Source organism: Falco punctatus (genome assembly GCF_963210335.1).
Source record: "Falco punctatus genome assembly, chromosome: 12".
NCBI lineage: Eukaryota > Metazoa > Chordata > Aves > Falconiformes > Falconidae > Falco > Falco punctatus.
The window spans coordinates 13,698,890-13,770,978 of NC_137592.1; the positions used below are offsets into that span (position 1 = coordinate 13,698,890).

Below are 72,089 nucleotides of genomic sequence, written 5' to 3' on the forward strand. Positions count from 1 at the left end.
CAGAAGCAGCTTAAGAGTTTCTTTATGTAACTCAATAAAAGGGATAGAAACAAAAGCAAAACCTGATGCACACAACAATCCCTTCTTCTCCGGTTTCACAGGGAAGCAAGTTACAACACTGTCAAGTCAAAGATTAAATAAAAAGAAAAAGCCAAGGGCACGCTGCCATGCATATATTAGACCTGTGTAAAACAGTGGTGTGCACGCCCTCGCAGATATAAACACTGTGAGGTGAGCAGGGGTTTAAGACCTGACAAAGAAGCTACCTTTTCAGCAGGTTCATTGGGCCTGTGTTTTAAGCCCACCCTTTTCTGTTATCCTGTTCATTTTTAATGAGGTAACATTATGCAACCAGTGTTAGCCCGGAGAAGTGCCCCGCTGTGGGTCAGCGGGGAGGAGGGGGCGGCTGGATGGCAGCGGTGGCCTGGGGCTCCCCGGGCTGTGGCCGCCCCTGCTGCTGTTCCCCAGGGAGGTCGGAGCTCGGCTTTGCTGGAGCAAGCTGGGGATGGATGGAAATCCCCCGTGCAGCTAAGCCAGCGCAAGCACCACAGGCTGGTTTAGAATTAAAAGGCCTTTCTGACATCCCCACAGAGAGCAGCTCTGCCCTGTTTGCGAGTTCAGCTCCTTTCTGTTGCTCTTCTGCATCCTTTTGTCCTCATTTGTGACTCTTCTGTGATGTAGCTTTGAGATGTGTGCACCAGCCAAGGGGCAGTGAGCTCCTTTGACCTTCCACTTCATCTGCAACAGACAGGAATAATGATAAATGCTGATGAGGTGCAAGATTTAACAGTCATCTGGGAGTGCAGAGGCATGCAATTTCTAATTTCACCAAAATCTAGAAATGGGTGGTTATTTTTGTTATTCATCTGTGAAATATTGAAGGTCAACAATACATTTGAATTTCTGTAGCTTTCAAAAGTGCTTATTTTCCCATAAATTTGATAATTGCACGGATTTTTAAATCCATATTTTTCCTCTTGAAAAAATAAGAATGTGAAATTCTTAGTTTCAAATTCATTGTCGTTCAAGAACAATTTTATTTTTTATTACTGTTTGAAAAACTCATCATGTGGCTGTGGTGATCAAGGGAAATGGCAATTAAAAAATCTAGAATAAATGCCAGACATGAAGGCTATGGGAAAAAAAGGAAAATACTTTCAAAAATACTTCCAGAGGAACAGCTATGCCCTTAATTATTTGGCAAATGTTAGCCAGCTTAATAAAATGATGCACATTCTTGGTTCTGTCATTTCACCTAAAGGTAACTTCCCTCCAAGAAGAAAGTTTTCGTTGCAGAGGGAGGGATTTGGGGGCTATATATCAGGCCTCTTGAAAAATAAGAAATCTAACATGTGTCATTTTCAAATGGTGGACATCAATCCTTGTGTGCTTCCCCGTGCACATCTGCAAACATACGGGTCTGCTCCCAAGATGGCAATTCCTGGGGAATTTTTTCTCCCCCCACCCCTCTCCTCAGGCACCTCAAGAGCTTTCCATGCTCAGAGGACCTGCAGTTGGTGCTCTCAGTCAGCAGCCCGACACTCAGGATATGCATGCAGTTTCTGGACATGCACCGAGGGAGGAGAAAGCTTTCCTGCTGGTGAGTCTCATGCTGGCACCAGGTCAGGGCTGGGACAACAACACCATCAGATGCTTTAGACGTATTTGGTGAGACAGAGAGGTGCGTAGCCTGGGCAGCGGGATTGCAACCTTCATGTGTTGTCCAATTTAAAAAGTCAAATAATTTTGCTGATCACATTCAGTGTTTAGTTTTGCGATTGTGTTTCTGGGGGATCTTTGAGGCGGTGCCAAAGCATTCAGTGATTTTATTATTAGTGGCTATTCCTCCGAGCAAGACACAGACACCTAACTTCTCTGTGATCTCTCACAAATGCAGTTGATGCGACTACAGGTCATGTTGTGTGTGCCCACCTTGTTTCTAGGAGCATGGATCAGCTGGATCCCAGATGGCTGGGAACCGTGCATGCAGCGTGGGGTACAGCTGGTGCACGTGGGGCTCAGGCACTGCATAAGCACCTGGTTGCTCTTCCCACCACTGCCTGGGGCAAAGGTTACTGAGCCCAGCTTCACCCTCTGCTCCGTGCATGCAGGATGTATTCATGCTTTAAAATGCTGCTGAATGAAAGGTGTTTTATGAATATAGGGTATTAAACCTTTGTACAGCACTGTGGCTCGTATGTTTACTTTGGATCCTGAACACCCAGCCCCAGTTACTGGAGCAAATAATCTTTCAGTGCCTGTTGCCGCATGCACTGCAAACTGCTGCTACCCACACAGCTGCCTCATGAATCCGGCTCAGGGTTTCAGCCTCATCACACCGCTTCAGGTGCCAGTTGGAGGGACCTTTTCTTCTCTTATACAACTGCGTTTGGGTAAGGTTCTTTGTCTGGAGAAAATCCAGCAGGGGAATCCCACGCCTGATCTTTCCCCGACTGCCATTCCTGCCAGCTGCGCACAGACTTCGCTGAGGCAAAACATCTTTTAAGGCTGTTGATTGATTCTGCCCAAATGAAAGTAGCTAAATCTGCAAACCTTGGCGCGAAGCACCGTTAACCCAGGACAGTGACAGGGGACTGTAGCACTTAATGCAGTACAGAGCAAGCTGTGGGGCTGGTACAAGGGTGAAGCGTTCCGGCTGTTTTCATATCCCGCTGAGACCAGTCAAACTGGAATACCCCAGTACAGAGCCCTGGCCTTTAGGTAAATGACAGGGCTGCAGTCCTCCAGGAGACCAAGTTGTCATGTGCCTCTGGCAGAGGTCAAGAGAAAGTGAGGCCAGCCCAGGCAGTAATATCAAAGGCACCCAAAATGGAAGGAAACATGATTAAATTGATTAAATGAGTCACGCCTACGTGATCCTGTGCTACAGAGGTAGGCAGAAAAGCCCACCCCTACCACTCTGAGCTGCAGATAGCAGCATCTGGTAAAAGGCTTCTTATAGATACCAAGATGCTGGTAGCTATGCTGTTTCCTGGAGAAAGGGTGGCATTTTTGCTTCACTAAGCATGACAAAGCAAGAACGGTCAGTATTTGGCCTGTGCCCAAGTGTCAGGGTGTCTTAGAACTGCGATGTGCATGATGACTGCATTTTCATGAAACTCCTGAAATGGAGGAAGAACGAGTAAACCAGCAGGAAAACAGCAGACACACACTGAATTTGTGCATATTTCCACAGGCAAGACTTACATCACTAAAGTAGCTGCAGCTTCTTTTAGAGCAGCCACAGAAGGATGGGATAACTGCACTTCTGAAAAAGATAAACGGCCTTAAAGTGGGTTTGACAGTGCTGCTGGAGGGCCTGTGGACCTGCTTATGAGGCTGCAAGAGCTTGATGTGCCGTGATGTCCTCACACTATTCAGGTGGAAGTGGAGGCTGACCACAGCTAAAGACAAGTGTTTCAAGGGCCACCAGACTAGACTCAGTGGCCTCACAAACAGGACACCAACTGCAACTGTTTGGGCTCTGGTTTTTGGCCTGCATGTGTGACACGGGACAAGTCCTATTGCTCTCATGTGCCCTCTTCCTCATTTAGCCTTTCCTTCCTTGCTCATGCTCGCTGTAACTCTTCAGGCCAGGCACAGGCCATTACGAAGTGTTTGTACAAGGGTCCGTGTGCCCTTTGATGCCTCCAAGTATGCAGTTACCAGTTTAGCTTGCAATTATTTTTAAATCCTTGTAATAACACAAAGAGCTGTTTCTTTCCACTCTCTCTTATTAACCAGTAAAAGTACTGAAAGTATTTCTATTCTCCTCTGAAGATGACTGGGCAACCATTTCCAGCACAGTCACCTTTTCAGCTGCCAGAGGGACAGGGACATCTCCCCAAGGCTGATCCAGGGATCTCATCTCCCTAAAACTGTGGGCATGAACATGAAGGCTGTGTTCACCACCAGCTCTTGTGTCACTTTCCTAAATGTGACATAATCAGGAAAGGCTACCTTCTGGGGAGCAAGACCGATTTAAGGCAGGAGACCACTAGCTCAGCTAACACACCATTTACTAGTATTTGCCAGCTTACATCTGCCTACAAGGCTGGTGGGCAAGGGAAGCCAGGCTGGTGTCTCAAATGGCTTCCCTCAGGCCATGCCTTTGCTTCAGCCAGAAAGGAGACTGCCGCCCCAAAGATCCAACTCCCTCTGGCTAGCTAGCACATGCATGTGCCATGAGCCAAACAAGCCTGGGTGAAGTCCCCAAGTAAAATAGGCAGCCCAGGACATCTATGGGGACTCCAACCGGCTAGATGACAGCTATCTCAGGTATGTCTAACCATGCTGCTCTTGCATTTCCCGGCTGCAGCCTGCATAGCTGGAGAGCTAATGCAGACGGAGAATCCGGCTCCCTCGCTCCCAAGTGTCCAAGGAATGACCCAGCCATCTGCAGGAATCATTACCGTCCTCCGCAAGAGGGGACAAGGTCAAACCAATTGAATGTTGTCTAAAGAGATTCTTGGGGAGGGAATGTTTTCATTACAACAGTTCATCTTTCTTTTCACAGTTCATCAGAAGCAGGCCTTCTGCATACACACGCAAGACAAATAGGGCTGAGGGGTGATGACGGATACTGTAGGCCCGCGGTGATTGGGATGACCCTCCACTCACACAGCTGATCAAAGGCAAGTAAAACAATCAGCCAGCCATCAGCAACGATGTAATATTAAACTCCCCAAACACCTCATTTAATTGAGTCTTTATGATCAAAATCTCCATACCAGATCTTTTAAGTTATACACTCTTAGACCTTGGTCTAAGATAGCAGGAAAGGACTTCCGGAGGGAAAATGGCTGTAAAAAATTATATATAAAATAATGCCACTTCCCTCTACCCCCCAAATCAATTGCTCTCTGTAAGGATACGCTTCTGTCTGATTTGGCCAGGCAGAGCTCAGAAAGCCAGGTGCCTCATGCGCAGCACTTGTCCCTGCCTAGTCTGCTGCAGACAGAAATCAGGGAACAGCAAAGCTGGCGTTTATGACGCCATCTTTATGTTGGGGAGACCCCTATGATGTCTCAGACCCCACCTCTGGGAACCTGCTGCTGGCCGTGCAATCTGAGCCAAAGCTCACTGAAGAAATGTTAGGCCCATGCAGGTGCAGTGCCAGTGCAGGAGGGGAGGAGAGTTGGAGGGGACCAGGCATCCACCAGGAACACATCGATGTGGAGGGTGCCTGCATGGTTCAGCTAGGCCCCCAGAGAGTAAGGATTTCTGAGCCAGACTCCAGTCAAGAACGAGATGGGATGTGAAATGCAGATGTCCTGGAGGTGGAGCTGGAATTCACTCTATAGTCAAGAACATCTGACCTGTTGGAGCAGGTCCAGAGGAGGGCCATGAAAATGATCAAAGGGCTGGAACACCTCCCCTGTGAAGGCAGGCTGAAAGAGTTGGGGTTGTTCAGCCTGGAGAAGAGAGGGGAGACCTTGTCATGGCCTTTCAATACTTAAAGGAAGGTTGTAAGAAACATGGAGAAAGACAATTTACCAGGACCTGCAGTGACAGGACAAAGGGTAACAGTTTTAAACTGAAAGAAGGTGGATATAGATTGGATAAAAAGAAGCTCTTGAGGGTGAAATGAAAGGTCTCTTCCAACCCAAACCATTCTATGATTCTTTGATGTTCAGAAAATTTCTCCACCCCCTTAAATACCCATCTTTGTATGAGATGCTTCTTCTGGAAGCTTCTCTTTCCATTGATTAGAGGGATCTGAGAAACTGGCATAAACTAGCTGGATAAATGAGCAGAGAAGAGACCCATCCTTTAGTGTTGTAGTAATTATTGTAAAGACATCAGACACCATAATGATGACAAATTGATAGCCTTCTAATTCCTAGATGAAAACAACATTTTTGTTTTTCCTCTGCTTTCATCATTGGCTTAAGGCAATCTTAATTCTGTGCTAGATCTGAAAGGGGTGACTCAGCCCTACATCATGTGTTCCCACCCATCACCCGTGCACCTTGGTGATCATGCATTTGAGCAGCCAGACAGATCAGGGAATTCAGACAGATGAGGGAAATCTTCCCTTTTTTCCCATTTTGTGCTGGGTGAAGCATTTAGCTGGATCAGCCTGATGTGCTCAGTTTCCCAGATGCAACCTATGAACCCTATCTCTGGCACAAGGGAAGGGATGGGAACTCATGGACAGGGGCAAAACAATGCTACACATTTTGGCAAAAGCTGGATGTAGATTGGCTCAGGGTGGTCGTGAAACCACAACTAACTCACATGTGATCTGGTAACCCAGTGGTGAGAGATTCTCCATCTCATTACTGGTTTCCTGAGTCATGTGAGCAATGGTAATTGCCCTGCTATTCTTTTCCACTTCATTATAGAATCATCATTTAGGTTTGAAAAGAGTTTTAAGGTCATCAAGTCCAACTGTTGACCTAGCACTGCCAAGTCCACCACAATATAAACCAATACATTAACTGCAAAAGGTATTTAAGAAAAAAAAATCTGCAAATTAAGATCACATAAAATGAAACTGCTATGCAACACTAACAGTTTAGAGATAACATATCTTATGAAAGTTTAGCACTTAATTATGGAAAATAAAATAAGAAGCATGAAAATTATAACTGAACAATAGTCCCTTTAATACATTCACAGAAGAGAGTACTAAGAAATCTTATCAATCTAGGGAAATGATATATGGGTCAACGTTTAAAAAAAAGACAACCAACCACAAACAAACAGAAACAACAGGAAGCCCAAATCTTATTTTAAACATGACAGTTAAGCAGAGTTAAGCTTGCCATGCGTGAGTTCATCAAGCACCTGAAATTAAACCTGTCAAGGTGCTGCATGGCATTAAGCAGCCAACTTCAGCACTTGTAGTAGCACAGTCACATTTGCCAGTGCAAAGAAGGGAAGAAGGCTGAAGGGGAAGGAGTAAGGATCTTTACCTTGGAAGTTTTGAGACAAAGGAGAACCAGAATTCCTGGAGCAGACTGCAGCTCGTGTAAAGACCTTTTGGGCAGGCTAAGGATGTAAGCCTGTCCCTTCTGGTTGTGTACCTTAGCAAATGGGATTGCATCCAGAATTGAAGAGGTTGCTCGCCCTGGAAACAGAATATTTTACTGTCTGAAAACAGTATGTGAATATTTACCCAAATGTCATGCCCTAAATTCTGGCACCCTTAGAGGATCCAGATACATTTTCCAAGTGTCAGAACTAAAGAAAAATAGAGCGGGGAAGGGAAGGGAAGGGAAGGGAAGGGAAGGGAAGGGAAGGGAAGGGAAGGGAAGGGAAGGGAAGGGAAGGGAAGGGAAGGGAAGGGAAGGGAAGGGAAGGGAAGGGAAGGGAAGGGAAGGGAAGGGAAGGGAAGGGAAGGGAAGGGAAGGGAAGGGAAGGGAAGGGAAGGGAAGGGGTAGCAATTCAGGAGGACCCCCAAAGAGAAACCCAAAAACCTGTAGTTATGTTTTAATGTGTTAAAACATGTTAGTTAGTTAAATTTTCCAGGGCTGAGTTCCAAATCCCTTGCAGGTTTAGTAAAAGTAACAGTAGTCTAAAGCCTGGATCACCAAAAAGAACCCCACCTTTATCTACTCTACACCTCTATCCACTTTCATAAACCACCCAATGTCTCAGTTGCTTTGACAGGTTTATACAGTCAGGTCACTTCTAAAACTAGTTTATTTAGACACCGTGCAGCACTATTTTTGTATTTTACAGCTTCCCTGAATTGCTATGTTAAGCACAGATCTGCTGTCTTGGGCAGTACATGCGCTAGGCATAGACCTTTGCTAGCAGATGAGCTGTACCTGGGGTTTTTTTTAACGTGCGTGTTACTATAGCAGCCAAGTCATGCACGGCCACCAAAGGCAGAATTGTTTATAGCCAGAATAGGACTCACCAATGAGACACAGCAAAGCCTGAGGTTGCAATTACATATGATGATCCATGAACTAAACTCCTGGTGGTATGAATGGAAGAGCTTTCTTTCATGAGCGTTTGGTGAGGATCTGTTGCCATGTAGTTGAGGCTGGATTTGGTGACTACCCTGGCTGTGTTCCCTGCCTTTACACTGAGCAACCAATGTCGGCCCAGAGCAAAGCAACATTGGGAGGAGGAGCTGAAGTCTAAAAGAAAAGAGCCTTCTAAAGCTTATCATTAGGTCTTCCTCAGGGACTTGGGTTTCAAGCAGACTGTCTGAGGGTTGGGTAAGTAAGATTAAAGAAACCCTGGACTGTGCATGCAAAAATAACACAATGGAAGCTTAAAGGCAGACAGCATGATGGAGGGGACAAATCATCCTCCACCAGCTTCTGGAGTGGTACAGTCTTTCCTGTGAATAGCCCATTGCTGAGGAAATGAGCTGTCCTAGAGGATTCGGTAACAGTGAACTGGGGTCTCCCCCTTGCCAAGTAGCCACAGACATAAGGGGTAGCCAAGACAGCATTTCTGGCTCAGTGGCTAGAATGTGGCGGGTGGTGGGGAATCATCGCCTGAGGTATAAGCTCTGCTCCAGGGAGGAGTTCATTATTTTTTCAAATTTGAGCCACATCAGCAGGAGTCCTAGACAGCCACTCACCTCCGGGGTGAGTACATGAGGGTGTGAGGCCAGATCTGGGAGGTGGCTAAGATGTTGGCTTAAGACAGCACTCATCACTGTGCTGTACTTTCAGTTGACGTAAAGCTTTCTGATGACTGCATTATATGTCATATATATATTATACATGCATTATATATATATATATTTATAACTGTTTTAACAACAAAGAAGCCAAAGTAGACACTTGTTTATAAGGAAACAAAAACGTTTGGAGATTATTTTTTTCTTTCATTTGGCTTCTGAACCACTAACTTCTGCAGTATTAAAGGCGGTGAACTAAGTCTGCTGTGGTAGTAAGTCATCCCCCTCTCTCTTTCAGTTGCATGGGTTCAGGAACGGCAGCAAAGACTCTGACCCCGTAGTCCTGTGGAAACCAAAGCTGATGTTCTCCAGAATGACTACTGAACACGTTGCCTCAGACTTGGCTTGGTTTTATCAGAGATGTTTGGGCTGTCTCCTACTTCCTGAAAAATCCCACTCAGAGAAGCTAGGTACCTGCAAGCCACATTTTGGCACAAAAAGAATGAATGATGAGTCATGGTTCTGGTAAAGGGAAAGATGTCTCCTCTCCATGGACAGGGATAAACGGGGATACTAGCAGCAAGGCGTGTGTCCAGCTACCTGCCTTCTCCTGATTGCTAAGGTACAGTCTGCAATAGGATCATGCATAGGCTCAGCTCTCTGGGCAGCTTGTGCCAGTGCTCCATCACCCTCAAGGTAAAGAAGTTCTTCCTCATATTCAGAAGGAACTTCTGTCTCAGTTTGTGCCCGTTGCCCCTTGTCCTGCCACTGGGCACTACTAGAGAGTACTGAAAAGGAGTTCATACACTTTCCTCCACAGCATCAGGCACCACCCATGTCCCTTCCCTCCACTCCTTCCTCCTGGCCTCTTGACCTCTTGCACTGTCTTTCAGGATTTTTGCTTGCTGCCAGTTTTCACCCTGCCAGGAGAGGCAGGCTGTTCACCCTGTTGCATGCCCTTTCCCAACCGGCAGCTGGCTCCAGCTCTCTTCTTTCCATACCGGTTGTTGTCAGTCATCCCTTGCTACCACTTGCAGTGAAACTTTCTGGCTCTCTTGACTTGGTGTTGCTGTTCCTTTCTCCCCACCCTCAGCCATCCCCACCTTCCTTGCTGCCTTTTCCTTCTCTCTTTCTCCCTCTCCCCGAGCGTAGGGTGTAGAGGCCTGGCCAGGGTAATTGCAGGAGCCAGGTGGCTTCTAGCCCTGGTGAGCCTGCAGACTTGGGGCTGGAGCTGCTTGAGCTGAGCCCATGCACACCTGCAGAGGCACCTCCACCTGGCAGCATTCGCTGCCTGTGGGAAGGAGGGGGAGGTCTCCCTACCCACCTCGGGGTCCTCTTCCTGCACCCCAAGGGGGACGAGCATGACACTGAGTGTCTCCCCAGCCCCCTGGTCCAACAACAAGACCTCACAGGGCCCTTCTGCCTGCCTGCAGTGCCATGCTGAGGTTTGGTCTACAGCACTGGTATCGGTTCCCTCATTACCACTTGCTGAAGTTGGGTCGGGAAAGTTGTCCCTATTTACCTCAAAACACTGAGTTACAGAGATATGAAGATTTTTGCATGCCCCTCTCTACTTTTTCATTGGTGCATGATAAGATGAACAGGGAAAATATTCCTTATTACCTCCTTCAGATCAAACATATAAGCCCCCCCTTTGCCTACAGGATGCTGGATAAAGATGAGAGCTACTGCCTAGTGTGCTGGCCAAAATGGTCTCATTTTTTACACATTCTCCCCAAACTGCTGCCTTTTATTTATGTTTGGATTTTAATTTGCCTGGGGCTGAGACCATCCATCAATTCTGTTTATATGGCACCAAGCACAAGGATCTTACTGAGTTAGTAGGGTCCTTAGGAACTGCCCAGGTACCATTGATGCTGACTTCACTGGCTGGTTTTATCAGACTATATCAGTAAGCCAGGGCTGGAAGAGGAGGGACAGAACAACCCATCACCCAGTCCTCCAAGCTGGGCCATTTTTCCTGTCCCTTCTCCCTGCTGCTATGGAAGGCATAATGTTATCTGCTGCAAGATGAAGGAAGTTTACACAGCCTAATTCTGCTGGTGCATATGCTGTGCAGGACTGAGAGTAGACGCCCTCTCAGGACTTGCTGTTCCCATTTCAGAGTAGGAGACACAATATCAAATACTAAGCAAAGAAAATAGACTCAGCCAGCGCATCTCAATGCAGACAACAGAATTCAAGCCACAGAGCTTGGTGCCTCCCACTAGGTATCTCCTAACCTGCTCTCATCTTGTCCTCTTTCATTTTTCTTTCTCTTTAATCTTTCTCTTATCATAGGCAGGAAAATATACCAAAGCAGAAGATGGACTCCTTCCAACTCTTGTCCCTGTCTGCTTTCATTCTGTGTTTTTTTCCTCCTCTCTCCCATTGAGATCATTTACCCATAGCCAAAACATGCCGTAGGTCCACATGGAAGCCCATTACAGATCGTGGCTCACCATGCACATTGTGATAGTCCTGGAAGAGTGTGGTGACATACACTGAGAGGTGAAGAGTTTATAATGGCCTGATCCAAAGCCCTGTAAGGTAAATGGCATCCTTTCCATTGGCTTCAAGGGGCTTCAGATCATGCTGTAAATAGTCCAGCAAGATACTGTACATGGATATGACAACTATTTATAGAACTTATGATAGATAAGATGCGTACTCACCATCTAAATCTAGCCACTGTGTCATCTGGGGAGAGACAGGACTGATGCTTAGTGGAATGAGATATATCAGTGACGATGAGGGACCATTGACTGACATGTCACCTGCTTCCCCAAAGCAGAAGCACCTGAGATCCTTCCCCATCTACTGCAAGTGCCCTTTGTAACTTGATAGCTTTGTTCTAAAGGAAAGTTGTCAAATATAGCAAAGTGATAACCTCATATTTATTATGTTCTTCTGCAGCAAACATCCCTAGAGCCTCTCATGGTGACCCCAGCCCTCTCAGAGGCCTGTAGTCTTGTATCTTCCTTTGACAGGATCTCTCTAACTGTGGCAAATGACCCCACAATCATTGAAAACCCATGCTTGGTTGTATCAGTGCAAGTTAGCATGGATGACCTTGGTAGCCAGGATTGCGTGTGTCATACAGGTATGATTGCTATCATCAGTACCCAAGGTTACCAGATCTGACAACAGCAGAGTAGAGTTACCTGCATGTCACAGCCTATTCATATTCATATTCACATCTGTGAGCGCGCTCCTCACTGGCATTCATAAACATGTTTCTCCCTCTGAGCGGAACACAGTGTGCAGATGCTATCATGCAAATGAATTTTTCAGACAAAGATGTTCTAACTTTTGATGTTGGAGGAGGGTGGTGTTTCATGTTATAGAGGGATTGCCAGGAGTGATCTGGTACTTTAGAAATCTTCACATCAAAGTGCAGGTGGGAGCAGGTTGTCCATACTGTTGTCATTATGGTGGTTAATTGTTATGGTGGTGCCTCATGATAAATCAAGAATAGCCCCATTGTCTTCAGCACTGTATAAACACAGAGAGAGAGACTCAAAAAGTTTACAGTTCAAACCAAAAAAAAAAAAAAAAAAAAAAAAAAAGGCCTTGGATTGGTTGAAATGCTAGAGGTTTTAGAACAAAAACCTTGGAAGTGATACAGATAGCACTTGTGAATGGGTGGAGAGACCTACAGTAAAATCATCAATGGATCACAAATCTACAGTCCTGTTTATTGTGAGGGTGAAGACTACAGGGGAAGGAAAGGGGAGTGAAAGAGAGGAGGTGGCCTATTTGACTGTGAATAGTTGGTGATGGTTTTACTCTCTCAAAAATTACACTGGTAGACATTCACTTTGGTTACGATCAGCACAGATTTTAAAGTCTATTTCCACATGCAAAATCTAGAGCCTTACTTAGTAAGATGCCAAGCAGTAACAAGAAGAGAGGTTAATCTAGCTTGTCTGAGACTTAGCATTGATCCCAAGATGCAGGAATGACATGGACGTTATACTAGGATTTGAGGAAAGGCACATGCAATTCCTCAGCCCCTGGCACAGAATAAGCAACATCTGTGGGGTGTAGAGGAGCTCTCCTTTCTTTGAAATCCCAGCTGGAATTTACAAGACTCAGCCAGTGCTTAAATGGATCTTCCATCCTATCCATCTGCCTGGCAGGCAGGCGGTGCTGACTGTTGTTGCTAGAGTCCTGGGTAGCAAGTCCCAGGTATCAATACCCAGAGGTCCACGTCAGTGTCAGTCCTCTTGACTGATGACTGCATCTCATCTCATTTCTTATTTCTAATAAGAAATTAAAACATCTTAATTTCAGGGAGCTGCTCGTATCCGTTAGTATTCATGAAAATATTGGAGGGCATACTTATTGCTAATCTTCAGTAAGACTCCTATGCAAGTGCTCTGCTAAACAGAAATTTCTGGTCCCTAGACAATACAGAGAGCCATGGTGGGGACCATAGAAAAAGAGGGTGTACAGACATCAGCTATCTCTCACTGATGGTAGCACTGGCCTACATGCATTTGGGGTTCTTCCATCCTGAAGAATGCAGTCACTCCTGTCTGCATATGAACTGTCATGGACTGATAGGGTAGACATGTTTGTTCGTCATACCCTTGAGCTTTTGAGGCTTTCTAGTCATTCTGTGCTTCTATTTTTCTGTTGACTTAGTTATATAAACTTCCTCTATATAGAAGAGTAAGTATGTCTTTTGTGCTGTAGCCCTGAGATCCTCTGCAAGGCATTCTGCACTGACTGCAAATGATCTCAGACACCATGACCCTGTAGTGACCACCCAACTGCAGTTGTCTGAAGAGGTCTCAGGCCTTGAGAACAGCCACATGAATTGCAACCTCAACTGGTCATTGCTTCTGAAAGTTTAGACTGGCAAAGTTTATACCGAAGCTTTTACTTAAAACTTTTTTAGGGTTTTTTTGGGGGACCCTGAAGAAAAGCTAATTTGATTGCAAAGCAAATTTTTCTGGGGTTGCATTGCAATTTTCAGTGCCTAGCTCCTAAAAAAATGTAATTGTATTTGGCTTTCAACAACTGGAAACCAAAAAAATATTTTTGTTTGACATAATCCTCCAAAGTCTGACATGGATTTCTTCTGGAAATGTTAGGTCTGCCCACAAAAATGTGCCAGTTTTGGTGTCTTCTGTTGTTATTTAATTAGAATTCTGGACTAACTTTGCTCACTTGTTTTTTTATGATCCTTCCTCTGGCTGATTTTTTTTTTTCTGCAGTTAAAATGCACACATCCAGCAAAGTTCCAAACTCTTCTGCAGTGACTGACCATGTAGCAGAAGCAAATGTGCTCCTCTCCACGCATGGGACATGGGATCCCTTCTCCTCCTGTCACCTGTGCAGAAGCAGTTGCTGTGCCTCTCATTTCTTCCAGTTATTCATGGTTTCAAAAGCTTCTGTAATGAATGCTCATGTTCCACGTGCCTCTACAAGGGTGACTGTTTTCCTGATGGGTTTCCATGTGTCTTTTTTACTGTGAGACCAACAGCATTAATCTATTTGAGTAGCTTGTTACAAAAATATCATAAGCCACTAGTGCATCTGGTTTAGATATTGACTTAACACCAAGCTAGAAAATGACAGCATATGATTTGTACCTCCCAGACACATAATATTGGTGACAGGTATTTGTATTTGGTTACACTCTTTTTATTGATTAATTTTCTGTTGGTCAATTAGAAACTGTCCAGTAACCTAAGCATGTTTGAAAAGCTAAGCCAGCGTGGGATTTCCATCAGTGTCATTCCCTAGGAGGTTGTAAGAATTCAGGTTACCGTGTCCTGAGGTCGGAGCACTTTCAAAACCAAGCAAACCCAAGCCAGTTCAATTCTGAACTTCTGGAGTTGTTTCCCAGCCTGTGTCTCACACCTTCCTTGATTGTAGATCAATTCTTCTGTCTTATCTGCTTTCTAGAAACTTTCCCTGACATGAAAAGCCATGGAGTGTTAGTGAACACTGATTTATGGTGCATTAGCACATGCAGCATATGTTTCTCTAACTCTGGAGAAAGTTTGGCTCTGCAGAGCTTGGAAAAGGTCTTTAAAAGCCCAAGGCAGTGTTGCACATATCAGCATGTGCTCTCTGTGGGTGAAATTCAGCTCTCTGTAGTGAGATACTGCAATGCTGAGGTAGTTGTTAAATTCTGTTCAAATGCCAAGATGTGTTTCATCCTTTAGCCTTTATTGATATATTAGAGAGCAGATCTGAAGTCATGTACCTTGGCATTGGTTTGGTATTGGGACTAAATCAACATCAGCTTTGATTGCTCCATATCACTCTGTATATTACCCTGCTCTGAATGCTATGCCAGGGGATTAATCACCGACAACAAAGAATTAACTACATGTCAAACTTATAAAAGGAGGGGTTTTAAGAATCCATCTCTTTATCCACCTTTGTGAAAACAAAGCAATGTGCAATGGCAGACATACAAATAATCAGAACACCCAAGGGGGGAGGAGAGGTGGAGAACAAGCTTCCAGTGAGACAACACGCCAAAAAGGTTACCTTAAAAGCTTCTTGATGATGGAGCTTACTGTGTTTACGAAGGATGTGACAGGACGCGCTCGCATGTAATAGCAGGGGATTGGAACTGTCAGCCAGGGACAGCCCTTACGGCCCTTTTCCTATCACGAGCTGACTGAGGCATTGCAATTAAACTCAGCACAACAGCTGTAAGTAGGGTGAGCTGTAAAAATACAGTCAGGTGCAACTCTATCAATGAAACAATAACAGCAGCCAGCGTAGTGTGAAGAAAGCAGGGAGCAGAATAGACAATTGCTGCACAATAAGAGAAAGGAAGCCAGCAGGCCAGTTTCTGGACACAGAACAGTATCTTGTGATGTATTGTGTTGGGAAATCAATCATTCCATGAAGATTAATTCTTGTCAAAGAAAAAGAAAAAGATCATTTTGAGTTCAAATGCCTGTTGTCTCAGCTAGGTTTGCAGTGCCTTTCCAAGAGCTGAAATGATCGCAGCTGAAAGGGCTGCGTACAAGATCAAATAAAAGATAAAAAGACAAATTTGTCTCCAGTGAAAGGTCAGTGAAATTTGTCACACAATTAAAACTACTTTATTTCTTTAGAAATCCATTGAAACCAGCCTCTCTAATTCTGTGTTATTTCCAGCCTGCTCACCATTTCCTCTCCTCTTTATACTACTAGAATGACTCTTCTGCCTTCCAGACTGATCTTCACTGAAGTTTATATTCATCTAATTAAATACTGCATCATGCAGCTTTAGCACTAAAAAAAAATCAGCCCATCTGCTTTTTTCCCTCTCAATGAGAAGTGTCCTCAGGGAAGATCACACGTCTATGTCATGACGGGTGGGGGTAGGCAGTAAATCCCATCCATGATGAAAGTCATATTCTGTATTTTCTCTTTTTAGTCTTAATAATAGCTGTACACACATTTCCCTTTTGTTACGCTTCCATCTTGAGAACTCTCCAGACCTTAGAAACATCAGGGTCAGGGCTGAAGCTGTTCTGGAGTTTGACTGATGGCAAATTTATGAGGATGGAACTTGCTACCTGACTGGTGACTAGCTCGTCACTGCCACTGAGGACATGATGTGTTGCCTTTTCCTTTGGTCCTTTTCCACCATTTGCCTTTCCCTCTTGCAGCCTCAATGCAAATGAAGCCAATAGAGGGGCTGGACTCTGGCCGCCTCCTGGTTTGTGAGCCTCATCTGCTGCTGTGTCAATGACACCCGATGCTGGAAGCTGTGGCTGCTGTCTTCTACTAGCACCTTGACCCTGCACCATGGGTGTCGAAGCACAAGCTTTGCCTGGAATAGCTCAGCAGAATGTGGAGTGGCATGAAATGGGCTCCTGAGGCCCCCACCACTGGCAGACCTGGTCCATCAGTCAGCAGGAAGAGCTGAGGGCAGGATGGGCACAGGTAGGTGGAGACCTCCAGCTCGAGCCAGGCTGGAGGAAGCCTGCTCACCTCCCCAGTGGTGGCAGGGGTAACAGGGAGCAGAGTTCACAAATGTCCCTTTAAATAGTCAGTTGAGTACCTACCTGATTCTGCAGAACCACCTCCAGTGTGGCTGGTCCATGACAGACCACAAGCATCTAATACTTCTTGAGACCTTCTATGGCAACAGAAAGAGCAGAGTTGTTTTCTGCTTCCTGGTGAAATAACGCAGAGTTTGGGTGATGCAGATACAATACCCCTCATGTGCATAGAAGCATGAGAGAGAGGGGGGCTAGACAAGCTACCAAGAGACCTGGTGAGTGAGAATGAAATGCCAGGTAAGGGGGACAAACCCAGAGCAGAGAACCAGATCTGAGGACAGAGTGCTACCTTCCACTTAATGAGGGATATCTCTGATTTTTATGATCAACACTCACGGATTAAGCAGAGGAATTCACCTGCCAAGGGGTTCAGAGAACAATGTCTCCTCCTCAAGAACCTACAATGAAAGGAAGGTCTTGCACATAGAGATGACCTGTCCATCAGGCTGACTAGATTTCTGACTGGACCAGAGAGAAGGTGCTTTTTGTTCTCTCTGATTTGTCCTCTGCTAACATCTGCTTCAGGTTCTTGTTAAAACAAGACCAGCCTCTTGAAGTGCAGCACACGCTTTGTCCTGTTTAGTTTTGCAATGTTTTGTTTGGCTGTTAGCAACTTGTTCAGCAGAAGAAACAATACTTCCTTAGTCCATGCTCTAAGAAATCCTCTCCTGTAACAGCAAGGAGCTAACAAAGCCCACCCCACCCACCAGACACCAATAGGAAGAAAATAGCCAAACACACAACCCTTCTGACAAAATGTTATGAGAAGTCCACTTGAGAGGAGCTGTGTAGGAGGTTCCTGGGATCAGTTTATTGAAGAATAAGGGGCAGAAAATGTCTGCTGCATTAGGGAAAAGTAATTGTCCATGTGGTCCAATACCAAAGCTAATGATAGTGGATGCTTGAAGGGAAGGTGCAAACCCCTTCCTAATTCACCTAAATACTACAGCAGTAGGGATAACTTACCCTGCCCCTTTCGTGGCTGATGAGCTTGTGCCCTGAAGCTGGGCATTGATAGTGCTTGTGATTCCATCCTGGCTAGCCTGGGCTTTGAAGCCATGTGTATTGCTAGTGTTATGTATTGTAACTGCAGATGTTGTTATTCATGCTTTATTAAGGCATGCTCCATTCCCTGAGTTACAGCATGGGTAAATTTAATCCCATGTCTATCACAGTTCAGTCTAAACTGTTTGCCTCGATAACATTCTGCAACATAGAGGCCTCTATCTTCTACATTGCCAGAAAAAGTATTTCCTTTTATCCTTATTCAGGTCTATTTTCTTATAATAAAGAGAGTCTCTTGGCCTTGTTTTATTGGAAAGGCAAGTAGCAGTGCCAGCTGGAGTCAGCTGCGTTACTGTGTGCTCCTGCTTGCTCTCCTCATGTTCTCATATGGGTTTAATTGCCCTGACAATATTTTCTCCTTATATCAAAGTTCTTCCTTCACAGCTCGTGCATTTTTGCAGCTCTCTGGATAGGCATATTGTATTGCCACATCCCAGTTCTCTTAGGAGCAAGGTGATCTGCTGTCCAGACACATCCAAGCCTTTCATATGGGAGGTCTGAGAGCCCTGCACTGACTTAGCTGTTGCCTTGTATCCCATCATGAACTACCTGTTTGTCTTTCCACCACCTGCTGCAGCTGGTTATGACTTCACCTCTTTGAGGACAGAGCCCATCCTTTACTAAGCGTATGTCCCACACTCAGCCCTGTGGAGCAGCACATCATGGATCCCGCAGCACAGGCTGAGTGGATTTCCTCACCCATATAACACAGGCAAAGACAGCTCTATAATAGGCAGCACATCCTCTTCACATAAGAAAAACCACTAGCAAATACAATAGAATGAGGGAGAAGCTTGCTGAATGAAGTTGCATTTTATTTAATATCAATGATGCTGGCACCAATGCGAACAACATTTTCTTCATTAAGTTCTAAGCACTTCCAATTGTGTCTCACTCTATTTTCCTGGTCAGTTTTTTATAACCAACAATTACCCTGTTTCAAAAAGGAGATTGAAATGATTCCTTCCCAGATATATGGAACTAATTCTGCAAGTGTGTGCTCATGAATAGACCTGAACAATTATTATTTTTCCAGAGAATAATACATTCTCTGGAAATGTGGTTTTAGTTGTCCTGAAACTATTCACACATTATTAGTACTGTATTTCCTGAATGACGCTAGCTGGGGAGGAAAAAAAAAATAATGGCAATTAGCTTCACAAATCTGCAAGAGGAGGTAGCGCTCTTCAAATTGTACCGCTACGTCTAGTCTGAAGAGTGTAGGATACCCAGCTCAAACTCCCGGCCAGCAAGGGAAGATGCAGCCCTGCCTTTTGGCTGCCTGGAGCACGGCTGTGGGCAGCAGGACACAGAGGACATCCCCCACCTGCCCTGGGGTGTGAGAGTGGCTCTCAGTCTCCCCTCTCCTGTTGGGTTCTTCTGACACAAAGCTCATAATCCTTCCCAAGAGGAAGGGGACCTGTGCATCCCATCTCCTAGGACAGTACCGTAATTTGACAGGAGGGAGAAGGGTGTCTTCTGGCCCAATCAGTATTTAAACAATAATATCTTCTAGCAGGAAAGACGGAGCGGTGGAGAGCAGCCTGGCCCAGAACCCCTTAGAGACTGGGACTCCTGGGTGAGTGGGTGTCAGAGACCCATGCTCAGGGCAGCTGCTTGACTCCAGGCGGGACTTCAGCCTAATCCAGCCTTGTACCAGGCTCCAGGGCCTTCGGAGATGGGTATCTCTTATTGCCCTCTCTATAACAGATAAAGGACTGTGATGGCAACAACTGCTCCTTCCTTATGCAGTTGCATAACCCACCCCCTCTTTGCCTTTGTTCACATGTGTCCATAGCTAAGCATTTCATTTTGGATCACATGGAACATTTTGTGTCAATTGAAAACAATAAGACTGATCCCCTTCCTCCGCCTGTGAGTTAAACCCCCAAAAATTTACATTTGTTTTTCTCTGAATCTAAATGATTTTCCAGTGAGGCTGCCAAGTTAAAAATCATTTCTTCATGCAGCTCCAGAGATGAAACAAATGCATCCTCTCCCATATCTACCTGATTCCCAATAAGAAACAGGGCAAGAGGCCCCCAAAACAGCACAGCTCAGCTTAGCAGGAAAAGCTGTTGCCTATGTCTGCACAGTAGGCATGAAGCAGAATTTCAGGTATGTTGGAGCAGACAATGTGTGGCCTTTTGGAGCAGGATTTTGTTGCAGAATCCAAGGGGCCTGACTGATTTCATAGTCACTACAGCTGGGAAGATGGAGATGATGTGGGACTAGATTGAGAAATGAGGATTTACAGGAAAGGCAGCACCTCTTTCCTCTTGCTGTGCTGAACTGCAGTAGGAGATCCCAATGCCATCCCCACTTTCTCCTTCCACCACAGTGACATAAGATCCCTAAAGAGCCACTTCTGAGTGCAGTTCATTAAGTTTACTCCCCAGTTCTTTTGATCAGGCATATAAGGGATGCTGCCCCCCTCTGTGAAGCTGCTGGACTATGCCATCCTGAGGTTTTTATTATACCTTTTGGTTAGCAGATGCAATCTTTGCAATCAGAAGCCATTTTTACTTTTTAGAGCAGGGCCGCACTTTGCAGATGAGGACGACTGTGAAAGCAATGCATTACACCGGCTGAAGGGATAAATAATGCTCTAAACCAGAGGGCAGTTACAATTACCTTCACTGTTCTAATCAACGCCCCCGATGTGGGATACCAAAACAGAGCAAACTGAGCACAGAATTCAGCATGTCCCTGAACTCAAGGCTGCATGACAGGGGCAGCATAGAAATGTCTCGATTATTTTTCATGAGCTGGCAAATCTCAGACCCACCCTCAGAGGAAGACTGGCCTTAAAGGCAGGAAGATGCAGTGGGACACACTGTTCTGCATGACTCCAAAGGGAGTCAATGATATTCCTCCTTTTATGTGGCACACTGTCATGTGAAATCTCCAGTGAAGACAATAAAAACTTAGAGAGTGGGACACAGCTCGTTTTGGTGGGCTTCCCATGGGTCAGCCAAACGCTGATGGGCAGAAGCCACTGGAGAGTGAGGATGAGTGGGAGTACTCTTCTTTGACAGTGTTGGTGGAGCTCTGACCCCATCGCTGAATGGGAGAGCTTGGAAATAATCTTGTTCCTTTGACATGGCTCAGAGGGATTATCTACTCCTTGACCTTACAACCCTATGGCTGATGAGCTTACCAGGTGCTTTATCTAGCCCCAGCTGACACTGCCAAGGGGTTTTGTCAGATCTGCCCCTGTTGAGGAGAATACCGTCGGATGGATTCTCCATGCCCACTCTGTTTTGTAAATGACCTGGACAATGAGGCTTTCACACCAGGCAATGTGGTTTTCAGGCTGAGAGTCAGGGCAGGAGGACTGAATGGACCCACACTCATGGCCTGATCTGGTGTCCAACAGCAGCATGGATCTCAGCAGCTGAAAGGAGAGCTGAACCTTCCAATGCAGATGCAAACACCTACTATAACGACATATAAGGGATCTAAACATAAGCAAATGTAACAGCCATTCAGGTTTAAATGCAGGGCTCCTGAACAGAGATGTGGCTGTAGTCAATCCAGTTCTAACGTCCATCATCAGTGCTTCCAAAGCCAAGGATGAGCTGCCACAGCAGCTGAAAAATGAGCACTGGCCACACTGAACCACCTACCATGCTGCCTTAAGAAGCTTTCCTGAAGGTCTGAGGTATACAGCTCTGAAAGTGAATTTGCCTGTGTCCGTGTTGTCAGCAGAAACTATCCCTAGGCCAAAGAAAAGGTAGATGTGAACACACACTAGCTAACTTCTCCGATTTCAGTGTAGTTCAGGCAAAACATTGTCTTAACCTCATGTACACATCAATAATAACAGTAAATGACTATGATACACCCAGTCTTGCCAAACCACAGGCAATTTTCTTCCTTATAATTCATCACAGCAGCAGGTCCATTCTGCTTCCCATATTGCACTCCCAGTGGAGAAGGGGACCATATTCCCTGGCCAGAGTGGACTTAGACCATGATTCAAGATACATCCAAAGCCTGTTGCTGTATGGGAGTAACACATGCCTGTACGTATTGCATCTGCGTAGCCACTGTTTCCCTTTGATTGCTGTGGGTGTGATTTAATCCCAACAAGTTACTTCAGTTTTTTAACGCACCCTTCAGCCACAAAGGCAACTCCTAACCCTGCTAGCGAATCCTGGCAAAAGTGGTTTTTAACACAGAAGGGTTGCACAGTTATTGCTTTCGTTACAGTACATGCAGTGCTGGCAGCGCATTGTGCTGAACAGGCAGCCCCAGAGCCTGAAGTCCTCTTTATCTCCAGGAGTGCTACAACACGAGGAGGGGCAGCATTTGCTTCCACTACAGCGACCTGTCAAGTTGCCTCAGCCTCGGCTCAGCAGGGTCACTTCCAGGAACAAGGAGATAATTCAGCCATTATGACCCCGTCTGGCTCCCCGTTCTTTGATAAGCCTCCTAACAAAGGTACCTATTAGTGCCAAGTGTGATGGGGGGTTTGCAAGGCAGGCACCCAGGAGCTGAGCCGAGGTGGGGAGCACCAGTGGGGTGGCCATTGGCACAGCACTGGGAGGTGCATCCCCTTGGCGCTCACCAGCACAGGGCTGAGGGGTGATTTCTGGGGAAAACCCCACGGTGGCTGGAGGAGCACGGAGGGCTCCAACTGCAGGCATTTTTCCTTCAGGCTGGTACTGAGCTCCCGCTCTCGTATTGTGTCTGAGACACATCATTTCAGATAAAAATCAGGCTCAGAGCACTTTGCTGTCACAAAGGGTCCCACAGAATATTTATGGCCTGTTTCAGGAAAGAATAAGATGGTAGCTCTTACATCCTCGCCACATGTCCCTCTCATCTCTCTAAATCTCCTCTGTGCTGTTTTATTTGGATAACGCGGCATTCACAACGTGCTTTCCATTATTATATGCTTCTGTCCAGCTGTTCAGTGTCAGGCTTTGCTTCAGGCTTCTTTTCTCTCCAGGCGTGTGTCTTTCTTTGCACATTTGATTCACTGATGTGCAGCGTATGCTCCAGGGCAGCTCTCTTTCATGAGCAAGCACTGGACTAATAGATGATCTCAGGAATGATCAAATCAATTCATTAACCTTCTGAATAAAGTTCTCTATTGATACAGCCCCTCTTATCAGGGAAGCCTTGGGTATTATTTATCCCACAAAGTGGAAACGCTGCTCTCCCTCTCTCCCACCCTGCCAAGGTTATGGCCTTACGTCAGCCCCTGCTGTGATGACCTTGAGGGTACTAACCCTTTAGAAGTGCTGGGCTTTTTCCCTGTCGGGGCGTGCATGGGCACAGCTCCCACACTGCGTGGTGATCTGCACGTCTCGCTGCTGTACGTAGACAGGGCTCTTAGCATATATTTGCATGTGGGTTATTGGTCTTCTCTCGCTGTAGCATCAGCAAGATGTTTGGCATCAGAGCAGCCTTAGTTCAGTGATTATCGGTGAGTGGGCTTGCAAGCCTGTGGCTGGAAAGGTTTGCATTTGTCAATCAGGGAGAGCTGGAAACAGGTTGCCCAAAGAGGTTAGGGAGTTTCCATCCATCACGGGACATGTTTAAGAAAAAACTGGATGTGGCCCTGAACAACCTGCTCTAGCTGACCCTGCTGTGAGCAGGTGGGCTGGACTAGCTGATCTCCAGAGGTGCCTGCTGAACTCAGCCGCGCTGCAGATGTGTGCTTCTGTGACCTTGCTGAGTGTGCTTTCAGGTGAGGAGAATGACAGGCAGCAGGACAAAGGGAATTTAGGGGACTAGGAAGGGCAAAACAGCCCCAGTTCAGGAGTGAATCTCCCACTGTTTCCTCCAGAAAACACATCCTCTGGAAAGAAGAGACTACAGTGCGGAGCCAGAAAGCCTAAGGCAATGTTCTTGTGAGGCTGGGGACACGTATGTTTGCAACCCAGCCCTGTCTGCCCACCTCTCCCCTTCAAACCTGCCAGCTTAATACCTCACAAAAGGCTACAGATTTCTCCCTTCTCTTATTGTAATTACTTGGATTAGCACCGAATCATCTTTTTCAGCTGTAAAATGTGAGAGACACACAAGGTTTTGTTCTGTGCCTATATGTTCTTCTATTTATTCAGTACAGGAAGCCCATTAGCTAGATCATCATTCACCATGGTCTTTCTTCTTCCTATTACTCTAATGATCTCCAAATGTCATTTTGAATGATTTGGTTGTAGTTGCCAGTTGTAAGGCTCCTGGAAAGTTCTTGGCACTTTTCAACTAGCAAAAGCTAGCAGTGTCCCAGTTTCCCCTTTATCCTTCTGAATAAAGAAAGAGTGTGTATCACAGCTTTCTTTTCCGGACAGGTTTGCCTCCCCATCCCAAGGTCTGTGTGGCTGTTCAGGGAGGGCAGACCCATTCTCATAGCTGCTTTCTGGGGTATGAATGAAAACAATTGTATTTTGGGGTGATATTTTCATAAAGAAGAATCTTTCTCTGTTTTCTTGTTTGTTTTTCTTCATCCTTGCCATAATTTTAGCATGAAAAAGGAAGTTGGTCTGCCCAGGTGGAAATGGATTTCACTGAAGCAAGCCATTTTTATGGTGCAAAAGGTAACATTAGCCAGCTTTTACCTGCTACATTTTCATGGAAATTTCTTCAGGAAATTACATTTCCCCAGTTTGTTTTGCTATGGAAAGCTACTGGTAGCAGCTGTCAAAGAAAATTGCAAGTACCCACAAATATTGTCATTTTCAAAGGCAAATATTTGCAGAGCATAAAGTAAAGGCATGGAGTTAAGCTATCCCTTTGGAAGAGTTCCCGTTGGCTAAGGTACTGCTGCTGGTGAAGTGTCACTACTCACACCTTTTCTTTATGTCGTGGCACACCTAATTCTCCTTCCTTCACATTATTGTTACTATAGTAACTGCAGTCCCAAAACAAGTGCAAGGCCCTACCCGCTATGGATTGTACAAATGGGGGTAAGCTCACTTTTTACCAACTCTTATACTTCTATTCACTTCCCCTTGGATTATCACCTGGGGTATGTTTGAGGTCATGTTTCATTTCCTCTCTGAGTTGTTTTTTTCTTTGAAATAACGAGTTACAGCCCACCCACTCCCAAACCAAGTAGTATTTGCCTGAGGTTTCAGTGTTCATCAGCTGCCATTCGAGCTAGAGCAGCCCTCTCCCTTCCACACCCCCACACCCCCCAGACCTTTAAATAAACAAAGTGATCCTTGAGCAAGCACCTGGTTTCAGCACCTACAAATGGGAAGTATTGCAGAAGCCGACAGTATGTCGTGGCAAGCTGATCACCCTAACATCAGGCATCGGATTTGTCAGTGTCCTACAGGAGCTCAGCCAGCTGACATCCCTGAACACATCCAAACCCCTTGGTACCTCAGTCCGCCATCCCACATGAACACAGCCTCCAAGGCAAATCAGCAAAGTTAGCAGGGATTTTCTCAGTTGCTTTAAGAGCTGTACAGTCTATACAGTGATGGATTCAAGCAGCTGGTGGATATAAGCTCACAAAAGGCCCACCATAAAGTCCCTCACAACTGTCCATAACTGAAATTTATGATCATGGTGTAAGAAGACAAAGATCCATCTTGTATCAAGGCTCGTGTGAATGCGGGAGGGAGAGAGATCTGGGGAAGCAGGAGGAGTGAAACTTCTATGTCAGTGTTCTGCAGGACAGCTGTGTAATATCCCCTCTGAGAGCTGCAAAAGTCCTTAATGAGCCTGCCTGCTTTCTCCTGGGCAGCCATCAGGACCCTGCCAAGACAGAACACAGGCTGTGTGTCTTGGATCTGAGGGATGATTTTTTTTTAATCCAGCTACCATGGTCGCACATGCTTTTACTGTGGTACAGTGTAAGTACACAAGCTCTGGGCGGGAATTTGTCCAGGAACACAAGGTGGAAACCCTCAGTGTTTCTGAGAAGATATGCAGGGGTTATCATCATATGAGGGACACTTCCTTCAGTGTTGTCACGGTAAGGATAACATACAACTGTAAACACCATAGGCTAAACATCTCTGCATGAAATTAAAGGGCTGTGCATTATCTCATGAAGGACAGCTGAGAAATTCAGCTGGGTTGGCAAAGATTGGCATTCAAATTATGAGCTCCAGCCTTAATCCTCCCTTTCAGACAAGCAGCTGAAGTCTTTCAGGATGGTGCTGGAATCCAAAAACATAAGAAAGATAAAACTGTGCCTGAAGAAAGTGCAATTTCTGGCTGCTGCAATGCTTGTGAACTCCCATCCACAACAAAGGTAGAGAGCACAGAACTGATGGAGCACCTGGAGGTGATGGTGTCATGGTTTCAAGGGTACCATTAACATACACAGATGAAGATGCTTTGTGTAGGAGAGAGATTGCCAGAAGTGGGGTTGGAGAAAGAGAGACTCCTTACAGCCTAAAGGGCATCTGAAAGACAGTGTCATCAGCTGGCCTGAAATAACTGTGCCGCATGGCAGTTTCCATGGTAGGAGCATTGGGGTGAGGATGGTCTCTGTTTATGGAGTAGCATTGACAGGAGGCCACATCTTTAGAAGGATAGTCCCTCTGAGGTCTGAGCTGAAGCTGGGGCCAGTTGTGACTGCTAAATTCTCCAGCTTACTACCCACGCAGACACTTCAGAATATGTTAACACCTTCAACCCTTTCACCAGCACCATGACAAGCAATCCCATCTTTGCAGAGCAGGAACATGTGGCAAGTCTAGCCACTCTAAGAAGAATTGTTCAACTTCTCCATTAGAACTACAATTACTTTTCTTCCTGCTAGTGTGGGAAAGGGACACTTTTGTCCTAGGACTTATGGGAAAACCCTGGTAAACAACAACACTTTAATAAGAGAAAACACCTTTGGCAGTGCTGGGGCATTTGCTATAGCAGGATTTACTGTTAGCCTAGTAAGATTAAAAGGGATCAGACGTGTTATGTGAGTAAGAACTCAACATAAACTTGAAAGTTCTTTAGTGCTTTAGTCCTCCTGCCTCAGGTGTAAGTCTGCTGGGGTCCACAAAGACATCCTTCGATTACTCCTGTCACTAATCCTACAAACTGCAGTGACATCCAAGTGTGGGCAGGAAGCTAGTGATGCTTCTGGGCTGGCTGCTACCAGGCACAGGGATGCCAGCCAACAGCTGCATAGACTACGGGCTTCCTCCAGGCTAGTCATCCCTGTGATTTCCAAGTGGACCAGACCTTGTGGATCCCAAATGAGTCTGTGCAGGGAGGCATCATTCCTCCTCCCTTCTGCGAGCTGGCTGCAGGCACGTCTGCCCTGCTGTGATATGCACGTTTCAGATTGTCTGACCTTCTGCGGTCTGGTTGTTTTGGCTGTGCAGCCTTGGTTTATATTTGGTCTGGGCTGGCTTTTGCTTTGCAGATCAGGTGGGAGGGTTTAACATTGTCTTTCTGGGGATTTGGGGATTTCTTCTCGCTTGCTCTCCCTCTCTCCCTCTCCCTTATTTCTCAATGATTTCTCCAGCTGGGTCAGGTTGATCTGTGTGGGATCCTGGCAGTGTACCAGGGTGTAGCATAAGCAGTGCTTGTAACGTTGGTTGCCTTGTATGCTCAGCTGTTGGGCTGCTCGGGAGCCCGAAAACCTTTTACAAAAAAGCAGATCTGTCCCCATTGAGCACACTTACAGCAAGTGAAATGAATACAAAGCTCACCACAGACTGATACCCTCCAGGTTTCTCTTAGTCAGAAAATGTAGCAGGATATATCCAGCCACACTGCAGCTTTCTCACGCTCATAGGAGATCAGCACCAATTGTATTAGGCTACGCCACTTCTTTCTACAGGTTATTTTGCATTAGCTGAACTTTGTAGATGTGAATCCATCCTCAGTCACACACAGAGGTCAAAGTTATCTTTGCAAAGTCTGCCCAGCCCTGATTTGCCCCCCTGCCCCACTTTCTAGCAATTCTGCTTTGCTGGATTATGGCCTCTTATAGACCTAACACTCCCACCAGCAGTGCTGGTGATCCAGCAGAGTAGCAGGGGCAGCTGGGAAATTGCATGAAGACTGCTCAGTTCCTCTTGGCCACTTCCCAGGGCTGTCCTCAGGAGCAGGCTTCACAGGGTGAGCACCTAAGTTAAGAAACATTTTTCCTTGGGACACTCCCATCAATTCCTGTGTGCCGTTGCCTGCTCCCTTCCTCAGTGGGGAAGCCAGCATGAGTGCTCTGCTCCTGCAGATCCCCCAGGAGCTTCACCAAAGCATCCATGAAATAGCCAAGGCAGCAACAGAGATAGTGTCTGCAGAGAGGTGAAGACCAAGGTCAGCAGAAAAGTGGCTCTGTGTCTTGCAGCAAGAAGCTCCCCATGTTAATTTGATGCTTGTGCCCAAGGAGAGCCAGAGGGTGCAAGGGGTAGCGTGCTAAGCCTGCCTTTCCCAAAGGTTAAGCAGACACAGGACAGAGCTTGCCAGGCGCTCCACACATGTAAAAGCGTTTCTAATTTCAGATATTTTCTAATGGCCACTGTACTCTGGGGAACACAGCCCCAGTAGAAGGCATGAGCCAAGTGTGGAGACCTCCTGCCACGCAGCCCCGTGCCTCTATCCCCAGCAGAGATAAGGGATATTGCAGTGGCCAGGAGCACCATGCCAGGGAGGATGCAGCCTGGCCAGGGCACAGCAGGCAGCCTGCATCCAGCAGCATGCCCTCTCCAGGGCACCTATGGATGTGGTCAGAAGGGAATAGTGCAGCAGGAGCTCTCTGCGCACCTCTGTGACAGCTTCCACCTTGCATCTCAGCCTTTCTAGCTACATCCTTAATGTGCAAGAAGACAGTGTGCAGGGAGCGGGGTCCCAGCAGCTCCAGGAACAGGTGACATTACATCGGGCTGGCTGCAGCAGCATTGTTGGACAGGCAGCAGCATCGTGTGGCTTTCACTCTCCCGCCGGCTTAGAGCTCTTCCGGTTTAGAAGCAAACGCTCTAAGCTGGGCTACGCTTCTCTGTTGCTCTGACACCCGAAACCCAGCGTTAGATTTATCAAGCTCGCAAGGCAGCCTCGTGAGATGTTTGCCAGGACATGAGGCTAATAATTTAATCAGGTGAATTCAGATGGGGTCCTGCAGCGGCTCGGGTTGCGTTATATAACGGGATCTGCAGGAGGCTGCTGGACGATAGGGTGGATGCTGCACAGCCTTCTCCAGGATGGCCATTAAAGAGAAAGTCCGCCTCTGTTTTGTACCCTGTCCAACGTCATGAAGTTTCACAAGGGGAGAAATGCATCTTCCTTTCCATAAAACTGCGGCTGGGCTTTGAAAACTGAAAGGGGTTATTTTTCTAGCAGAAAACCTTGTGCAGTGGCTGCCTTCTTCTAAAGCAACAGCCAGAAACCAGTGCAATTCAGAGACTGCACACAGGTTTCCATCCAGTTTTCGAGCGGGTTTAGCAATCCAGCCAGCTGATCCTACTGAAGCACTTCGCCCCATAGACCTGCATGGACAGCAAAGTCTGTCAGCGCAGGCTATCGGGGGCCTGGAACAGGTGTGGGGGGGTGCTGGGTGACAACTGCTGCTCTCATCAGGTGGAATACAATGTCTCCTGGGCCTGCTGGCAGGTTATATCTCTGTATCACATGCTTGCTTCCCTGTCATTCCTCTGTTTGCTCAGTATCTGCACAACACTCATCACGCTCATGCCCTGCACAGCACCAGCTGTGTAACTGAAGCGATGGCTGCAACGTGTGACCAAAGGCAGCATCATGCACAGGACATGAAAGTATGAAAGATTTAAAAACTTTGGGGCGAGATCATGCTTCAGGAGGCAGCGCACAGCCTTGTTTTCAACAGACCAAGCATCAGGTGGAGAAGGACCGGTGCATGGGAATCACAGTCTTTTGGACCATTTGGGCCCTACCCATCCTTCCCTTCCTTGCAAGTGCCCCCACTAGCACCCCACCAGTCATGTTGAATCACAGACCCAGCAGCCCTCGGAGATGAGTCAATCTCTAGGTGGGAATCCAGGGCTTGCACTTAGGTTCACACTGTTATTTTAGTTTGTGGTGTTTGCTTCTCATTACGGTAAGCTCCCAGGAATGTCGGCACCAAAATAGCACAGAATCACAAGGTTACCTGCTGAAGAATGAAGTAAACAAGAGGGATATTCTTTCTCTCTGCTTCTTTCTTTTTTTTTTCTTTTTTTTTTTTTTTTCCTAAAAGGAGGCATTTTGAGTACCTGTACTGAACTCCAGGGTGGAAATTTCAGGTTTGAAGTTTAAGTGCATCCAGGCACATGAGGCAGTTTGGGCAGGCCTGGCCTAACCCCCACTGGGAGATGTGCAGCCAAGGTGCCATAGGTCAGCAGTGGCTGTGGAGATGCCGCTCCTGCTGGCCCAGCCTTGCTGGCCATGAAGGTGAGGCTCTGCCGGGTCTGGAGAACACCAGTGCCCTGGCAGGCATCAGCCCACCCCTACCTGGGCACTGGGACTGATGCTTCAGGATGATCCAGCAGAGGACAAGGGCCCTTTGGTGGAAGCTCCACATTAGGGATGTTGTCCCAGAGGAGTGATGAGCAGAAGCAGCTCTGGAGCTTTACCTGCAGCAGAAAGCCCCTGGCCCTCTCTCAGAGGCAAAAATGAGCAAATACAGCCTCTTTCCAGAAACACACTGAGGTCTCCCGGGATACCGGTGCACAGTCCAGGAGGGACTCAGAGCTGCACTTCTCTGTATTGACTCCATGAGAAATGAGAGCAGGGGGGAAAAAAAATAAATCAGCACCTGGCAGACAGACAGGGGCTAGGAGTGACTTCCCTGTTTCTAGGAAGGCAGCACAGATGGTGGGAAATATTTCACCCATGCAGTGGCAGTGGTGCTAACCTGGCACTAGGGTGGCTGGGGTCCGGTTCCCTCCTCTCCCCCAGGCTCCCTGCATGACCTTGAATGCAGGGCTTGCATAGAGCCAGCCTTGGTGCCCTGACTGCAAACAGCTTCCACCTGCAAGAGGACAAGTGCATTACAGACCAGAAGGGTCTTTGGTGACTTGGGGACCCCATTAGTATGCAAAGGGACAAGCACCCTCCTCAGAGCCACAGCGGGATGCAGGAGGTCAGGGTAGAGCCACCACCTCTGCTGCTGGCTCTCTGTGTGACTTGGAAAAGACGTTGCTTGGCCCCTGTTTCAGAAAGGGCACTTGGGAGGGAGGGTCGCACAGAAATCTGTGTGCCTTGGCTCTCTGTCTGCAAATTAACAGCTTGGGCTGCCAGGCTGGGGATTGCATTATGTTCCGACTTTGCCCAGAGGATGCCTGGGGCAGCAGCCGGGACAAGCAGTGTGAGTCCCTTCAGAACAGAAACCCTCACACGGCTGAAGGGGACTGCTGAGGCAAATAACACTTTCCAGTATTAGCTTCTGTCTTTGTCTCTCCTTCCACTTTTTCAAAAAGAAAATAAATATATGCAAGACTGATGGGGAAAAAAACCCAAAACATCAACCTTCTCTCAAAACCCAAATAGCCTGTGTACAGCAGAAGTTAAAATGGCAGTTTTAGCTGCTGTACCTGGCTGGGATGTGGTGGTGCTGTGGGATCACCCATATGCCGGATAGTTAAGATAAGGCAGCAGTTGTGGCCCTTTATCCCTGCCTGGTATACCAACAAAATGATAAAAAAGCCACAGCAGTTTGACTGGCCACCCTGAGCATATGGCTCTGGGCTCCTTGATGAACTATTATGACAAAACTGTGAAGACTCCTCACGTGAGGACCTGCAGTGGCAGCTCTTCCTTTATCAGCAGGGAGGGACAAGCACGTGGGGCACTGCTGTGGGAAGATGTGCAATGGGAATTGCCTGTCTGTTCTGAGGGCAGGGATGAAGCATGGAATGATGAGAAAGGTGAAGTAGAAAATAAAGTCCAGAAATGCAGCCTTGGCCCTTCCTCTTCCTAACCCTCAGCAGAGAAACCTGTGGGGAGCAAAGGCACACCACCTTCGGACGTGTTTGCCCTCTGCACCACACTAAAATCTTTGCTGGAGTTGGAAATAAACCTGCTGCTGGACTGGGCAGGAAGGGGATCACTGATGCTTGATTTAGGCCTGCCTGACACTGGATTCTTTCCCTCCACCCCTTACCATGCTCAGACCTGAACATATTTTGGAAAGAAGACATCTGCTTCAAAACAGTGACAATCACCGTACTTGACCGGAGGCAACCGAAAGGTGGAGGCAGCTAACAGATGGGTGGAACACAAGGGAACAGTAAAATGGTCAAGGTTAGTGAAAGGAGCAGCAGCCCCAGCAGACGCCACCTGCCCGAGCAATTGCCAGGCACCGTCAGGGTTATGTTTTTCTGTTAAATGTTACAGGGACTTCCTGTGGGAGGGGGGTGACGCATATCAGTGATGCTCATGGGCCCAAACCAGCCAATTCACAACCCAGCATTTTTGTGCCTGCAATTATGCGGGAGGATGGAGATGACTCATGAGATACTGCAGGACACAATATAGCAGATGTCCTGGACAAGAGTGCTGCAGGGAGATGCAGCTACCAGCAAAAGCCAGGCAGGATATTTCAGAGTGACCCAGCTTTGAAAGGAGGAAGGTGTAGTTTCAGCTGGAAGGGCTGGGGACCTCACAGCTGGGCAGGGAGGGAAAGGAAAAGCTTGGCGTGGGCTTCAGGATCTGCTGAAGAAACACATCCTGTCACACCAGCTGAGTCCTGGGCTGCTACAGCTGTGCGGTCCTTGGTGCCTGGTCAAAAGTGAGCGTGGGAACAGGCACCGACCAAGGGAAGGGGCTCCGTCACCTCGGCACGGACAGATCTGACGCTGGAGGGGGCAGTCAGTGGAAATGAAAGCTGTCATGTTACAGTCACAAACTGTTTACAGATAGTTGTGGGGCCCTTTGGGAGACACAGTGAGTTTGCACCTTGCATAAGGAAACAGCCCTTGCAAAAAAGGTACCTGTAAACTGATGGCTGAACTCTGTAGAGAAGCCCCTTAAAAATATTGTGGGTGGTCCTGAATTGCTTTAGAGAGAAGCAGAAAACCACAGTAGATGGGGCAGGATGGAGAGGTGGTGTGTGCAGGGAAGATGGAGAGGAAACCAGTGACAGTGATGGTGGAAAAGGAGCAGAGTTGCCTGTTGAAGTTTGTTTTATACACAGCCTATTGCTGCTTCAAGGAAGTCCATTGCAGCACTGGGATGAAAGCAGAACAGAGATGCTCACATCCATTTTAACCACTTCCTCTCCTTTTCAGCTGAATAGCTGAGCTCAGAAGATGCCACAAAGGTCTCTCTGCAACAGGACACCCGTGCAAGTGACATGGAAATATGCTGCTCCTCTTCTTCAACAGGCCATTCTTCTTGTGTTTTGTTCCCTCGGTGGCAAGAGGTGGAAGGATTTCAGAGGTGCCGCAGAAGGAGTGAGTGGGTGCTAGTACATGTCACCAAGAAGTGCTTCCACAGTCCTCTGCCACAAAAAAGTCTGGAGCCTCCTTCCAATTTTGCTCCATGAGGAAGAAACACTGAACCAAATCCTCTTCGATGACTCCGTTCAGCAGGTCCATGGCCTTTGGGATGCCTGGGAACATGGGATGCTATCAGCCTGGGGCTTCCTAGCTGCAAGGCAGCTTCAGTGGCTTCAGACATTATCCGGTAGCATCTGTTTCCACATCCTTTCCTTCACAGATGGTGCTGCTGCAGGAATCCCAGAGTTCAAACTTACACCCAGCTGCTGGATGTGCCTGTGCAAGGCCAGGACAGCCACAGCCAGGCAAAACAGAGCAAGGTCTCCTTTATGACAGTATATAAAAGCAAGGAATGTGTTTATGGAGGTCAGGAAGGGCTGGCTCAGAGCTTGAGATATTCTTCAAGGGGACAAGAGCCAGCTGCTATGGGAAGCAACCTCCATCTTGGTTCCCAGTTGCATGTCAAATACAACAGCAACCACTAAACAACAGTTGATAATGCTTACAGCACTAATAGCCTTGAGACATTGTACAAATGGTCACTCAGTTACGTATCTGCAGGAAAATCTGCCTGGGAAACATATTTTTGCCAAGTTGATGATATTTGGTCTATGTTGAAATTTTTCTTTCCTGTTTTAGGATCTAATTCTTCCTTCTTTGGCAAGTCACCACATGATTTCCAGGTGGGCAGGAGAGAGAAACTTGATAGAGATACTAATATTTTAGTCTAAAGTGGTTATTATCATTGCCAAACACCTGAAGCTCTCCATAATTACTTCTTTTGTCTCAGTCTTGGACAACCTTAGCACAGCTTCAAGCTTTTGCCTGGAGTCAGGGTTTAAAGGTCAAAGACAACCTTTGCAATAATCTTGAGAATGAACCTATGCAACGCTGGATTTCACATTAAAATTCCCCTTATTTGCTTCATACATACATCAGCTTTATATGCCTTGTAAGACTGTAGCGCATTCAGAAAGCCCTCTAAGATCCAGAGGAGAGCAAAGTGGAGGTATTATCAGCAGAGAGCAAAGAGCAGAGCTCTGTAAGCAGACGTCACGCTGAGCAAGAGGTTATAAATAGTTCCTTCTGAGACAACTTTGGCTCCTTCTGTTACACAGTTTTACTCAAGTGTTCAACAAATTATCTCATGAAGGAAGCAAATACTGCAAGAACAATATACCTTGCATGTCTTTCAGGGGTTGAAAACCACAGCAAGGGAAGAGCAGCCTCAGCTCCCTAGACAAGTTAAACAGAAAGGAAAGGCACAGAGAGGGAAATCCTCTCTGACTTTGTTATGGAAATGTGATACAGTTTGACATTTTAATTGCAATTCTCCCCTTATTATCTGGCATACATTCATAGTGCCCAAGATGTTGTTTAGTGAATCCAGCTGCCTCCTCCACTCCGTTTGAAGTCCGGTGACTCCGCGTGATAGGGGAGTGTGAGAGTCAATGTGATTTGTGTATGAGGAAACATAAATATGTCACAGGAGTTTAGTCTTATAGGCCTGCAGAGTTTATACTCACAAAATCTGTTGTGCCCTTGTTTACACACTCAGATCCAAAGGCCTGACACACCCTCGCTCTAGCTAAAAACTTTCATCATTTCTGTCTTCTTTGTAATGAGGCCATTGCAAAGCATGTGGATGATGTTTGACCACAGTTTAATATATCCAGGAAAACGTGCTCTCAAATGTTAAGAAGATCTTTAATCGAAGTTGATTCTTTGTCATTAGCTGAGATGAGCACACACAAGGTTCTGCTGCCACATGTACAAACTCCTAGGCATGGGCCTCCCCACGCGCCGAAAATGCATCCATAAAAAAAAAAAGAAAAAGAAAGGTTTGCAGATAATGAATGTGTGTGCACCCTTGAGTATAGACACCTGAGTACAGAGATGTAGTTGTGCTTAAGCACCGAGCAACGTGTCCGCTCTTCCCACAGCTGACTTTTGCCAGCCAGAATTGTTGAGATAAACTCATCTCTTTGGTGCTGTTCTTCTCCACTGCTGCCAGCCACAGGGGAAGGCTTGGCATAAAACGGATGCACGCTTTTATGTAGCAGAGGAATAGAAAGATTTACCATGGGACATATTTAAAAACAAACCATAGGAAGCACATAGATCTGAATTAAGGGAAGAGACTTAAGGGAACATGCTATTAGAAGTAGGTGTCCTAGCCTCTGAGAGTCTCCCTTAAATCCGAGGTGGCAAAATCTGTGCACCTGAAAGTGACAGATGGTAATAGCCTCCCTTTGGATATGATGCTCTTTGACAGAAGCAACTTTCTGAGTAAAAGATCAAGCGTTACTCAATTTCAGAGTTCAGCTGCCTCTCTGAAGGCACTAAGCTTGCACTGTGCTCTCCTTGGAGCTAGAAAAAAATGATTTTGTACTTGAATAACCTACCTAAGGCTACCACAAAAAGGCTTGGTGACCTTCCTAACTCCAGGTTCAGGCCTTTCTCCAGCACTGGGAGAGCAGGGAAGAGCGTTGGCAGGACATACTTGAAAAGTCTGGCTAGAGCTGAGACCTCTGTTACTGGAGCTTTATGTAGAGGAGTCATCCGGGGAACATCCAGTTCTGCATCGTCTCACTCTAAATTGAGGGCTGAGCCTTTAAAGCTCTCATGCTAACCTTTACTTCTGTAGCCCTGATGAGTGAGATGGGGTGATAGGGATCCGTAAGTGAGTCACAGTTTGAGGAACAGGAGTCAAAGTAACATTCTGTTCTGGATGCTTAGATAGAAACCTTTACAAGTAGTAAGACTACATGGGAAGTGTCAGCTGACTGCAGGACCAAATCCCTGCAGCTTTGCCTTCTCGGCCACATAAAAGATGGCTCTGCCACTGAACGTCCCAAAATTACTCTTAAACTGTGTGCAGTTATTGAAAAGCAGATTTAGGAAAAGCACAAAAAGGGAACTTACATGGGCGGCTCCTGATTTCCAGGGGATCTGAACACATGGTTTCACATAGCGATCTTTCCTGCTCCATTTCCCGTGAAAGTAAGGTTCTTCTCAGTTGGAAACTAGGAATACTGGGTATGGCTTGGGTATAGTACCTAACAACACCATATGATGGTCATGGGGGTTGGGTACAAGGGCAGATTGGTCTTCTCATTATTTCTTTAACATTCACTCACCAATTAACTGCAAAGTGGCACGACCTCCACTACATGAATATAGGCTCCCAGTTGCACAATAATTGCAGATGAATGCAATAGAAATTGCACACTTTGTGCTAGTAGCTGCCATGTCCTAGTCACCAGTACATAGCATCGCACTTCTCCACCCAGCAGCCAGCCAAGCTAGGGAGATGGCCATGGTGGGAGGTGGAGAATGAGCAGGTGTGGGTAAAGTAACCCTTAGGGAGCACTTCAGAGGGGCTCTCAAGGTTTTATCCCATCTGTCATGGCTCAGTGAGACACAGTAACCTCACTGCCCAGCAATTTATTTCTAACTTTATTTCTTCCTTAAGACCAGAGTCTTGGCACAGAGAGCTGTTCAGTGGCCAATGCCAAGCTGAAGCCAGTGGTTTAGTGATAAGGGAACATGGAAATGAAGCCAATACTTATTTTTGTCTCTGAAGCATGCGCCTGACCCTGTAGCAGAGCTCTGTCAGGGCTTACTCGTCCTTACTCCGAATGCCCAAATCATGTGAAAGTGGGAGGCCATTCGGGAACTCTTTGCAGAGTGGAAGCTCCTCTGGAGGGCTTCCCTCTCCCCCGCCTTCCCCCTTTTGTTTGAAGAAAGCTGCTCCCTGACATGCCCAGACCATGAACTCAGTTGGCACTTGAGTCAGCTAGAAACCAGGCAGCTTACAAACCTCTCCTCTCCTAGCAGATCCTGCTGGGAAATTGCTCTTGTCCCAGGAGCAAGCTCAGGGAACGAAATGCAAAGCTGTGCATTTGCACCTGATTAGGTGGGAAGAGCCCCCCCGTGCCTTAGATGGCCTTACATCTGGTTCTGTCAGCAGAAATACTGCCTCCCTAGCCACTGAATCAAGGAGCTTGGGATTATAAAAGGAGCGGTGTCCACCTGATAATGATTTGCTTTTTCCATTTCTTCACTTGCTCCCTTGCTTTAATTGTGGAGCTCAGAAGTGCAACTGATTGTAATGGCTTTGTGAGCTCCAAGACATCAGCTGAGCCACAGTACCTAGCCATGCCCAGGCTCCTCGCCCACAGCAAGTAAGGCATTATGTGCATTGGGTGGCAGAGGTGAAACCTGCACCCTTTACCTCATATTTGTGAGGTGCTCACACACAAAATCCATTCTTCTGGCCCAGCTGACACATGGCAGTCTCCAGTGACAGACCATATGCCTGAGCCTCCAGAGCTGATTTAGGCCATTCTAATGACTGATGTGTTCAGGACAGAGGTAAACATCCTTTTGTGGTCCTAAACAGAGCCAGCAAAGATATTAAGCAGCCCAGCTGCCAGTCTCTGCCTGCTGGCTGACAGTTACTCTCTGTGAGCTCTCCCTCACCTGTTTCAGTGCAAGCCGGCTTTAGCAGTAGGTTAAGCTAAAACAGATTACTTTGTCCTTCCTCAGCTGAGGAACACTGCACCAGCAGAGTTGTGGGATTCATACGAACTGCAGCAGAAGCACGGTTGCAAGTGGGTGTTGAGTGCAAACTTCCTAAAACTTTTCCCAGTCACTTGCAAAGTGAGAGTGCCTCTTTGCTCTCGGTGGCAAAGATCATTTAGTCCACTGCATTGACTGGGTTGGTTACCTAAACCGCAGGATCCTGCCTGGTTACCCTATACGAGAGGTGGGCATACTCTGCATGCATTGGGAGTTGGCTTATGAAGCTATGTTGGGAACACTGCAGGAGAAGTGGGTTTCTACAGCCAGATACTGACATTGAATAGCTCTACTCCTTTTTGGAGCCCACTAGTGAGACCCTTTAACCATCCCTTCCTACTTATCCCTGCCTAACATCACCAGCATCGCTGACACTCTCCCTCTCCTCCTGCCCCCATCTCGCCTTATCTGATCACCTAACCTCTCCAAAATTAGCAGTGCTATGTTTAGCCTGTTCTGGCACTCTGACCACTGCTGTGGGTGCTGGGTCGGTCTCACAGGGAGCCTACAAATTTCCACTGCTATTGGAGAGAGGAGTGTTTTCAAAACTGCTGACACAAGATCCCAGTGAGTGAACTAAACCAAGAAGCCAGAGCCTGTGAAATGTTCTTAATATAGCTAGAGTGAATAGCTCCCATCTTGTATTACCGAAGCCTCCCAGTCATGTGTCCCGGCAGCCCTGTACCCCTGACAGGCAGGAAGGCAGGAGCGTGAGGTCATTTCCAACAGCTCTGTTTCTGTGATGTCATCACGGGAAAGATGAGCAACTACTCATTTTAGGCATGGGAAGTCAGAGGAAAGGGCAGGCACAGGAGTTAAGCTTTCCTTTCTGCTTCCCTGTGAGCCAAACATAGTTTTGGAGGTTACAGGGGGGTCATTTTCCTCCCCTTTCTTCCTTCTTGGAGGCCACTGTAGCCCTATCACTGGGAGCTTTTTAAGTGCTGGACTGAGGCAGCTTTGCTCCAGCCTTACCGGAGTATGAAAGAGCCATCTACAGGTGATGGAAGATAAGGCGGCACAGCTCTACCTTCTGTCATCGGTGACAGGGCGAGATGCTAACTGGAGCTCATGGCCTTCTCCCCTGCATTACACCTCCTCCCCAGGGTCACAGCCACCCCTTGCCCGGGGCACCCATGCGTTATGCGAATGGACCCAACTCCTCCCAGCTCGCAGTCGCTGACTTCAAGCCAGGGAACCACCAGCCAAGCTTTCTGGGGAGGATGGTGGTCCCTAGGGTGGTGAACCATGTGGACAGGGCAAGAGGGAACGTGCCACTAGCAAGACACCACGGCTGGAGGGCCCCTTGGAGACACCCTGGAGCAGCCTTTGAGACTCCTCCAGTGAGGCAGTGGGGGGTCAGATCTGTGTGGCCAGGAGACTGGATTTGTCAGAGTGAGAAAGGGACAATCACGTCCCACTCATCAGCCTTCAGCTCCAGCTAGACTTGGGACTATGCTCCAGAGAGCTTTCCTGGCTGCCTGCAGCAGCCTGCATAACCATCACACCAACGCACCAGGGCGGGCAGAGCCCAGCCGTCTGCTGGAGGAGACACAGTGGTCGGTCGTGCACAGGCTGCTAAGGAGGGCGAGCCTTGCGCTGGGAAGAGAGGGCTCCAGATGGACAGTGGTGATCGCAAAACATTTGGAAAAAAATGAAAACTTCTCATCAGAAAGGCTGGTGTGAGTTGCTGTAGCAGACAGGAGGATGTCTAGCCTGGAAAGCCAGTTCCACTCAGTAGTCCTTGAGAGATTTCATGTAACTCTATAAACTTTTTATACATCTGCTTTTTCCATCCACTGCTAACATAATAGTTCTTTCTTTCTCCCCCTTGGGCATTTCTACATGGACCAATGCTCACAAGAGACAGAAGGAGAGCTCTGGGCATACTCAGCGCCTAAAATACACAGATCCCTAGAAAGGCATCTGGTCTTTCTTTACCACAGATAATTTCCTACCTCCTTTTTTTTACTTTCTTTCTTTTCACGCATTTGCCTCCAAGATCTCCTCTTTCTCTTTGTTTCATCCAGGACCTCCTCCCACCACCCCCACCGTTCCCCTGTCCTCTTCCATTTGTTTCCTACACATTACTCTGATTGAACCTGGCTCTGGCTTGTGAGCGCTATAGCCCCCATGGGCTCTGTCTGACTGACACATGACATATTTTAAAGAGTGTGGACTTAGCCCCGGCGAGGTGAAAGAGCAGTAGTCAGCATGTATGAACTGTGCAGCACAATAGAAAATACAGCTTTTAATTAAAACTGGTATTTCAGGACCTCTGCTGGTGGCAGCCTTGCTGAAATATGACATCGCTGAAGCCCCACAGATTGTAGTGTGACCCCCATCTCCAGGAGCTGCAGCTCCCAACATCAGCACCAGCACTTGGAGTGATGGGAATTGCTCTGTGTAATGGCTAAATACCCAGCCTGGGCTGAAAGCACTTCCATAGCAGGTTGGCAAGTGCTGTGTAGCCTGGACTAACGGACCTGTGTGGCAAAGTGCAGGTCACAGCTATGGCGCTGCTTTGCACATCATTTCCAAGAACACCCATGTTAAAATTATGTGAAATTCAAACTCTGTCAGATTTTGTCCCTGTTGTCACTTACATAAGTGGGACCAGACCCCAGTAGGCTGGGAGCAAGGTCTTCCAGCACCTACCCTGTTTATGTGGCATAGGGCAGAACCTCTTCTTACATCTTGTTCTGCCAATATTTCATTACATTTATTCCTTTAATTTATTGCAGCTGCTGCTGACTCCCCTAGGCGCTCTCCTGAGGACTGCCCCATGGCTACCCCAGCAGGATGCAGAACCCCAGTTCTCAGTTTGCCCCACAGCCCCTTGAAACTATCACCATGGCTGCAGGGGAGCACAGCAGGGTTTTACATCCCCTGCCCCAGGCACAGGCAAGCCTCAGTTAGCTCCTTGTTAAGCTACAGCCTCCCCCGTGATACCTGGGGCAAGTCACTTTGCAAAGGCAAACATGACCTCCTTGATCTTGGTGTCTGTAAACCCAATTAACAGCACTGCCTTATTTCATGAGGTACCACGGTGGAAGCAGACATGCCCTACAGACAACTCGCAGGACCAGGATGGCATCTCAGAGAGAGAGCAGCAGCAGGCTGGGCTCGTTATGAATAATTCTCTTAAAATGGAAGCAGTGCTGCCCACCTGTCCCTCAATACCTTACCTCCCTGCCACAAGCAGAAAGGGCATGGAGGACCTCAGGTCGCCCAGTTTGGTTCCTGTGTACCCAGTGCCCCCGTGTAAGGAAACAGCTGAGCTCCCAGAGAGCTGTGCTAGCTTGACACAGCACTTCTTATTCCCTTCTGTCCCACCTCACCCAGATCATGACCCGTGTCCAAGGCATGACTTAGAACTGAGTACCTTACAACCCCCGAAGTCACAATGTTACCTTCTCCTAGATTTTCAAGCAAAAGAATATCTGCTCCACGAGTGGGTTGTGAGGTCAAGGAAGGGATTTCCCACCAAAGGTGAAGTGAATAGGCCCTCTGTCTCTCAGGGTGCATCTGTCAGAGGCCAATCCATACATTAGCATTTAGACTTTATAGCACATCAGAGGGAGAAGGAAAACTAGGGTTTATGACAGAATAAAATATAGTTTATTAGGCATACCTGAAAGCTGGTGCCCAGAGCCATAGTTCATTTGGTAAAGAGTAGGGTTTTTGAAGTTTATAGTATTAGGGTGAGTTACGGGGAACAACCCCATAATTTGGACCCAGCAACACCTCCACCTACCAGCAGAGGAAACAAACAGCAGAGATGAGCTGCCAGCAACCCTCCTGACCCTCCTTCACCAGCACTGCCCTCCCTGGGGCACTGGGGCTCCTCGGTGCCAGGCCCTGGGGCATGAACACGGCCCTCCAGGTGGGAAGAGGAACCAGAGGTGAGCAAAGGCAGCCGCTCTCCCTCTGTAGGGTGCCTTGGAGGGCTGGCAAGGAAAAAGAAGGAGGACCAACAAGTCCCCAGGCTCCTTTTGGCTGCTGACTCAACATGGGACAGAGGTTTCAAGGTAGGAGCTGAAAATCTTGTTTGTATTTGCTGGGGAATAATGTTTTCTGCAGCTCTGGAGGTGGGGGCATTAGTGAATGTTGCAGGCACATAACAGAGGTAAGACCAGGGGACTGCTATTTAGCTGCAGATTTCTTCAGTGGAGACCCTTGAGAGGTTCCCCAGGCTGTGTAAGGAGGAGAACTGCAGATCATAGACAACTGATCATCTTCCCACTCTTGGCCTTGCTGAGGCCCATTTAAGGAGGATCATCCCCAGAGGAGGAAGAGGAGCTGTACCTGGTGTTGCCCCTCAGCACCTGTCCTGCAGGAGATGCACAGGGGTACTTCAGGTCTCAGCAGAGCTCAGTGAGGAAGCAGGGACAAACCTACCCCAAGGGACTTATGTCCTTTTGATCCACAGGTCTAGGCCTTTTGCACACCAGCAAGCGTGGAGTTAAGACTGCAGCCCAGATGAAATCCAAACATTTGCAAGTGTGGGAATTCCCAAGGAGAGCAACCAAACTACCTTCGCTCTGTCCTCACAGCAGTGCTTCTACACAGCCTGCAGCCGAGTCTGCCTTGGCCAGCTGCAACAGAGTTTAATCTTATCAGTGACCATAAAAACTCAAATTCCTCTTAGCAGAATTGCTGATGGGGACGGTAGTGCCAAGCCTGGCTTCATCACAGTCTTGGACAGTCAACAGAGGGGAAAAATGCTATATCACAAATTCCTGAATCACACATTCCTATATCACCCCTCGCTCTCTGCAGGGAGAACGAGCCCATCGGCAACCTGGCACATTGCAGGGTGGAGCAGGATCGAAAATGTTTTTTCCCTCTGTCACTTAGGAGTAGAGTTTTTATGTTACTGAAGTTAAAGAGGTAACGCTTCCTGCAGGCTCATCTGAAGCACTGCAAAGGCACTCTGCCCTGGCAGCAGCTGTGCTTGGCCGCAGGTGGGTCTCACAGCTCCTCAGCATGGCTTTGCCAGGAGGGTGAGGGAAGACTGCATCCCTGTGGACAGGAGCTCCAGGCAAAGGTGTGCTTCTCCCTGCAAGGTGCATTGAGCTCAGCAAGGGTGGTGTACACAAATGGGAATGGCTTGGCATTTTGATGCTAAGAAAGCAATGCCTCAGGTGCTCCTCTCCCATCTGTGCTGTCTTCCGTGTGTGTGTGCAGGTGCTGATGCTGAGGAGCAATAGGTGGGACCCAGTCTCAGGCAATGGGGCTGGGACCTGGGTTACATCTCAGTGGCTAGTTTTGGTGTTACTGTTGAGCAAAAAGGTGTAGATGAGGTTCTGCCTCCCACATTCTGTCACTTGGAGCTGTGAGGCCCATCCCTCAGATGCTTGGATATCCTGCAGGAGGTGCTGAGAATGACCACCTCCACTAGCACCACAGTAACAATGACCGGGTCCTCTCCAGCCTTACCATCCATTCTTCCCCCCACCCCCACCAAACTTCCCACATGCATGGGCCTTCAATGACAAGGTCAGTTTTCCTGAGCTGCACTCAGCTGTCTCCCCTTTGTACACCTGCCACCATCGCCATCCTTTCTGCTGTCCTGGGTTCATCCCATCACCTCTCTATTGGTCTTGTCTTGAGGTACTTGAGGTACTCCTGCCAGGACCCTACCAGCTATGTCCAGCCCCTCCACACTTTCAGAAGGCACGACCATCTTTATGTTTCCGTTGCCTCTCCCATATGGTGCATTTGTTCTCTCCTCTCAGCCCATTCACTCGCACGCGTTTCCCTCTCAGTGCACAGCAGTGGTCTTTACACATACACTTCTCGTGCAGGGCTGTGAGACAGTCTGAGCTCTGCTCCAGCTCAGTCTGGTCTCTATGGGAGATGCCTCACCCAAGAGAGGAGGCTTCTCCTCTGCTCTGGAGCAGATGGCTCCTCTTGCAGTCCATAGGGGAGACCCTCAGGACACCCAAGGATAAAGCACCCATGTGCCGAAGACCTGGAGTGACCGTGCAATGCAGACACGCTTTGATGCCCTCTGAGAACTGGTCTGTAAGCAGTGCTCCTGGCTCTCCAAGGTCTCACTGCTGATGCTGATAGGAAGTCACCCTGCTTATACAGGGGAGGCTGGTGGAAATACTTGGCATGCACTTCAATTGTTGATAAGGCTAGACTATCTGCCAATACACATTGTGCCTCTCCCTCTGTCTGACTTGGAGTAGTCTACAGTTCTCATCACCATCGTATGTCAACACCTGTGCCTTCTGGCTCCTTCCACTTGCCTCACCCTTTGTACATCTTGGATTAGAGCTGCTCAGCACAGGGGTTGGCCAAGACCCCAGTGCTCAGGTCCTGTGATATCTGGCTGTTTTGGGAACTGAACCGTGGAGAATATCACAGAGGCACACAGTACTGCTGGCAACTACATTCAAACACAAGACTTCACTTGCAGAAGTGTACATCTTGTGTCAGGCAGAGGGAGACAATGGGTGTCCTTCCTCCTACCGTTGCAGGCTTGGAGGTGACAGACAGCCATCCTAATTAGGGGCTACAGAGATGACGCTTCCATGGAGAACAAGTTTTATTTATGAGCCAGATTAGTAGGCATTAATTGCTTTCTCTCCTGGTTTCTGCTCAGAAAGGTACAGTAATCACAGGAACATTTTTGACATTGTTGACATAGCTTCCCAGCCCTCCTGCTGAGAAACAGGGACTCTTGCATACTTCAAAAGGGCTTAAAGGCTCGGGTTGTGCCACCACAGTAGTAGTGCCGATCTAGGACTGGGGTGGGGGGAATTTGCATTAGAAGGATTAAATACCAGGGCTATTGTGGAATTTTAAACTGATGTTTTCCGGCTGACCACAGGCCCAGAGCTTGTGTGTGGCATGTTTGAGCCTCAAAAGTGCTCTTGATCCTCTGATCTTTTATTTCATAACATTTCTCTCCACTCCCTCCCTTCAAATGTATTTTGCTTTTCTTTTGGCTGCCGAGCCGACACACATTAGCAAAAGGAACAAGTTGGGTTGACAGTACTGGGAGCAGTAGCAAGCTCAGGAAAGCTTTCTTTGCATGTATTGGAAACACTGAGTGTCAGTGTCTGGATTACTGTTGTAGTGCTGGGCCCCGGAATAACAACAAAGTTAAGACAAGCTCCATTGTGACCCAAGCGCCCTGTGAGGCTTTGCCATAGTCCTGCACAAACACTATGGGTTGTTCTTACATCAAATTACCTTCTGAGACATGTCTCTTGCTTGTGGGTCATATAAAACCCTCCTGGCTTTCATAGCTTGATGTTAAATGAGATGTTTCTTGCAGCTACGTCAACTTAATGGGGTCTCTGCTGAGACAATCTGTTTCCAAACATGAGTCCACGATATTCCTGGCACTTCTCAAGTACCTCACTCTGCAGGAAGAGATTGATCCTGTGAGGATGCTCAGCCCCTCACACAGCTGGCTCAGTCATGTTCCTGTGCCAGCCTGCCATCCAGCTGTCATTAGACACAGGCTCAGGCTGCACACAGATTTCCTGCTGTGGTAGCAAATGGCTTCTTATTAGGTCCTGCAGCCAACTCTGGGTTAGCTCTCAGAGTAGCCACCCCCCTGCACAGCATTGTGTAAGAAAAACATGGTTCTTGGCAGGGAAAGATGTCTGGGGCTGGGGTTTTGGGGTGGTTTTTGGGGGTTTTTTTTTTGCTCGGCACAGAGGTGAATATCCAGCCTTCCAACATGACGCTGCCATGTGCAGCATCCCAAAGTCATAAGAGACTTGCCTTGGCTTGTCTTTGAGGCAGACTTTGGAACCTGGAAAGGGCCAGTCTTGGCCCTTAGCATGCAGCATTGTGGTTCAGTGTCTGAGCAGGGTCTGGAAGAGAGGCACATGCCCCTGCAGACTGGGAGCACTGGGGGAGTACCACTTCTGCTCCCCCCAGTGCCACAGCCAGCAAGCATCCCTCCACAGTGGGGGCTGTGACAGCTCCATGAAAGCAGGGTCCCACAGCCTGCTCCCAACTCTCCCTTAAATCTGGCTGCCACCTCAGAGCACAGCCCTGTGGTTTACAGGGCACAGGCACCCTCTCTGAGCAGAAGCATTCTCTTTCCACTGTGATGTGGCCCTTTACGGCCAAAGGTCTCAATCAGTGCCAGCTGAAATTGCTGAGGACCTAATACGTAAATATATCTGTTCCTGTTCTTTCTAAAATCACTCTTGATAGCATTTCTAGTAGTTATTATAATTCAGTGAAGACTTGGCAACTCATCAAAGCTAACATTTTTCCTTAGTCTGATGCAGCAAAGTAATAAAGAGAAGCCACTAAAGATCTTGGACCAGTAACACAGCGAGGCAGCAAGGGGAGTTAAACTTTTTCCCTACAACCATGACTCAGCTTTACAGCCCATGCCCTGCAGTGTAGTTTCCCCGAAGTGATGGTTGTACCACAGCCAGCTACCCTCTACCACATCTCCTCACGCATCCAGAGATGAGTCCTCCATGGGAAGCTGAGAGCACTGTCATGGAAGCAGCAGCAGCTAGAGGCTTCACGAGCAGATGTGCTCTCATCTGCATTTGACAGATGCCTGTTAATTATTTATATAGCATGAGAGGTGTACTTGATGCTAGACAAACAGCAAGCAAGACCAGCCTCTTTCCCCAAGGAGCTTTCCATGCAGATTATGCAGATACCAACAGGCAAGGCAGGATCAGGCATGAAGGAGGGAGCCAACCATGCCATGAAGGAGGATGGTGATGAAAGTAGAGACAAAAGGTGCAAGCCATTTAGAGGAATTTGAAGGAGATGATTTGACGAAGGGAAGAGAAACTGTTTTCCACTCACGGGAAAACAAAACAGAAAAAGGCAGCAGGGATGTCAGAAATACCAGGGAGTAATGAGTAGGCATACCAGCTTGGGGCTTAAAACTGGCACAGCTCCTGCCCTGGCCACCATATCTTGCTTGTGCAATAAGGCTGTAGGAAGCTGGGAGTGAGCAGTCTTGAGACGGAGTAGAAGGGGCTGCCATAAATTGGGCTTTTGCAATATGCACGGCTGTGCAATACATTCTGGATGTGTGGCATGAAAAGATAAGCTGGAGCTGGGGAAGTACAGGCATGCCAAGATCTATGCTGGGCTGTCTGTACAGACCTATGTGGTCCTGGACACTTGGAACCACTTTGTCTCATAGTAGTGTTGATCAGACCCCTGTGTCATCCCTCCATGCAGGGAGCAGAGCAGGAAAGCACCAGATATACTACAAGGGGGGCATAAACTCACCCCTACCTCCTCACAAAAGACACGGCCCGCAGTCCAGCCTCCTTCACTCTTGTGGCTGCAGACTGTAAGGAGAAGACTTGCTAACAAAAAGGGGGCCTTTAAATCAATAGGCAGCCCAATGGCTTTTTGATTCACAGCACCCTGATTCAATATCCTGCTGGAACAAGGATAAGTCCTCCATTTGATGGTGTACTTAGTCAGACGCCTTTTTGGAATCCTGCACTGACCACATCAGACCATGCAATTTCTCTGCTCCTTGCCAGGATGCACTTACACATTGGCTGCTTTAATAGTTGAGGTGGCACTTTTATTTTAAGCACTTCTTTTCAATGGCTTCTGCAACCTTCTGAAACCATTTGGAGTTGGGGGTTTTTTTTGCCCCTGGGCTGAAATTTCTCACGCTCACACTCAGCCCTGGGTGATGAAAGTTTGACGATAATCTGCTGTTGCCAGTGTCTCAACTCAACAAAGTGGTGATTTTGGGCTGGAACAACTGGAACTCCCTGATACACTGATTGGAGGAGGCACGGAACAAATTGCGCCTCCTCATTTACTCCACACACTCTAATTTGTGGATTCCTGGGTGTCTTTCACCACCGCCTCAGCACCCAGGCAGCATCCGGAGTCCAGAACACCCTCCCTGCTTCAGTCCATGCTACCTGCTGATCCCACACTCATGAGGTCCTGCTATATGGCTTACTCACGCAGGTCACTTCATTTAAGAGACATTAGCAAAGTGGTTGATATTATTAATGAGAAGCAAAATCAAATGGAGCCTGCAGGCTTAGCAAGCCAAGTCATTGCAGGGTCACACTGCTTGTCATTAACTTTTTTCCTTTGGCACAAACCTTGCTAACGTATAGCTCCTGATTTTGCAGAGTGCCCATTCTTTTGCCCGTATGCCCCCCCTGACTTCTAACACACAGTACACAGAGTTTTGCTTTCAAATCCCATAGGACAAATGGGCCTATTCACAGGATTAAGCGCTGCCCAGTGTGGTTTCCAGAGCTAGCTTGACTGCAGCACAAGATCTGGGGCTCTTGATGTCAGCTGGCCTCCCCTGGGTGAGGGGCAGTCAGCTACTTCTGTGTAGGTTCTTATGGCTCTTCTTCTCTCCTTTGAACCCTGACTTTTAGGATCCCTTGGCCTCACCTTTTCCATTCCCCTACACGTGCTAGTGCCAGGAGACCCCTTCAACAACACCTTCCCCTCCCTGCAGCTAAGCCCTTGGCAACATGATCCCAGCTGAGAACCTCATCTCTTTACCCCACTGGCAGCTCAAGATCAGTCAAGGGTGACATCTGAGCCCACATCCTACCTTACACGGCCCCTGTGTGCCCTGCAACTGTTGGAAAGAGCCCTGCTGGAGAGCTCTATGAAAGGCAACACCAGGCAGTGCAGAGGACTTTATCTCCTTTCACCCCATGAAGATCCCAGCTGAGCAGATACCTCAACCTGAATATCTGTGAAGGGCGGGAGGAAAAGGTTAAAAGCCTTGAACCCCTTGAAAGTCATGAAATAGCCTGAAAGCGAAAGCATCTGGTGTTGGCCAAACATTACGGGGGCACAGCAGGGAAAAGTATCCAAAACCAGACTTAAGTCAGAAGGTCAGAGCACATCGATGGTCCTCTTATCCCCCCTTGGCACCCTCACCCCCTGGAGCACCCATTGTGGGGCCTGCTGGGAAGCAAGCCGGTTCTGCAAAGGGCAGGCTATTAACTTGGAATCAAAAGGAGCATTCAGGCGGCCAGCAGGTCTGGCAGGAGGGAGGGCCGGGGGGAGCACAGTGCCCCATCCTCCCCTGCTACTGGAGGCCAGCCGGTTCAGCTGGGGAAGGGGGGAATAAAACGTCTCCAGTGTCGGCCGGTGAGGCTTGCTTTCCCTTTATAGCAGCCCTGATCGCTGAGCGAGAGACACCGCAGGGAGAGCTGAGTTAGAGGGGTGAGGGGGGGGGCAGATGCTGGCCAGCAAAGTCAATAGTAATTTAACACCCCGCTGACATTTTTGGTTGGCAACAAGATAGATATTTAAATCATAGCCCTCTCTCTATATACCCTTCCTCCCCACCAAAAATAAATAAATAAACCCAGCAGCCCCGGTTTTGGCCTGCCAAGAACTTGGAGCATTTGCTGTGCACTCCCTGAGCCTCACGTTGGGCACCGTCAGCTGAGCCTTCCCTTGACAACAGGGATGCTCGCTCCCCTCCTGCTTTTGGAGGGCCGCTGAGGACCAGGTGTCGCAGGGCTGGCCGCAGCAGCTGGCTGGGACCCGAGCGTGTGTCCCTGGGTTGCTGTGCAACCGGAGGCACAAGGCGCAGCGCGGCGGTGCATACGTGCCGTTTCGCCCATGCGACAGCCAGCTCATACCAGCCTCTCTGACCCCTGGCAAGGCACGCACCAGCCCCAGCTGGGCTGGCCGCCCTTCTGGGGGGAGCAGGAGAAGGCAGGAGTTTGGGAAGAGAGTGGGGAAGATGGGGAGGGAGGGGGGAAAGATAAAAAGGTCTTTGTGTGCCTCAAGCAGTGCCATTAAAGAGCAGCCAGGATCTGACACTAAAGCCTTTTCCACTTGAAAATGATGCTTGAAAACAGGCGCAAGTCTTACAACCTGCCTGCTTTCTGCAGGTTACAGAGTCGTTGCCCCTCAGCCCCTCAAGCCTGCAAGCTTCTTTTTATGAACTTGTTCAGACCCTGGAAGAAACGGAGCTCATTGCAGAGCCATCTCCTGCTTGGTGGGAATCGCCCCAAATCCCCAGGTCTCATGTTCTGCCTGCCTACCCCACTGCAGAGGACCGAGGATCAGCTCCAGCCTCTCCCTTACCCCCTTTCTCTCAAAGGAGTGCCTTCTCCTCGCACATGGGACTGCAAGACAGCTCTTTCCCCAGGGTGGCTCTCTGTCAGACTTTATAGCTCTGGTTTCTGTTTGCACCCTCTGTCCACGGGTCCTAATCCACAAGGCAATGAATTCAGTGGAAAAACATCCATCAGCTGCAAGGGCTGATGAATATGCCTGATAGCAATTAGGATCTAATTTGTCTAGTCTTATTATTCACATATGAGTCCTGAGATTGAGACTCCCAGTAGTAAATGGAAATTTTTCTCCCTCCCTGCACCTGGGTTTCAGTGGTTTTGATCAAACTAAAAAGCCCACCTTGCACCTCTACAGCTGCAGCCCCTGCCTGCCACCACTGGGCTGGATGCAGCAGAGAAAAGCACTGTCTTTGCGAAGGGGGAAGCAAGAAGGGGAGATAGCTTGGAAGAACACATGCAAGTTATGAATATGCAGTGGAGATTTATCCCCAGAGCCTTTCCAACGGGATGACCTCCAGGTGAGCAGCAGGAAGAAGATGCCAATAGAGTTGTCAGCAAGAAACTTTTGCTAACATCTGTGGCAAGGTCTGTGACTGCCATAGAGCTGGCAGGGACTGAGGTACTCCCCATCAGCCCGCTTTCCCTGTAAGTGTGCTGGCCATTTGTCTGAAAAGCTGCGAAGAGAAAAAAGGGAGGTGCAAAGAACTAAGTGATGCCCCGTATAACTATAGTATCAGCTCACCCTGGTCTCCTTTGCACATCGGCATGGCTGATGAGGAGCTCAGGGCAGGACTGCACATCCAAGAGCCTTTAAGTTAAGTCTATAGACCAAAAAATGCCTGAAGGCTAACCTGCTGCCAAATGCAGGTGCTGACTGTGAATGTTAGGGCTAAAGCTGCTGCTTTAGAGTAGATTCTGACCTATTCCCTCCCTTATAGTGCAGCAGCAGGAGAGCTGCCTAGTGCAGCCCAGCCTTTTAAATGTTGGTGCCTGAAAGTAGGTTCCAAAATATGTGTGGAGCAACCCTTTTCAGAAGCTCAGCGCATGTGGATGAATAACATCAGATGTCCTCTGAGCTATTGAAAACATTTTCCAGCTGCATAACTCTGGGGTTTGGAGCCAAATTTGAGGTGAGGAGGATAGAAGAGTTTGGTTTCACTTGTTAGCAAGTGCTCCAGTTCATACCCAGTGGAGAAAAGGGACTAGCAAAATTAAGGACAGCTACAGCAGAAGACAATAGAGACAGAAAATTGGTCTGTTAGCAGATTTCCACCCATTCTTTTTGTAAGCCCATAAATAAATATGTCTCTAATGCCACTGTTTGTTTTTATTCTTCCTGAAAATGCTCCTCCTATTATTTTTACCTCATCCCTTGGCTCTCTTTGTAATCCCTCTAGTACATTCTTTTCTTAAAGGAAATCTAGTCTGAACCGAAGAAAGCTCATGCTCCACAGCCACGCAGTAAGACATTCAACACACCTCTGTTAGGGCCTGGAGTACAGTGGGTTATGGCATGTGGCTATTGGTTGTGCCACTGACTGAATGGAAACAGGAATGACTATAGGACTGTGCTTCCTTCTGTCCATCAGGCGTGTCTTACTATCGGGAATGGTAGACAAACAGGTACTAGGAAATGTTCTTTTTTCTCAGTGACTATTTAAAATTGAGCAGTCTTTTCTTCCTGTATAATTCTTAGTTTATATTCACCTGCATTCAGGGCCAAGGGGATGTTTGGGGATGCTGAGCTTTATACGCTGCTGGGCTTTGCCATATAGCCTGAATAGACCCCATGTGCTGCTGAGTGGACAAACCTGGATGATGGAAGCAGTGGCTGTAAGAAGAGGTAGACTATGAGTGTGCAAGGCTGTACACAGATGAGTGCTGCCCCCAGATCAGCTAATGATCTCGGATGTTCCCATCAGAGACAGCCTCTCGCTCCATGTGTCTCTGGGAGCTGGCTTTATGAACCAAAACCAGCCCAGGATCTTTGCCTGCAGTTCCAAAATAGTCCCTTTCTTGCCTCTCTCCTTCCAGCTCCCTCCCTATAACCAACACCTCCCCAGCACCAGCAGGATGGTGGAACTCCCAAGGGTGTGGCGGTGGCAGGGAAATCCCAGACATCTGGAGACTATCTATTGCAGGGGAGGAGGATGAATGCCCACCTTCCCATGAGAACCCAGGAGCTGTGAGCAGAGGAACCACCCAGCCTGTCTAGGGACAAGACTACTGTCTTCCAAGTCCCTTCAACATTCAAGCAAATGTTGCTCAAGGACCCCAGTGGGCTGGCTTTTACAAGACATCCTCATGATGTTCTTCAGGCATCGACAGAAACCTGTCATTTGGCCTAAACGAGAATAAAGGAATTTGAACCTCCCAAGCCTTTAACCTTCTTAGTCCTGGCTGGTCAATGTACCAACAGGTACTGACTGGTATTTGAACTCTCATTTCTTTACAGGGAGTTTCACTGGCAGGGAGGAGACATCGTCATGGCAGAGGACTCATGGGGGTCCATGGTGGCATTCTGAACTTGGTGTTTTCTGAGTTATTCTCATGCGAACAAACTCCCAGAGGAGAAGGTGACACAAAATCAATTGCACAGATCAATACCTGTACTGATGTATTTCCTGGTGACAGGCCAGATGGCCAGTTGAAGGTAAACAAAATCTGAACAAAGTCTGGGCGCAGCAAGAGGTTCCAGATGGGAACCAGAAGTTCAGAGCTCATCAGAACCATCTCCATGCACACATTACAGGCACCAACCAAACACTAATAAATGATTAACAGAGCTGTTGTACATTAGCCTCAGCTTTTGGTTCCCTCTCACTATTTCTGGATAATTAAAAAAAAAAAAAAAAAAAAAAAAAAAAAGCAGATGATAGGGAATTCTGCATTTGGATAAATTAATTAGATATTCAGCTCTCTGTGGACCTCATACAATCCTAAGAACCCTGTTTGCCCTCCCCAAATGCCTCAGACCACAGATTAGCCGTTTCAGTTGAAGGCTGCTCGAAGGCAGCTCCCTTTGGAGTCCATCCAAAGTCTTAAGCATCCAACTCTTCCATGAGGCCCTAGAGTAATGCAGCAACCCCCTTCTCCCTTCTGTGAACTGAATGATCTTTATCTTCAGTCAGTTCTTTAAACAATGGGAGAGACGAGACCTGGGGATGGAATCTTTTGCTTATAATGAAGAGCTGATACAAGAAAATCACGTGGGTTTATTGCCTCCTTCAGACCCTCCTCCCACATTTCCACTTTCCCTTCACTTTCTGTGTCTTTAACCTGTGGGTAGTCTGGACATCCACCTGCCACTGCTGCCTCTTGGTCCATTTTCCGTGCCTGCAGTGCTACAGCACTGTAATACCAGAAATATCCTTTCTTTCTGGGGTACCACTCGCTCTTTTGCACTCAATGGCACAGTCACACTGCAAGGCCTGTGATGGGCTGAAGGGGAGGAAGGCTTATCCCTTGGACACGCTCCATCTGTTTTGTCAGGCACCAGCCCTAGCTTTCAGTAATGGCCTGAAACTGATGGGACTCTGATATCCAGCTATGGCTGGGTATAGCACAAGTGGGCAGACGTATCTGGAGCTGAAATCAGTCTTGCTCCTCCTATTCCAGCTGGGGTCTTCATAGCCTCCCCTTGAACATGGGCATCTAGATCTAGAGAAGAGCACTGGTCTAGGCCCCTAGGAGCAAGAGTGAGGAGGGCACCAGAGGGGACTGACCCCTGGGAGCCCTGCAGAGCACAGCAGGTCTGCACCAGACAGCTTCCTTCTCATTCTCTGACCTTCAGTTCCCCCATTCAATAATTTTATTCATTATACAACAGCAGGATTAGACAGTGCCTGCTGGTTGGCACGCTCCGATGGGCATTAATACCTGCTGGCACAGAAGCAGGCACATGCCAGTACTCCTGCGTGCTAATGAAAAGGCACCATTTCCACTTCCATTTCAGCACACACTGAGGTTTCCTGAGAGCCAGCATCGATCGTTGTGTCCAGGAGAACATGTGCTGCCTTACATCTCCAGGAGTCCTGCTGCTTAGGGCAATGGCTGCCATCAGAGAGCTGGATGACGTCAAACTGGACCCTTACTAAATTATCATGGGGCCAGGGCTTGTCAGCACTGTGTCACTCAATGGAGACTTCCAGCGGCATGTTGTCTTCATGTACACTGGGGCTATCCCAGCATCCCTTGGTGAACAGAGTGAAAAGCTGCACCAAGGCAGGCTCGACGGTGCAGCTACTCATTACTTTTGGGTTCCCACTGGGATGTTTGCTTTAAAATTCCACGCTTTGCTTTTCCCCAAGTTCTGCAAAAGCTTCTTTGTCAAAAGAGGCTGGAGCAGTTCACCTGCCACCCTCTAGGAACTCCCCTATCACCATGACTCCTTTTGGGTCCTCTGCCATCCTGTTGAACCCTCGAGAGGTGATGGTGATGGAGAGCTGAGAGAAGTGGGAGGTAGGATTTCCTTGGCCGACTTGTATATAGCCCTGCCACAGTGCCCTCACCCAGAGGAACTGGCCTTGGGGACTAACCTCCAGGCAGAGCAGTGAGTAATGTTTGACTTGGAAGGAGGGCAGATGGAAGGAGCTGTCACAGAAATGTTGAACAAGCTACAGAAGAGAGATATCCTGAACTCCCAGTTCTACAACCCAACAGCAAGAAGACACCCCACAATGCTGCACGTGAGCTTACTGTTGTCTTATCAGATTAGCTGGAACTCACTGTCTCAGGGTGCTACAGGGCACAAGAGCTAAGCGAGATTTATTTTTTTTAAGAAACAGATAGTATTTATAATGGTCTCCAAATTTTGTGTTGGAATAGTAACTATCTAAAACATGTCAGACTTCCAAAAGAAAAATGTCCTTTATTGCTTCTGATAAAAAGATTCCAAGGCCACGGTGCTGAGAAGGAATTTGCCCTCAAGCTTGCTTAGTCCAGAACCAACCACTGCAGAGTATCTTGCAAGATTTCTCTGGAGGAACTGATAATAATCGCATTTGGACTCAGAATGGATGTCAGAGCTTTGGAGCCATTAGGCTGATTCAGACGTCTGCTATGACCAGAATGGACAGCATGTGTCCACCTGATCCATGAATATTTATATTTGTGACCTAGCTGTGATGTGTGGGGAAATAAAACCTTTGAAAGAGTGGGGTACTAAGTGCAGAAATGGCCATGGTAGGTACTAGCATGGAGGGATTCGTATCCTGCAGGTGACAGATCTGATGTTGTATGGGAAACCGAATTTAAAGCAATGCTCCAGGACTATTAGCAGCATCCTGGCACTGCTGCAGTTCAGTGTGCCACACAGCAGGTCATTTGAAGCTTTTGTGAGTAGGACCATCCACACACACATACTTGGTGATGACCTCCCACCCCCAGAGGGTTTGAGGGCATGAAGACTTGCTGCCCAGCTCTTTGGGTGTGGGAACTTTGTTTCTATTCCACACATGCAGCTCTGCAATTCAGGCCCTGCAAACAATAGTTTGGACACTCCAAGAGCAGTGAGCAGGCAAGGGGTGTGACTGGAGCGGCTCTATTCCCAGAAGCCAGGCCAATTCTCTGATGGGAGCTCAACCGGCATCTCTGCTCAGTGTCCAGGAAAGTGGTTTTGGCAGCCTTTCTGTAGATGGTTCCAGTTCAGGAGAAACTGCTGGTAGATTTGGGACAGGCAGCATGCAGATCGCAGCTGCATGCAGCCAACAGCACAGAAAACCTTCGCCAGAGACACTCATCCAGCATGCTTGATTTTGACTTTTTATTCACTGTATTGCATTGTTCTTGGGTGTCAACACCTTTCACTCCCCTCTGCCCGAGCAGCCCTTCATTACCAAACCATGCCACAACTCCTCTCTACCCAAACTTTTCTTTGCTTCCCTACTCCTTCCCCCACAAAAGGATTCCTCTTTCTCCTCTGCTTCAGACTCATATGTCCCCGAGAAAACACCCTAATCAGAGTGTTTCCTAAGTACAGTGAATATAGGAAATCGTCCTGCTTAAACAAAAAGGCCTGCTACTAACCTGCATGAGACAAACATCCTCTCCTTAAATTCTTTGGGACAGGCACCATTTCATCCTACCTCTCAGAGAGATCCCCAGCACAAAGCCTCCGTGTGCAGCTCAGTTGCAGTTAACAAACAGGAACTATGAACTGAGCTTGCAAGGGGTGAAATGGTAAAACTGACCTTACTGGAATAAGTTCATTCCCCTTTGCAATTATCTGGTGACAGACTTCACCTCAGGCTGAATAAATATAGTAATTCAGTTTCCAGAGCTCCAGTTACTATTTCATAAATGGTGCTCAGTTGTGACTTGGCCCAGCTTCAAACAGGGATGGGTAGGTTAGCTCTGATTGATTTGTTCTTTAAGTAAAAATTAGAGCTGGTACAATGCCAGGATAGCAGTCCCCATGTAGGGAATGATGTCTCTGAAACAGGGAATGTGGCTTTGGACCTCGAGCTGGGCTCTGACACCAACTCGGCAGGTGATCTTCAGAAAATGACCATTCTTCAGGTTTCAGTTTCCTGAAGGCAAAGGCGGGTATCACAACACAGCACCACAGGAGCGACATGAGCTTCTTCACCTTTCTTGTGTCCAGTATAGAGTCTTGTACCATTACATTTAGGGTCCACTTCAGGTGGGATTTCTTTCAGTGGAGCACTTCCTAAAATCACTGTCCTCAAGTGCTCATGAGCATTGCTTTGATGGAGAGCACCATAGATATCTAGCTACTAAGCAATCCTCTGATGGAACAAAGCTTTCCCTGCTTTGTTTGGACCAGGCAGGACAAAAACTATGAAACACGTCAGCAGAGGCCTAGGGATTATAGAAAATATGTTTGAAATAAGTCAGAAATGAGCCTTCATACTTCAGTGAACATTTGTTCCTAGAACATAAGTCAACACTGACACAAACATGGGGGTTTTAACCCTGTCTCCAATGAGATTCCAAAAAACAGTGACTGACAACACCTCTGCACAGCAGCATACGTCCAAAGCTGTGGAGACTGAGGACAGGAAAGAGGTACTGGTGGAACCAGGGCTGGAAAAGCTCTGGACCAGCTAAGAGGTCCACCACACTCAGGCAGGAGGCCAGATGACAGCTGTGAAAGGCACGGGATTGGAAGAATGGTGGAGATGTTCTAGATCTGGACAGAAGGGGAGCAGCAGCAGAGCTGCATGTGAGGCAACGTGGACCAACATGGGAAGGGATGTTGTCACTCTGTCACTGTCAGGTCAGTCACTGGCCTGCAGCCAGGCAGCACTGCAAATGGCCTCGCACCACCGTTGGAATGGAATGGAAAGACAAGACAGCATAGACAAGGTTGTGAAACCCACCACAGATACATGCAAGGAGCATGGACACCTTTAGGTCATTAAGGGAATGAGATATTAAGGTGAGGCTTCACACTCCCAGACTTCATGGAGCAGAGCCCCCTCCCCGTGGCAGCCCTCAGCATGCACAAAACTGTGCTGGTGCACTGTTCAGCCCCGCTGACAGTGATGCAAGGGCACAGTGGAGTATTTCTGCAGCCCTCGGAGCTGTGTGCAGTTCAACAGCAGCTCTGGGGAGAGCAGCAGCTCTGCGGTCTCTCCATGAGAGCCTGCTTTGCATGGGGCTGGCACCTGCGGTGCAGGTGACAGCACAGGAGGACACGGCTGGTGTTTAGCCCTCATGATGGGGAAGCATGTGCTCTGCCTGAAGGGTGGCCAGCCTTCTGCTTCTGCAGAGGGAAGAAATGAAATGGATTGTGTGAAGGAGACACAAATGTTAGAAATTATCTATATAATCCTGTCTGGAGAAGTTTACTGTAAATAACACGATGTGTGCACCACACTGCTTTTGGCACGGCTGATTTTTATTTTTTTTTAAAGCATGTTTATTGTTGATAAAAGTCCAGAGACACTGACACAATCTCGAAGTTATCCAGAGAGACTCAAAATATCCCATGGTTGGCAACATGAAACAAAAGCTTTGATGTACCAAGGATGCCTCAGCACCAGCAGAGCTGCAATTCCTGGGTTACGGCATCCCACAGGACAACCCACCCATAACTGCCACTGAGCTTCCACACAGTCCCAGCAGGCGGGATCTGAGGTAGCCCTGCATGGGACAGCCTCAGCACGGAGACAGCCACTGCTTGTCCATGTCCCCAGGGGACTGGGAACATCATCATCCCCATGGGGCCCAAGGTCCCCTTGGTTGGAAGGGCTTCGGCAGGGGACCCTGCTGAGCACCAGGACATGTGCCTGCAGGCCTGGCGCCACGGGCAGCCACTGAAAGGCCTTGGAGGCCAACCTCAGAAACCCTCAGGACTACATTTGGCTCTCAAGATGCCACTTATGTGACCCTTCCCTAGCCAGCTGGCTCGCAAGCCAGCCTCTTCTGCAGTTTCAGTTGCTACACAATGCTGTTCACAGCAGCCTGGGCGCAGACACGGGCCAGAGCTTATATGGAAGGGAGGACAGGTAGGGAGACCCTACCAGAAAAGCAGAAAAGCCAAAACAAATTAAAAATGTACCCATGATGGCAAGCAGCAAGAGCTCAAGGTTCATTTTCTCCAGTTCAACATGGTCAGCCTTGGATTGCTTATGTAGGCTTTGGTCCAGCACAGACCTGGGCCTCCAGCTAATCCCACCCTTGGGGTCTCAGGGCAACAGAGGACATCAGCTCCCAAAAAGAGGTTCCATAATTCCTTCCATAGATTTTTTTTTTTTTTTTTTTTTGCCCTTGTGGCTTGGAACCTCAATGTAAGACACTTTAAATAGGTCTGATTTTTTTTTCAGCCAATGTTGAAAACCAGTCCCTAGATGGGTGGGCACTGAAAATCCCAAGTAAATTATGAAAATCCCAACCTAAATAAATAACCAGTTAATAATTAAAATATCAAAGTACGGCAATGAAGAAGAACCTGACAGCTAGTATGATAGAATCAGAATCATTTAGGTTGGAAAAGACCTTTAAGATTATCAAACCCCTGCTCAGTGCAATTGCATTGGGAACAAGGTTTGGGAAACCCCATTCCCCCCTGTGACAGGATCCCTCTTGCAGACGCAGTGCTGGCAGTCATCACCACCCTAGCTGCAGCACCCCAGCCTCGTCCTGGTGTCCTGCACAGAGGTGAGCTTTGCTCATGGCAAACGTCTCTCACAGACTGTCAAACCCAAACATGAGTTGTGCTGTTGCCGGAGGTCAAGGGAGGTAAAGACTTTACATGAATATGCTGGAAACAGAAAACAAACACAAACACAAAAATCCCCAGCAAGAAAGGACAAGCCAATCTTAACAAGCAATTCCGTTACCCGTAAATAAAAAGAAGGCAATCACAACATGCCTTAAGCTTGGGGGAGCCAAAAGCTGTCTCTTGTCTGTGGGTGACTGATGGCTTTCCAGCACCAACTTGCCTGGTGTCGTTTGTCACCTGCGAGGGGTAAGCTGCTCCTGAAGGCTCCTCTGTGCTGGTGTGTGTGCGTGCATGCATGCAACTCACGGAATTTCAGCAAAGACGCGTAAGAGGATTGTAGTCCTGGTTCAGCCAAAGACTTAGGATTCTGCATAATGTGTTAAGAGGAGCTTAATGCAATCCTACTACTCTGCCACAGAAACCCTGAACAGCGGCCTGTCTGTTCTCACCTTTCCCCATCTGCTAGCCAGCTGTGGAAAAGCTGGCTTGCCCCAGGACTCTTTAAAGGAGCAGGTGCATAGGCAGAGGTTGGGATTCTGCGTCTGTCTTCTCATGGGAGTAGTTTTTTGTGTTCACTACAGTAAAAAGACACTGTGCAGGACACCTGATGCAAAATTCTTACAATGTGGAGACTTTGCATTTTTGCATAATTTGGAGGCCTCTGGGAGGTGCGTCACAAGAAAGGAGGCTTCACAAAAGGTCTTCAAGAAAGGAGCTCTGAAAAGGGATCAGAGAGATGGAAAAGAGCAGTTTCATGTCTCAGGGGCAGGAAATAGTCTGAAAGTGAGGAACGCAGTCCTTGGCCAAAATTATATTATCCAGGAGGACATGCGCTATTGCAGAGCAAGTTATCATGGCTAAGGCAACATCGGTGGTGTGCACTTGAGATGAGACCAGCTGGCTGAGAATTAGAGCAAGGATGGCAAAGAGTAGGGAAAAAGGGAACAGAAAGGCAAGATACTTGTAAATCAAACCTGAATATCAGTCAATAGTGAGGTCAAAAGGCTGGGTGAGGGTGTTTCCTGCTACTCAGTTGCTGGGAAAGTTTTGGGTTTTGGCAGCTAAACTGGTCACACGCATCCTTATTCTGAACTTCTCCATGTCCTTGTGTCCCATCTGCAAAACAAAGTTATTGTGAAATAATTTTTCCTAGCTTCTGCCTAGATTCTATTCAAGTTACAATTGCTCTGTGCCATGGACAGTCTTGTTGCATGCTTAGGCACAGTGCATAACTCCTCTGGAGGCTCCAGTCACTACTGGAGATAGTGATCTCTATGCAGATTAGAATTTCCCAAAGTTGGCACACTGACCAGGATACTAGCACAATGCAGACTGGGAAAAAAATAAAGGAAGAAAATGTATTAAAACCTGATTGGCTCCCAGATAGTGAAAAACAACAGTTTCATCTGAATGTGGGTGAGGCAGGGGAAGGAAATGGACTGGAATGTGGGCTATTCCCTATTCTGGAAGACAGCAGAACGCTGGGACGCCATTTCCATGCTCCATATGCTGGACAGTATCTGGGTAGAAAACTAGAAAAGTGAAACAGCAGTCAGAGCAGATCTCCGATACAAAGTGATCTCTGTTGTTCATAATCAGGCAACAATCAGGTGATGCATGTTATAATGTCTGTCCTAGATGAATATGGCAGACTAGTCCATATACACAAGCTTCATGTATTTATGAGGCCGTATTCTGGAAAGCAGCGACTCTGGGGAGCTCTGACGGGTTACACAGACACTTCAGCGGAAGTTGACTCCAGGCAGAACAAGAATGCCTAACTTATTTCTCCTGGTAGTTAGTTAAGGAGATACACAGTAGAAGAAAGAACATGATTTTCCCACTGGCATGGCATCGACAAAACATTTACCAGATGACTACATTCAAGAGGGAAGCAGAATGACTGGGAAAGGTTCAGAAATGAGCTATAGGAATGATATAGAATCTTTAAGATACTCTCTAGCATGAGAAACTCTTCAGGATCCTATTTAGTTTATCAGAAGAAAGTTAGGGACACTATGATGTTTTAATGATCTACTAAGGAAAAATACGTCCAAAAGCAGGAAGGCCTATTACTGCACAAAATAAATCCTAAAAAGTTCAGTCCAGAAGATGGAAGCCATAAAATTCAAACTGGAAGTAAGATGCAAGGGTTTTTTTCAAGATTTGAGGAAAGGGATAATTGAAAGCATTTCCTGAGGGAAGTGGTGAAATTGCCGTCACTTGGACTCTTTACATCCAGTCTGGGATGACTGCTAAAGTACGTGGTCTAGTTTACCAGAATGTTTTGGATTTGATAAGTAGTGGGGAAGAACAAAGTGTCTGGACTGCCAGCTGGCCAGGCAGAGTTCTGCATGTTGGGTTTTGCAAGTGATGTGACGAGATCAGCCACTGCGGTCCTTGTGGCTGTAGCAGCAAGATCTCGTAATGCATTTTCCATCTGTGATTCTGAAAATTGCTTTCATAAACAGCCAGTGAGGTGGGCTGACCTGCTGTGACTGTGACCAGAGAGTCTCCTTCCTCAATGCCTGATCAAAGCTAAAATCTTTGGTGGCAGTGCCAAATGACCACAGTCCTTCTGAGGAGACAGATAATGAGAAATGACCATGATGGGATTTTTCCACAATGTTCAAGCTGCCTAATGTTTGGCATGCGGGCAATGCTGGAACCAGAGCTGGAGTCTCAATGGAGTTTTCCTTACATCTGCTGGCACCGATTTCATCATCCATGTGCAATCTTCTCTAGAAGTCTGTGCACAGGGTGAGATGGAAGCACTGATCTTTTGTATGCCTCGAGACAATGACTCAGCTCTTACACTGCATTTTACTGGGGCCAGCACTAGGTGTAGAAAATTAAATGTATAAACAATAACCATCATCACTTTCAGGGTGTGCCTATTGAAGAGTCAGTCCAATCAGGAAACTTCAAGGAGACAAGAAGATCTTATGGTTAGGCAATAGCAATGGAGAACACCATACCTGGCTTCAACTCTGAGCTTTGCTATTAATGCTTTTTGACCCCGTGCATGGTCTCCTCCATGCCTGGACTTCCGTAGCAATGAGAAGAATTATACTTCCTGGCTCCCACCCATTGCTTTACAGATTCCCAAGTGCAGGAGCTTCCTATATGCTTGTGCACTACCTGGCAAAGAAAAGTACATTTTGAGCTTCCGGATTATTTTTTAAAAAATGTCTAATAATAACTCCCACATCTGCTGAACATAGTCACAATTTAGGAAGCAAAATATGTTGCCTTAGGTGAGATTTCAGTGGAATCAGAAAGACTGTATTGATGATTCCTAAACAGTTTATTTTCTTCCCTATCATCCCTTTCCAATAATGCCAAAGATAGTTTCCCCAATCTGTTCTGTAGTCCGTTAGATCATATGGTTTTAAACCAGCCCAGCCCTCAGACTGCTGTCCACTAAAGACAACTTCTTTCTTCTCTCTTCACCACTTCTCTCTCCCAACATCTTCCATTATTCCCTGCTTGTGTCACTTTGGTAAGTATGAGTCCCTCCTGCTCCACCGTTATTTTGTTTGATTTTGTGCTGTGTTCAAGCAGAACCTTGCTACAAGGCTATAGAAATCATTGGGAGCTTTTCCATTCATTTCCATGAGCTCTTGGCCCAAGTTCACTCAAATCTTCAGCTTACTTGTCTTATCCTTAGCGCTGAGAGCTCGTTTACTATTGCTGGCAGGCCTGGAGACCAGTCAGTCATTCCATAATGCAATTGCCTAGGAGCTACACATTCTAAAACGTTTGCTTAGAAGCCGGTGGGAGTGAAAAATAGCAGTGGGATGAGATTGGGGAAGCAGAGTAATATTGGTGTTCAAAACCCCCTTTGTCTAATGCTCATGAAAAAACAGTTCACTAGAACATTTACAGGAGCAAGGAACACCACGTCTCACATGCTGGGAAGAGAATGGCATAAACTGCTTCTGGAGAAGAGATTGAGGTTCAGCGAAAGATTTTGGGAAGTGAGTCACAACTTGTTAGTGAATTCTTTCAGGTTTCAGAGAGGATAGAAATATTCCACCGTAAATCAGTAGAAAGTTACCAAAATATCTATGAAATGCTTAAAATACCCTGAAGGAATCTAGTACTTGCCACTTCCCAAAGCTGTGCAGTCCTGCATGATGACATGGAGAAAGGAAATGCTCTTGTTCCCAAAGCAAATGTGGACTGTAAGTAGCACAGCACTCTCCTTGGGATGCTGATGTACAAAGAGAATTCAGGAGAGCAGAGGTGACCTTTCAGGATGAGGAGGGCAGTCCCAGCCAAGCTGAGTTTATGTCTGGACCCAAGTCAGAAAATTCAGCACAGGCCCCCAGGCACTGTCTGAGTCCATGAGAGAGAAATCTGGGCTACAGAGAATGGTCTGTCAGTGCGTGGGCAAGGGAGACCATTCTTTAGCATCTCGTCACAACCTCTAGATCAGCTTTACAAATCAGGGAGTGCTCTAGAGCCTTTCCAACAAATGGTGAGTAAAAGCAAGTGTGGTTCCCAGGATCTCTAGGGAAAGCTCCTTTATGCCTTCTCATCCTGTCTTGGAGATCCCAGCGTACTCCAGTATTTCTTAAACATCCAGCCTAGTTATAGAGGGTGCAATGAGAAAGATCTCAGTTTTGCTTACCAGGAGAAAGTTCTTCCCTTATCTCCGTGCTGAAGCTCTTTGCTGGGGGTAGAGAGCAGTTTACAAACACACAAGGTAGACTGTTGAGAGCTCGCCTCCTAGCACTCCTGCTCTCAGGGTCTTGGGAAGCCAGGCTCTGCAGCACACAGGTTTCACTCTGGGTATTACCGCTGTATTCCAACACAGCCAACTGATTCCGATTCAGCAGTGGTGACCTCCAGAAACAGAGGGAGTGCCCATCCATCTCCAGATGGGTGCTGAATAGAAAAATGAAAGTAACCAAATAAAAATCCCTGGAAACGGAGATGGTGACAGCAAAAAAAATGGAAAGTAACTTTGTTACTCATCAGGTTATTACCTTTGGAAAGGAAACTACATAATTGAATATTCCTCTGGACCATTCATCTTTGTTCTTCTAACTTGATATCAATAGCTGCCAGGTGGTGCCTGCACAGGCCAGTCAAATCAGATTATGTTATCATAGTTCTCCAGTCATCGCCAAGAGCAGGATCATGATCATGACGAGGAAATCTAGTTATTCAGGTACATGTTACCTTATTAAAAGTTTGAGCAAAGTACATTGAGCCGTTATAATGGGATTAGAGTTTGAGTTGTGTTCCCAGGGTTGCCGTGACTCTGTGCTTTTGGTGCTTTGCTGTGGGTCTTGGAAAGCGCAGCTCCACTCTGGCCAACCACAAATAATACAGACCATCATCCCAGAGGAGTGGGCACCAGCATGGACTGTGGCCAAGAGTATGAAGCTTGTGGAGAATATTTTTATCTAGGTACAAATGCCTGAGGCAGAGACTGAAGGACCCCATATGAGAGAGGTGTGGAAGGTTCCCAACATCAGCTCACACTAAGCAAAGCAGCAATCAAGCAAACCTGGAAGAAATGGCTTTGTTAAACCTTCTAGAGTCTCAACACCCAGTCCCAGCCTTTTGCTCCAGTATTAATAGATGTCCCTCCAGTTATCTGGTCTTTTCTCTTTAGTCTCCTGTCCCAATAGGGTATGAAGAGGTCTGAAAGGTTTCCTCTCCAATTGACAGGAGTTCTCAGGGGTTGCCCTCCTCCACATTCTCAGTGAATAGAAAACCACATTACGATAGGCACTAAAAGGTGTTTCTCAGATGCAGACAATGAAGGACAAAAGCTGAGGCAAGCAGGTGGAGCCGACTGCAATGAACATCAACTTCTTGAGCCACTTTTACAGACAAATAAGTTTCCTGCTCCAGAGCCACCAACACAGCATTTTTTAACACTGCCAAAGTGATTTTAATAAAACTCCTATGAAGGTGAGTTTCTCTGTCTGGGATCTACTCTTATATTTCAGCAACACACCTGCTTATCCAGGAAATGTTATTAGTGATGACCCATGGACAAACGGGCCGGATTCTCCCCAAAATCTTGTCTCAGTGGGACTTGCAGGATGCAGGACTCTCAGTGAGTCCTGAGTGTGTCTGAAGCCATGTGTCTTGTATTTAAAACTTGGCACTTCAGTTATTCAGGTCCCACCAGCCTTCAGATGGTCACTCTTTATCTTTCAGTACTGTGACTGGTGCACAGCTAGCACAGGAGGCATTTCTAGCAACATTTCTTCTCTATTCCTGTGCCTGGAATAACACTGACATTTTGGGACCACTTACTAGTCCCTGTTCTTAATGTCCTGACAAGGATTCAAAAGTACCTTGTCAAAACTGACAAGGGGTAGTTGCTGCCCCCTCAGAGAATGGCCAAAGCTGACACATCTCCACAGACACTTGCCCAGGAGGGTTTATGGCACGAGGTTCAGCCCTTTCCTGTCATCACTGCAACTCTAAACTCTGGTGGCCGGACCAGCCCAGATGTGTGCCTTCTGGCCATTCCCAGCTTTTGGTGGTATATACCTCACTGAACGGGTAGGAAAAACCAGTCTAAACACTTGCCAAAACCCCCACATTTTCTTATGTGACTGCTGAGTAAGGAAATGCTGACAGAACTGCAGTGGCCTGGCAGAGAACAGAAGACATCCCTGCCCATTCCCTATTTCACCAATATACAGGACATTTTCTCCTAACCTGCCACTCCACAGCAAACAGAAGTGCGACATGCACTGTGGCAGGAGACTGCTCCCTTCTGCATCCACACCTGAATGAAGCCAAACTCCTAATGTGCATCTGCAAAGTGTTCTTGTACCCGGGATTAACTCCTGGAGAACAGTTACACACTTTAAACCTTCAGCTGTTATAAAGCCTTTTTCACACACTCTCTTGCTGCATTGTTCCACAAACTTGTCATGTGCTCAGGGATAAATCCCTTGATGTAGAGATTCCACCACCCCCCACCCACCCCCAATTATTTTAACGTATTTTGTAATCAGTCAGCATTTTTGCTTTGTAAATGTAGATTTTAGATCACAATGTGATGAGAACGACCGTGCATTCATGAAATGCATTGATTTCTATTATGGGTTAAATGGGTACAAACACAGTGCAGATTTGCCCTTAGGACAGGATTCCCCACATCCCCCCACAGCCCCCCCGCCCCCCCGCCCCCCCCCCCCCAGGGACCCAATGACTCAGACAGGGAGAAAGGAGGTGAGGAGCCTCTCTGCTCTGGGGTCTTGGCATCTGTCCAGGCTCTGCCCATCCTCTCCCAAGGGATCCACTCCCCAGAGGTGTGTGGTGGAAGGAGCAGGGCAGTGGTGGGGTCCTGTGGAGACGGCTAGAGGGTGAAATGGTTAGGTCTGAAGTGACAGGCAAGCCTCCTGCTGGTGCTCTGCACAGGGGGCCAGCCACAGCGAGCTGCTTTGTATGAAATCCTGGCCCCGCTCGCAGACTGCCATGTGTCCAAGAAAATCCTCTTTTTTTCTCATCCTCTCTCTCTCCACAAAGAAATTCTTCCACAGAATTTCTTAGAATCTGAGGACGTTGGCCGTTTAGCTGAGATTTCTGGCTGCAGCACAATTATAATTGGTCTCTCATGGACAGGCTCAGCACGGAGGCCAAAAAACTGCAAGGGTTATTAATGACTAAGTTCCCTTCTACTTCCTAATGGCCAGACAGGCAGGAAAGTTAGAGGGGAAGACTTGGGGCCGAGCCACTCCTCTCCTCTCATATGCGCTGTCCTGGTGCTCCAGCACCTTCTCACAGACTTGGAGCCATCCACAGCCCGGACACCAGACAGCATGGAGAGCTGCGGGAGGCAGGTCAGGGGTCCAGAAGCCTTTCTGGTGTTCAGAGAACATTTTGGGAGCCTTCTCCCCGCAGCTGAAGAGCACATCAGGGTGAAGTTAGCTGCAGCCTTTCCAGAGGTAACTGGTTTGCCACAGCAAGATTGGAAGGATAAAGAGACCCAGCTGGAGTGGCAGACTGAGACATGCAGAAAATCACAGATCCTTCCCCCTCCTCCCCTCAAATAAAAAGAGCATCTCAGGAGAGGTTTGAATTGAGTGAGAAACATATTATTATGATTATTACATCCCCATTTGACAACAATCACATGGCACAGTGCCAGCTGGCACCAGGAAACCAGTGCTGCTTCTCCTTCATTGCCTGATGAACATCGTGACAAGAAATCAGCCCTTGTTAGGTGGAGAACTGAAGAACGGCAGAGGAGAGGCCAAAAACACCTCCTTGAACAATCACTATGGAGTAAACAGAGCTGCACTTGGGAAACACATATATTAAACATATCTTCCCTGAGGTTTTGGGGGAGGCAACCTCTGTGCAGGGGTCCGGAAGGTCACCATGTTCACACTTGGGCATATTTCTGTGGTGTCAAACAGGCTAGTGGCAGCTAAGAGGAGAGTCCATGATGCCTTCATTTTGCAGGGGAAGATAAAAGTCCACGAAGCTGAGAATTTAGGGACGCATGCCAACATAGCAGCCTGGGTAAATTTGAACTGGCACTCCATGCTGGTCACAGCTGTGCTCAGCCTTTGATAAGGGGTTGTCTCACAAGAGCTCCTAGCAATCTAGTGTCATTCCAGAAAGCCACTCTCTTATCAAAGGTCATGTCAGAAATCTGGAGATGAGGAAGGGAAACAGGCCCAATATGTAGATGTCATAGGACATTGTTTATTCATGTTAATGCTCCTGAAATCATACCTCCCACTGGCAGAACAACTGTATGGAAGCATTGGGAAAAATTGCTGTTTGTTCATCAGCAAAATCATGCATGTCAGCATGCTGCTGTGGTTGAGCAATTTTGCACTGAGGTTTGTACAGGGGAGCTAGCACTAGAGGTTTGGGAGAAGTGGATTTTAGGAGGACAAGTGCCATATCCATCTCTCTGAACATGAACCACTTGTACCTACAAGACAATGTAAAGGAACCATCGCCACAGCACAGTTATTAGGTTTGTCCAAATGAGCATCTTTTCCCTGTCAGTCTGTTAGGCCAAGATGTTCACTTCTGGTAAATAAACACTGATTTTCTCTAAGCAACACTTGCATCAACCTACCTGAGTGAGTCAGGACAAGAACTGGGCTGTGCAATCACTGCCTGGTTTGATAAATGAGACAACTGTTGCATTCTTGTCCAACCCTGTCTCACAAGGGCTCTTTAGGCATCAAAGTTTGGCTTCTCCTCCCTAGAAGTAATTGCCCAACTCTTGTCTCTCCCATGACATGGGTGGCCCAGCAGTGAAAGTCCTACATTCAGTCCTGTTTCTGCTGCAGTTTTTCTGTGACCTTTGTCAAATCCCCGAAATTCTGTTATATCTGAGACCACTTCAGCTTCACTGAAACAGCCTGGGGCTCAGCTGAAGCTCCATGAGTCTCCTTGGACAAAGTCCACCAGCTGCTGTCTCCTGAGCAGGCTCATCCCCACAGTCCTCCCTGAGATGACAGCAAACCAAGCAGTGTGCTGGAAGTGCCATGGCCCTTGTGATATACGTGCAGTCGAAACCACAGAGACCAAGGATAAGTCCACACCTTTTTTTCTAGTCTGCAGTTTTCAGTGGGCTAGGACAGCCTCTTGTACAGCGCTGTTTCTCCTCCTGTCCTTCCTTCCACATGCTACTGATCCAGAAGAGTACAAAGGCTCTATGAAATGCAAAGTAAATGGAAGCAAAAGAGATCTCTGATGAATATTGAAAGGGATCTGTCAGCAAAACCCTTTTAGAGGCCAGTTCTGCCTCCATCTCCCTCCCTGGGCCAAGCATCCTCTTTTAAGAGAGCTGCATGACAGCTATATATATCAGGCCTAAGATCACAGCATAGCTGTTCCACAAAACATGAAAGTGAGAGGAAAAGGAGAGGGTAACAGCTAATATTCTCCATCAACCTGTCCTCCTATGCTTTAGCAAAACTGCCACTGTGATCATGGAAGGCAAGGAGGGAGGCAGTGTGATCTGCCATCATCCACCCTGTGCCCTATGTTAAGATTTAGATTGAGCTGTCAGTGGCCACAGGCAGCTGGTGAGACAGCTGGAGCTCTCTCCCTTGATCTATTTTAGCTTTACTTGCTCCTCTCTTCCCTAGTTGCATTTTCCTTATGTCATTTTGAATTATTACAAATGAAATGGCCTTGGTGATGGGTTTGCATTGATCTTGGGATCTGATTGCGTTGATGTTACTCTTAATTTCTTCCTCAGAGAAAAGATGGTTTTGCACATGGACGGGGAATCATTTGTTTAGGCAAGACATTCAGCCAAGGTCCAGCTGAGCTAAACATGATTTTTATCAGGATGTATGTGATGGCTAGGGACTGAATGAAAGATGACTTGGGAGTTGTGCAAGGTTGTCCAAAACTGGCACACGCTGAAGCCCCGTCTCCAAGAAGCATGATACCCTGCACTGTGTCCCACTGAGGTGGGCTATGCAGGGAAAGAGAGGGGCTGGACAAAAGGCCAGCCTGCAAACACGCAATTGTGGCACTCTCCACTTGGAGCAGGAATGGCTGGTATGAACAGCTGGTTATCGTAGCCCGTGTCCCAGCTTCCCTGTCTGCAGTCAAGTGTGCTACATTCACTGGCAGTTTGGCCCCTGTGACTATGGGAGAGAAGCCCAGGCTTTCTGAATGATCAGTGCTTTCTGGGTACATCAGAGGTTTGGAGGATGGGGCCAGAAGATGGAAGTGTAGGACCTTGCTTATTCAACCCCCAGTTTATCACCTCTGTTGAGCCCACACCAAAGCAGCCCCTTCCTGTCCTGCCTATGCCTGTACTTCTTTCCTGCTCTGCCAAGTTTCTGGTTCCTCCACAAAAAACACTTTGTCCCTGGGACCCCTAGACACTAATCCTCTCAGCAAAGGCACACCACGCCACCCCACAACCCCAAAGTGCTCTCCACCTCAGGGAAAAACTCATGTACTGAGAGTGCCTGTTTGATCCCTTTGTCTCAGAAGGCCTTTACACCCAAAGACCTCATCTCCTCTTGCGCTACTGGTACCCTATAAATACTCATCAATTACAGAACTTAGTGGTTTGTCACATGTTTTGCCTACTAAACCACAACTAGAAAATATTTACCCTGAGTGATGTTTTTTTTTTTTTTTTTCCCTGACCGTACTTTGTAGTATCAGGCTTCAATATACATCCAGCTCAAACTTGAGCTGAAGAATGTGTCGCTGCTAATGTATAACCAGGGAGTGTGAAGCTGCGTGTGAGAACAGCACACACTACCAGTGTGAGAACAAGCAGCAAGCACATACGGCAGCCTCATTGTGCTGCTGCAGAGCATTGTTTAACGTGCTTTTTGCAGGACTGTATCTGGAGACCTCAAGTTGAAGCTAGTTCCATATGCAGCTGCCTGCTCATTCCAGGGCCAAGCACATCATGAAGGAACTTAAGACTCTCCCCTTCTAGGTGTTTGGGTTTAATCTGCACCATTCAAAGTTGCCTAAGATCTGATTAATACCAAACCTGCCTCTTACCCCATACCATGCTGTATGGAGTCTGTCTGGGAGGGCATTTAACAGAGAGCCCCCTACATCTATGGACCTGGCATCAGAACTTGCTTCTCCCTTGGTGGGCTGAAGCTGGATTTGCTAAGCCTGCTGTTGGCCCCATCCCACTCCTCTCACATGCAAAACTTTTGCTGTGTGATGAGCTGAGAGACACTGGGGCAAGGGGGAAGCGGCTTCCAGGATGACTGTATTGGTGTATTATCACGCACACAAAAGGCACTTCCTACATTAAATAATTGCAAAGGTACAACGTGTAGTCATTTAGTGGGAAGCACTTCTGCAGTCCCCCACAAAGAGCATGTATGGGAACCCACTGCACCCCCTGGCACCAGTTAAAATCACCAAGGCTTAACAAACTGGCACCCGCTCACAGTGGGCAAACGTGGTTCAAATAAAATTCCCCTGGATCAGCTGAGGCACTCCAGTTTGGGGACTGGCTCGGTGGTGCAAGGCCCATGTGGGCGAGCAGCTTTCACAGCAGCACTGCTGCAAACCATGCAGAGGATCACCCAGGCAGGAGAGACCGAGTGGGCCAGGCCAGAGCTGTCCCCCACAGCCACAGCAACCGCCTCAGATGCACTACGTGCTTCCACCCACCATGGGAACATTTCCTAATACCCTCCGACAAACCCAACACGCTGCTGAAGGAGAACAGAGTTTGCCTGAAGCTAGAGTGCCCAAATCCAAAATACGTGCCACAGCCAGCGTGTGTGAGGCCAGGCAGAGGCAGGGAGACTTTGCACGGTGTATCCAGAACAACCAGATGGGACAGTTTTCGTGCAGAGCAACCGAAGCCTGATGGCAGACCAAGGCAGCCACGGGTGAGACAAGCCCTCACACAAGAGGAATGCAGCGTGAGGAACTATCTCGGGGTGCTGGGTGAGGGTCTTAGAGGAAATGAGAATGAATTTTGTGGTTCAGATGGTCCTAGGAGGTGTCTTGGGAAGCAGGCAGACTGGGAACACTCTCTGCATCCCATCTGCTACTAGAAAAGAGATGTCTTGCTATATACACATGACCACCATTGAGCTGGAGTAGTCCTGCTGTCTGCTCTATTCGCTCTGGCTACATACTGTCCAGGGCCAGCTCTGCAGAGACTAGGGCCTGTGATGTGGCCCAACATTTGACAAATTACCCAGAACAGGAGGAGCTCAGCCAGCTTCTCACCTCCCCATACTGCAGGTTTTGGAGCTCTGAAGCAGGTCAAGCTGAGGTGGGATGTACCCTGCGGTGCCCAAGGGCCTAGACAGCAACCCTGCTGGTGACTGTGGTGTCCACACGGGAGACTGGATTGCTCAGAAGAACTTATGTATGCCATGAATCCAGCTATGGTATCACAGAATGATACCACTGGGACTCTTGAGGCTTGGCTTCTGTCCCTGGCTCCACCATGGCCTTCACAGGGTGATGCTGGGCAAGTCACATCCCTCATCTCTGTCTCCACCTGGGGAAATGTTGCTCCCTTGAGTTAGCAGGAGGATAATGTGGACAAATCTTTGAGCTCCAGGGCTGGAGGGTCCTTGCAGGCTCAGGCAGACAGTAGGTGAGAATGTCGACTTTGCCTGACACAACACTGGTGTGTGATATCAAAGATGACATCATGGGATATGAACAAGCATTTACTCTCTGAAAGACAAAATACCAGAAGCATGTGTAACCATTTGCCTTTCATGCCAACATATTTTCCTT

General features: G+C 47.6%; 1 long non-coding RNA gene across 1 annotated transcript; it reads left to right on the top strand.

Moving 5' to 3' along the window:
- The first annotated feature begins 7,326 nt into the window (after positions 1–7,326).
- Positions 7,327–54,461, top strand: LOC308071848. The gene is made up of 2 exons (XR_013931334.1): positions 7,327–31,857; positions 32,844–54,461. It is a non-coding gene; the product is annotated as an uncharacterized lncRNA (long non-coding RNA).
- The last annotated feature ends 17,628 nt before the right edge of the window (positions 54,462–72,089 follow it).